The 70,661-nt window shown below is 46.1% G+C and overlaps 2 protein-coding genes across 6 annotated transcripts; both read right to left on the reverse strand.

Moving 5' to 3' along the window:
• Positions 1 to 2,480: 2,480 nt before the first annotated feature.
• Positions 2,481 to 15,503, reverse strand: LMBR1L (limb development membrane protein 1 like). 5 transcript variants are annotated; one of them, XM_021665951.2, is made up of 17 exons: positions 15,354 to 15,503; positions 12,113 to 12,197; positions 11,086 to 11,119; positions 9,604 to 9,743; positions 9,316 to 9,419; positions 8,561 to 8,687; positions 7,971 to 8,039; positions 7,766 to 7,830; positions 7,348 to 7,420; positions 7,173 to 7,256; positions 7,000 to 7,076; positions 6,362 to 6,439; positions 6,052 to 6,149; positions 5,441 to 5,531; positions 5,273 to 5,339; positions 3,287 to 3,448; positions 2,481 to 3,081 (listed from the first exon to the last, which is right to left on the reverse strand). In XM_021665951.2, exons 1-17 carry the CDS (start codon positions 15,423 to 15,425, stop codon positions 3,014 to 3,016), a joined length of 1,494 nt encoding a protein of 497 aa, XP_021521626.1. In that variant the 5' UTR covers positions 15,426 to 15,503; the 3' UTR covers positions 2,481 to 3,013. The 5 variants fall into 5 exon arrangements, with proteins under 5 accessions (XP_021521626.1, XP_012296711.1, XP_012296712.1 ...); XM_012441288.2 differs by having other exon boundaries at positions 6,136 to 6,209; XM_012441289.2 differs by lacking the exon at positions 15,354 to 15,503 and having other exon boundaries at positions 6,136 to 6,209; positions 9,604 to 9,714; positions 12,113 to 15,326.
• A 19,251-nt stretch (positions 15,504 to 34,754) lies between these two features.
• On the reverse strand, positions 34,755 to 38,603 carry TUBA1B (tubulin alpha 1b). The gene is made up of 4 exons (XM_064377033.1): positions 38,495 to 38,603; positions 36,431 to 36,653; positions 36,155 to 36,303; positions 34,755 to 35,906 (listed from the first exon to the last, which is right to left on the reverse strand). The coding sequence occupies exons 1-4, from the start codon at positions 38,495 to 38,497 to the stop codon at positions 34,926 to 34,928; spliced, it is 1,356 nt and encodes a 451-aa protein (XP_064233103.1). The 5' UTR covers positions 38,498 to 38,603; the 3' UTR covers positions 34,755 to 34,925.
• Positions 38,604 to 70,661: the final 32,058 nt, after the last annotated feature.

A 70,661-nucleotide genomic window follows, 5' to 3' on the forward strand; every position in this document is an offset into this window, starting at 1 on the left:
CAGACACCTGCCTAGGAAATCCTTGTAGCTTTATAGTCCTTGGCTACCTAGATAAACATCCTTCTACCTCCAAGCCTAAACTTGGAACCAAACCACCCTCCTCTGATACTTGAATTGGAATTTTTGCTCTCTCAAAGCCTACCCTGGCAGGCCATGCCCTCCTCTGTCATCCAGGAAGTATGGGTTCCAATTTCTGCTCAAGACCAGTCAAGCCCTTTGGGCATACAACCAGAGCCTCCCTTCTCTGTGGTCCTTCCCAGACCTCCCCATTTCCATCTCTCCTCACACTTAGCAGTAACCAGGACTGGTAGGAGAGGATACCAAGGGCCCATTAACTTCACAGTTACAACTCTACAGTCTCTAGAACTCGACTAACTTTACAGTCTCCATTGGAACTCCCCCAGAACCAGGAACAGAGCTTGGTACTTAAGAGTCTGGTTTAGGACTTCCAACTTTTTTCCCCTTCTCTTCTTTGCCAGCCATCGAATAGCTGCTTCTTTTCAAATGAATAACTTGTCAGTTGGAAGCTGCTGAAGGGCAGTGGACACTCAAATTCTTCTCAAGCGGTGAGGCTCATTTCCCTTAACCTTCCATCTAGGCACCTCTCCAGCTTTCTCCCTCTCTGGACTCCCGGGGCTCTATTTTCAGCCACTCAGCTCTCAGAGGCACCACATCCAATTTCTATTGTTTAGAAATCATTTATTCTGGTCTGGTGCAGTGGCTCACATCTAATCCCAGCACTTTGGGAGGTTGAGGTGGGCAGATCAAGAGGTCAAGAGATTTAGACCGTCCTGGCCAACATGGTGAAACCCCTTCTCCACTAAAAATACAAAAATTAGCTGCACGTGGTGGCACACACCTGTAATCCCAGCTACTTGGGAGGCTGAGGCAGGAGAACTGCTTGAACCTGGGAGGCAGAGGTTGCAGTGAGCCAAGATCGCACCACTGCACTCCAGCCTGGCTACAGAGCAAGACTCCATCTCAAAAAAAAAAAAAAAAAAAAAGAAAGAAATCATTTCTTCTAAGAAGACTTCTGTCCCAACACTGCCCACCTGTGTTCCCTCGGGAACCAGTACTTAACTGCAGTAGTAGAACAGTATTAGACTTATTTGGCACCTTACTAGATGAAGCAGTCTTAAACATACACATATTATGTATCTCCAAGGCTAAGTGCCTACTCTACAGAAGGGTGCTCTGCAAGTATTTGTGGAATCTATACTTTTTCTTTCATACTCACCCTCCCCTCACCGAGCTCTATGGCTAGCACTTATAGCAACTTTGTGTACATTAGAAAAAACCAGGCCAGGAACAGTGGCTCACTCCTGTAATCCCAAAACTTTGGGAGGCTGAAGCAAAAATTGCTTGAGGCCATGAGTTCCAGACCAACCTGGTCAACGTAGTAGGACCCCGTTTCAAAAAATTTTTTTAATTAGTAGGGGGTTGTGGTACATGCCTGTAGTCTTAGGTACTCAGGAGGCTGAGGCATGAGGATCACTTGGGTACAAGAGTTCAAGGTTGCAGTGAGCTAAGATCATGCTACTGCACTCTTGCCTGGGTGATAGTGAGACCCCCCTCCAAAAAAAGATGGCTGGGTGCCATGGCTCACCCCTGTAATCGCATCACTTTGGGAGGCCAAGGCAGGCAGATCGCTTGAGCTCAGGAGTTCAGAAACAGCCTAGGCAATATGGCAAAACCCCATCTCTACTAAAAATACAAAAATTAGCCAGGCATGGTGGCATGCATCTGTAGTCCTAGCTATTCTGGAACCTGAGGTGGAAGAATGGCTTGAGCCCAGATTTCGGAGGTTGCAGTGAGCTGAGATCACACCACTGCACTCCAGCCAGTGATAGAGCCAGACCCTGTCTCGAAAGAAAATAAAAGCACCCCATTTTTCTTATCAGTCAAGATTTACAAGAAAACTATCATAGTAACTATCCATACAATGACTATGAGGCGAATGGTGTCCCTGGAAGTTGTGTAATGCACAATCTGTATAAATCTAAGTTTTGAGCCCCTACCCCCAACATAGCACATGGGCTCTTCAAGAAACTGATGGCCTCTAGTAAAAAGCTAGGTTCTTCTCTCAGGTAGGAATTGAAAATCCTTGTCAGCCAGCCCCTTATTTTACTCTATATCTACCAGTTAAGCCAGGGAGAATAGGGCTGAAGGTGTGAGTGTACAGGGGTAGGTTATCCTACTCCTATGCCCATGTTCTACCACCAATACTCAAAGTACAGAAACAAAGCCATGGATATGAGGAGGAGTCAGGGGACAAGCAAGCTTTAAGCAAGGCTGAGGAAGGAGAAGTTTCCACTGCCCAAATGCATGGCCTAACACCCGATCCAAGTCCCCAAAGGATGCTAATAATATAGATGAAGGGGTAGGAAAAGGATGGTGCGCAGGACCCCTCTGCTTTTCTTACTGGGCAGACTCAGGACTAGCAGGAGCAAGGCTGTTCAAATACACACAGAGACAGGTTCTTTAAAAAAAACAAAGCAAACCCTGCGATCAACTTTATTGCTGATGGGTGAAGCCTCCTCCTCCCTATGCCCTTGTTCTTTCTGGTGGTCCAAAGCCCCTCCAGGATAGCACAGTGCTTAGGCTCTGCTGGGCCAGAGGCAAGGGAGACAATCTACCCCCACAAGCCTGCCCTGGCCCAGTCCTTCCCCTGCCCCCCCCGACCCTATTGCACATCAGATCATGTAAACATGGCTATGGGCACAGCCCAGAACAGCAGTGAGGCAGATTGATGTGTAAACGGATTTGGGACCAGGGCCAGACCTAGTCACCCAGCCCTACCCCATGCTGAGGCCACAGTTAAGTATGGAAAAGCAGGGGGTCCTGGTCCTAAACTCTGGCTCAGATTATGCAACAGTGCAGATGGCTCAGCTCCCCTCTGCCACCCACCCTCTCAGATTCCAGATCCTGAGGTCCAACTACCCTTGGGCTTCCCTCCAGGCCTAGGCAGCAGATGGCAGTGTCCAGTTTTCTCCCTCCCACCCCCAGATGGAGGTCATTGGTGCTGGGTCTTCCTAGATGCCCGGGGGAAACCGGAGACAGGCAGCGGCAGTCTGTCCAGCCCTGGAGAAGAGAAGGAGATGGGCAGTCAAAAGCAGGTCAAAGCTCCAGTCCATTAGGGACCAGACAACCAAGCCACAGAATGTGTGGATGAGGTACGTTACCCACAAAGCCGGAAGCACACCCTTTCCCCTGCTGAGATGACCTGTGATCCAGAGTGTCCTAGATAACTACCACCCCACCACCCTGCACCCTCTCTCCTTCTCACCAAAGGCCCGGATCAGCTCTGCTCGCACAGCTGCAGTGAAGGTCTTCACCAGACAGAGTGTGGTGAGGCCTGCAAAGGCTGCGTTGTAGAGGAACACAATGTAGAAATTGCCCAGCCAGTTGAAGCGTCCAAAGTCACCCAGCAGGTCAAAGCGAGTGAGCCCTGAAGTACAAAGGCCAGGATGAGAGGTGGGCTCCCCAGGCCCTTTTCTGCTACTAGCCCAACTTTCTGCTGCCTCCTGGTGGACGTATCTCAACACTGCAACTGATGGGTTGGCCTCTCCCAATTCTACCACCCAAAGCTATCTCAAGGGCAGTTCTGGACAGTTCAAAGTGTCAGCAGCTAGGCTTGCTTCAACTTCACTTCCAGAGTCTGCCTTCTTCTCCAGTGAGGCCTCCTCTGGCTCCTGGTGTTCCCGGGATCTCCCAGGGCCTACTACTTGTTCCTGGGCCTGGAACAAGCAGGTCATCAACTTTTTTTTTAGTAGACAGAACAGTGTGGTTGCTAAGCACTCAGACTGATCAGGCTGCTTTGGTTTGTATCCCAACTCCACCCCTAATTAGCTGTGTGATCTGGGAAAATTCCTTAAATTTTCTGTGCCTCAGTTTCCTAAGAATTAAATGAGACAACATACATAAAGCACTGTCTGTGCCAGGCACTATTCTAACATTTACTGGGCCCTTCATAATAATAATATCATAAATCAAAAAACTCTGCTCCCCACCTTTAAATATTTTTATCTGCATCCAACCTAAAGGAACTAACTGGATGACCCATAAGCCAACTTTCTTACAAATTCCCCTGGCATAACTACAAATGGTAAAGTGTAAAGAATATAATGTTAAGAACGAAATAGAGCTATTTTTTGTTTAATTTGGTTTTGTTTTGAGACAGGGTCTTGCTCTGTTGCCCAGGCTGGAGTGCAGTGGCACAATCTTAGCTCCCTGCAGCCTCAAAGTCCTGGGCCCAAGTAGTCCTTGCTATGAGAATACATAGCTAGGACTACAGATGTATGCTACCACACCTGGCTAATTAAAAAAACTTTTTTTTTGTAGAGATAAGGTCTCACTATGTTGCTCAGGCTGGTCTAGGATTGCTCAAGCAATCCTTCCACCTTGGCCTTCCAAACTGCTGAGATTACAGGTTTAAGCCAACACGCCCAGCCACTCTTGAACTTTTTAACCAGGTAATTCTAGATACAGCTCTAAAGGCAGAAGGAATGAGTGTATTATCTGGCACCACAGTATATAGAGAAAGCACTAGCCTGAGGTTCAGGAGACATTCTAGACTGACTTGACCTTGCCTCAAACTAGCTGTATAACTCTGGATCAATCAGGTAGCTTCTCTGTTTATCATCTTTCAAATAAGAACATTTATTGGATTATTCACCCAGGAGAAAGACTTAGAAAAAAGTGTGCTCCCTGACCAAAAAGTAAAGTAAATGAGAGAGGCAGTGGGATGTAGCAAATGTAGAAAGTATGTACTTTGCAGCAACACTACCCTGAAGCTCAGTGTAGGCACTTCAAAGAGCCTCACTTTCCCCAACTGTATAATGGGAATAATACCGACTCTTGGGTTTGTGTGGGAATTAGAGAACGCATGTATATCAAGTGCCTGCTGGCTGGGAGCGGTGGCTCACGCCTGTAATCCCAACACTTTGTGGGGCTGAGGCAGATGGATCACCTGAGGTCGGGAGTTTGAGACCAGCCTGACCAACGTGGAGAAACCCTATCTCTACTAAAAAAATACAAAATTAGCAGGGGATGGTGGCGCACACCTGTAATCCCAGCTACTTGGGAGGCTGAAGCAGTAGAATTGCTTGAACCCGGGAGGTGGAGGTTGCAGTGAGCTGAGATAGTGCCATTGCACTCCAGCCTGGGCAACAAGAGCAAAACACTGTTTCAGAAAATAAAATAAAATGCCTGCTTTGCATCAGAAAGTACTCAAAACAATCCAGTTCCCTTGTCTCCTCCTTTCGATACTTACCCAGGGTTCGAGAGAAGACAGGAAGTGCTGAGCTTAGGACCAGGAGACAGACACAGTTCCCAATTATCTGGGTGGAAGTAGGGAAAGGAAAGGTGAGGGTAGAAGAGCTGTGGGCACTGAGTGCCCATCCACACCCCCGGGTGGCTTCCCCTCCTCCCTCCCAGCTACCTGCGTCATGGTGGTGTCATGCCATCTGGGCCGCAGGCTCCGGAAGAGCGGAGAGCTATAGAAGCCCACAACTGAGGACACCATTAGGTAACTGCCACTGCATTAAGGAAGAACTGGCTGGCTTCTAAAGATTAACACCCCATCTCAAGGGGAACAGAGCTCTCTCCCAGCCCACCCTTTTTTTTTTTGAGACAGGGTCTCACTTTGTCACCCACGCTGGAGTGCAGTGGCACAATTTCAGCTCACTGCAGCCTTGACCTTCTAGGCTCAAGTCATCTTCCCATGTCAGCCTCCTGAGTAGCTGGGGATGTAAGCACGCATCACCACACCTGGCTAATTTTTTGTATGTTTTGTAGAGACCGGGTTTCACCATGTTGCTCAGGCTGGTCTTGAAATCCTAAACTCAAGCAATCCACCTGCCTTAGCCTCCCAAAGTGCTAGGATTACAGGTGTGAGCCACTGCACCCAGCCTCTTTTATTTTCTTCTGATGAGATTCTACTGAACCACCAGCCCTTCTTTCAAAATTAAGTCTTTTCCTTCTTTCTGAACTGGAGGCTGATGAAGACTTGCCCCACTTCCCATCACTGTTGCTCAGAGTCCCAAAGGAGACAAAGTCCAAGAAGTGCTCTGTCTAGAGTCGCAGGAGACAGGTTTGGTGAACAGAGGTAATAATGATGGGTTTCCAGAAGGATACAAGATGAGTACAACCTGAATGACGGCACCAAAGGAGCCCAGCTTGGAGAAAGAGACCTGGCCTAGGGAGGCACCCTGAGGAGTGGAGCAGTGCCATTGTGAGCATTCCCCACCATCAGCAAGCACTACCCAGCACCCAGCCTTCCTGCTGTCCTCAGCTTCTGCCTCCTCTCCCCAGCTATTCTTAGGCCCTCCCCAAAGGATATGGTGGGAGGGCAGCCTGGTACCTGCATGCCTCGGGGCATAGCAGCCTCATCGATGAGCAGCTCCAGGATGTGGATGGCCACAATGAGCACAGACAGGCCCTGTGTGAGGCAAGGTTAGACTCCCATCCCACCCCAGACCACGGCTGGACCCAGAGCTAAAGAAATGGGCAGAGACTCTGGTCCAACATTTTCAGTTTCCAAGACTAGCTCTGCTTCCAATGAGCTGTGTGGGACCTTGTCGAGGTTGTTATTAGCAACAGAGTGCCTTTGAGGACATTATAAGATACATCCCTTCTAGGTGGAAGGATTGCAAAAAGGCAGAATAGGAAAAGGTACCTCTCTTCAATAAGATCTATTCCTGAATCCATGGGGGAATGGACTAAATTTCAGTGCTTATTCTCATCCCAGGGCCAACCTGCACAACTACTCCTTGGCCCTGTGTGACCTTGGGCAAGTCACTCAACTCTGTCTCTTCATCTACAAAATGGGGATTGATATGCTCAGCATTTGTGCTCTGCATAGGCAGGACCTAAAAGTAGGCACTCAGTGAGAGGCAACTATTATTGATGATAACCAGGTCCCCACATCACCTCCCCTCTCCCTGAGAAGGCCTCAAGTACTGAGGGTCCACTCCCCACCTCTAGGGCTGGTATACCCACCGTCAGCACCAGCAAGCACAGCATGGCCAGGGGGTAGCCCAGGTTCCGCTGCCAGGCTGAAGCCTTCCGCCGCTTCTCTGTGTAGGGATGCGAAGCTGTCAGCAAGCACTGACAACCAGGGGCTACTCTCCTTGGGGAAACCCATGTGTCCCAAGCCCTACTAACCCACATACCCAGCAGGACCCTCTGTGTCTGCAGAGCCAAGACCTGTCTGTGTAGCAGCTCCATGTCTAAAGGCAGCCAGCAGGAAGTAGGATCTGAGGGCAGAGAAGATGGTGTTGCTCCCAAGTCCTGTAGTCTCTCCCCAGGCCAAGCCCACCACCCCAGCAGGGAAGAACTGCAACTCACTACAGATCCTGCGGGTCAGGGCTGCCTCTTCAAAGGCTGAGCAGTACAGCTGCTCCTCCAAGTCTTCCAGCAGCTAGGGGCAGGGGAAGGGAAGAGACTAACTGTCAGAGGCTCCCTGACCCAAAGGCCCCAGGAGAACCCTGTTCATCCCAGGGCTCCATAGTCCCAGTCCTTCCCCAAAGCCTCATTCACCACCCTGTGGCCAGCAGCTTTGCTCAATCCCTCCCAAATGCCTTGAGTTCTGCCCTGCGTGTCTGGTGACCAGCTCTGGATGATAGGGGTATAGGATACAGGAACCAACAAAGGCTGTAGCCCTCTCCAAGTTGTGCACTATACAACCATAGAGTTGTTTCATTCTTTGCTCCAGCTCTGCAGGAAGCTCACCCTGCAAGATCAAAGACCAAGGAATACTACATACCCGGGGCTTGACCAGCAGCTTCCCAGTGACCGAGAACATCTGGGCAAGACCCAGTGGAGTACACACTGTGGGGACAAGAGCCAGTCACCTGCCAGACCCTGCTCTCCACCCCTTCCCTAACATGCCCCTCCATTCCCTCTCCTTCTAGCCTGGTTAGTCTGGCCCAAGGACCCTACTCATTCCCTCTCAGACCCTGTACACTCACCCAGGAGCAGCAGAACCCCGAGGAAAGAGATGCATGAGTAGAGGTATGGGAGATAGTACTCCCAGAAGTCTAAGGATAAAAAAAGAGGCATGTCAGCTCATTTCTCCTTGCTCACTGGGGGCTGACAGGCCTCAGAGTCTAGACAAGGGCACGGTCCCCACAGGGGTTAGGCAAGTAATATAAATGAAGAAAGCTGGCCAGCATTAGCAGAAGAGGGAGAGGCAGGACCTATAGTAAACTGGAGATCCTAATCCCGAACAAAAGGGCACAACTGCTATTTGGCCCCCATCACCAGGGACTAACGTAGCCAGATCTTCTCCTTGTCAAGCATAGTTAGGTATCTGGATATTAAAGTGAAATCTCCCAATTTAAAATGTAAGTAACTGAATAGTATGTATTTCAAAAACCATTGCATGGGCCCAATGAAACATTTCTGCAGGTTGGATTTGGCCAGAAGTCTATCAGCTTGAAACTTCAGTCTAAGTGAAAAGGTGCCACCTTCTCCACTTTAAAGGGTTACAGTCATTCCAGGCAGGGGGACATGGGCCAACTGAAGAGCCACACAGCCTGGAGGAAGCTGGGCTGCTCACCATACAGTGACTCTCTGCTGGCCTTGTTGTTGTCCACAATGGCTAATGCCACCCACACCATACCCAGCACCAGCAGCGTGAGGAGCATCAACATCACCACCGTCTCATAGACCCGGCCCAGGACACCCTATGGGAGAAGGCAATAGGTGAAGGGGAAGAGGAGGTTAACATCAGGGCAGCATAGGGAAGGAAAGACATCGGGGATGGCGGCTGGCCTGCGGGAACCAGAGATCTGGATTCAGGAGATGAGAGATGGTTTTCCTCTTATTCTGCTGTTGCTCTGTCTTCCCACTCCCCAGTTAAGGTCACTCCACATACTGGGTGTTCTTCATTTGCATCTCCTTTCCCCAGACCCATTCCTTGTCGTTGTCTGCTCTGGGAGGCTGACCTCTGAGGTCTGCATCCCACAAGCTCTTTGCCCTCTGGTAGATGAATGGAAGGTAGAAAAGAGGTAAGGGTATGTTTCCTGTGCTTCCTTCCACCTTTGCCACCATGGTTTTGGTAGTGACTATCACTAAGATAACAGCTCCTCTCTGGGTAGCTTCACATCCCTGGCTTCAGCTATTGGGAGGTTCTAGAAACCATTTCCTCCCTTTGTCCCTAGAGGCCTAAAGGTGGAAATAACTTCCTGCTGTCACTAGAGCCTCAAACTTCCTTTAACTAAACCTCTGCAAATAGCCTCTTTATTAAAATCTCTTCAGTTGAACTATGTGAGGGGAATTCCATTTCCTGCCTGGATACATATCCCTACTTACCTTTCTGGAGCCAGCAAAGCCCTCGGACTCAGTGAAGAAATATGCAAAGGGCATGAGGAAGATGAGGGACAGGTTGGAGAAGAGAAAAACGAGGTTCCAGAGGCCTAGAGCAAAAAAGGAAAAGCAGAGGTGGTCAGTAAGGGGAGGGGCAACCCATAGGAGACTGACCATTTGCAGGAGAAGCAGAGAGGGAAGGTGCAACATATGACTGATTGGCCCAGGACTGCCTGAGTCTATCTGCTCTCTGCTGCCTATCCCCACCCCAGGCCACCTCCAGGAGCCACACACCATGGATGAGGGAGCCGTTGAGCCACTGGATGTAGTAGTTCCGAGGCAGGGAGAGCAGCACCTCATTGCTGATGATGGAGAAGGGCAGGAGCAGGACAGCACCCAGGGCAACTGCCAGGGTAAAGGTGCACAGCTCAAGCCTGGGCAGAGAAGGGGAGAGTGTCCTTGCTTAGCTCAGGACTCACTACCCTGTGCTGGAGAAGCCCCATTTGTCCTGAGGGCACCTGTGGCTTTGAGAACCAGCTGTAGCAATGACAGACAAGAGGGAAGGAGCTGTCCGGCTGGCGTTCTACCCACTGCCGCCCCGGCCTAGTCCTTTACCTCCAGGCACGCCGGAGCACATGGGATGGGCACAGCCTCAGGCATTCATGGGAACCTGGTCACCTGCCATGACACATGCCCAGGCTGTCCCAGGAACGTGGTCCTCCTATACATGCCTGTAGGTTATGCCAGGTATGATTCCAAAGCTAGGGGGCCTGGCTTCTCTTCTTTGCTCAGGGATATGGATTTTTTTTTTTTGAGACAGAGTCCTGCTCTGTCACCAGGCTGGAATGCAGTGGTGCAATCTTGGCTCACTGCAACCTCTGTCTCCTGGGTTCAAGCAATTCTCCTGCCTCAGCCTCCCGAGTAGCTGGGACTACAGGTGCATACCACCACGCCCAGCTAATTTTTGTAATTTTAGTAGAGACAGGGTTTCACCATGTTGGCCAGGATGGTCTTGATCTCTTGACCTCATGATCTGCTCGCCTCAGCCTCCCAAAGTGCTGGGATTACAGGCGTGAGCCACCGTGCCCAGTCTAGGTATATGAATTTCTGAGCTTGCCTCTTTTAGACCAAATAAGCACAGGTTCATCCCATATGGCTATGCCCTGCACAAAGACACGAGGGCAAAGGAGGAAAAGGAGAAACTGAAACCTAGCTTCATAGCCAAGACTATGCCCTGGGCTGCATCCACTGAAGAAGGGCACTTCTACCTTATTGGTCCATCAAGGGTGGAGGACCACCTTCTGATCTATTGACTTGGAGGAGTCATCGCTCTCTCGTTCTCTGTATGTGCTAGTGAACATTAGCAGCCTGGAATATGAGCCTTCCTCTCAGACCAAGCATGCCCCTCCCTCAGGGGTTCCCACCTTCCCCACGCCCTGCTCTTTTTCCATCAATCTGCATCCCCACTCCATTCCCTCCCTACTGGCTGCTGGGAGGTGAAGCCAAGCTGGAGCCATTTCCAGTGACTCAGGCCCCAGCTGATGTTCCTGGCCATGAGGCTCCCAGAAGCTCCTGGCCTAACTAGGGAGACAGGAATGGCAGCTTTTCTGAGCGTCCCCAGGATGAGGTAAAGCCGGAAGAAGCAAGAAATGGGGTGGAAGCAGAAACTCTCTCTTCACTGTGTGTGACTTCCTCTTCTCCCTCCAGCTCCAGGGTCTCCCTGGATCCCAGTTCCTAAAGACCACCGGTGTCAGTTGCTGAGGCAGGGACACTTACGCAATCTTGTTGACTGTGGCATCTTCATCATCCACTATAAGAGACAGAGGCATGGGGAAGAGGCAGGACATCAGTGGACGGCTCTGAGGCCATCTCTATTACAATGTGCTCCCCGCCCCATCCCTGCCCCCTGAAAGAAGGCAGAGCTGAAGAGGAGGCTCTGAGAGACCACACATTATGAACCCCATAGCCTGTTCTCCAGCCAAGGTGGCAGCTTAAAAATCAGTGGTCCCAGGTGAAGAGAATATAGGCCAGACATTCCTATACTTCTTTCCTCCTCCCTAGATCTCACTCATCACAGGTTCCTCTTTATAGCTCAAAGTATTAATATAATAAACAATTATTGGCTTGTTACATCAGTGGCTGGGTCCAGGAAAGGGAAAAGAGAGGAGGGAGAAGGACAGATTCACAGAGAAAGTCCCAGGGGAATTACTTTAGGGTAGCTGCCTTGTTGAGTGGGGACTCATCCTGAGCCATCATGAGAGAAGGAAAAGCTGGGGCTAGGAAATGGGGCAAGTGTGCCCCCACTCCCAATTACACAATGTCTAGGGAAGGAAAGCTGCAATCTGAGCATACTCAGCCTCCCCATAAAGAGAAAGGCCACCATCACCAGGTGCCCCAGTCATCAGGGAGGTCTCTGGTCCCCGCTGTGGGAATACCAGGAGAGGAGAAGACACAGAACCTGTGCCCATAATGACATTCGCCTGGCAGTTGCACACTTCAGATTCACAAAGGGCTTTCACAGTAACCATCTCCTTTGGTCCACACAATGGAGTAGGTAGACATTGTTATGCCCATTTTGTAGTATAACACTGAGTATCAGAAATATTACATGACTTGCCCAGCAGACACTTCCATCTAGCTGCCCTCGCCCGTGACTGTGCAGGAAGGGACGCTGAAGAGGCAAAGGCTCCAGAACAGCCCCGCACAGCCGCTGTTCCCTTCCCAGTGGACACCATAGGCCCATTCCCCTGAGGCTGGCCCATGGCAACAGGGACTCTGGCAGAAAGGAGGGAAGTCACAGTACCTGTGGTGAACTCAGCAGGCTTCTTGAAGCGGGTCAGGAAGATGTGGCAGAGGAGGTACAGTGTTGCAAACAGAAGTGTTGAGATCTGTGGCAGAATGTGAGCTGGGATGAGAAGCTCTAACCTTCAGCATACTCCACAGCCCCAAGAGCCTCTCTGTTAATTCCATGGCATCACTTCCTCAAGATAAGGCTCCATACTTCCAGGGGTTCCATCCGGATCCTTATCTTGAGGCTGCGATCCCAGTGATTTCCCAGGTACTTCCTTCTAGTCAGGGCCCCAGAGGCCTCTAAGACAGGCCAGACAGGGGCTGCCCCATGCACCTGGGGAAACAGCACCATGCCCAGCCCTACAAGGACTTTCCTGGGAGAAAACAGCTTCAGCCCAACTCTGGTTGGTAGATGGGTAAAAGAAAACTCCTAGAAATGCACAATGCACACTTATCTAAAACCGGCTACAGAACCAGAGGGAATTTACTCTGAGCACATTATTGGAAAGGGAAGCAGGTTTGAGGGGAGGAAGATGTCCGCATTGTCCTGGCACCCCATCGCTACCACACCCTCCTACCTCCACCCACACCGCTGCCTTGACCCAAAGTAGGTCTCATGTTTCTAGACCAAGTAACAACTTCTATTCCGTGTTTATTCAGGGACTCTGAAACATCAGGTCTGCTCTGCGCCAAACCAGAGCCTCATTTAATTCTCTACCCCTAACAGTGGGCCCTTAATTGGGGCCCAACATCTAAAATGTTTCTAGAGCTGGCTGGACTGTCAAGTGACAGTGATGGCAGCACTCGGCCAGGTTAATCTGCATATTCATTCCTACCCTACCCCAGGTAAGCTGCTACTGCCCAGAGGAGGACCCATTGGCCAGCTTGGCTCTAATCAAGACCAGAGAGTGTTGGTCGGGCATGGTGGCTCATGCTTGTAATCCCAGCACTTTGAGAGGCCAAGGCAGGTGGATCACTTGAGGTCAAGAGTTCGAGACAAGCCTGACCAACATGGTGAAACCCTGTCTCTACCAAAAATATAAAAATTAGCTGGACATGGTGGCGGAGGCCTGTAATCTCGGCTACTCGGGAGGCTGAGGCACGAGAATCACTAGAACCTGGGAGGCGGAGGTTGCAGTGAGCAGAGATCACACCACTGCACTCCAGCCTGGGCGACAGAGTGAGACTAGGTCTCAAAAAAAATCCACAGAGTCTCAAGAAGAGAAGTTACTGTGTTTGAGATAGGCCAAGAGGACAGGATCAGTTTCATGGGTCTTCCAGTCTCCAAAAAGGGCTGACCCCATAGGGAATCCACATACAGCTATCTACACAAGGAGGGAAGAATCCACAGAGACACAGGAGAACCATCGATGTGGAACAAAGTCATAGCTTTTGACATTAAGGAAGCAGAATAGAAGGAGCCACTCAGGGCAGGGTGCGACGGCTCACGTCTGTAATCCCAGAACTTTGGGAAGTCAAGGTGGGTGGATCACGAGGTCAGGAGTTTGAGACCAGCCTGGCCAATGTGGTGAAACCCCACACCTACTAAAAATACAAAAATTAGCCAGGCATGGTGGTGCACGCCTATAGTCCCAGCTACTTGGGAGGCTGAGGAAGAAGAATCATTTGAACCTGGGAAGAAGAGGTTGCAGTGAGCCGAGATTGCGCTACTGCACTCCAGCCTGGGCAACAAAGTGATAGACTGAGACTCCGTCTCAAAAAATAAATAAATAAATAAATAAATAAATAAATAAATAAATAAATAAAGGAGCCACTCAGATTGTAGCTGCAGGATTTTTATAGCCCGTGTTCTGCCCTGGGCTTGCGTAATAGCCAGGAAGGTGGGAGGGCTCAAAAGGTCATGCTGAAGTTCCACGCAGTTACAGAGGAGGCTGGGTTGTTCTCTAGCCTCCTGATGAGAGCCAGGTAGAGGAGGCACCAGAAGTCTCCAGGCTGCCCTTAGCCAGCTCATGGGACTAAAGGAATGGGGGAGACATCCAGGAGGCTGCTTCTGTTCAAGGTATCATCCCTCCCTGTTCTCTAGGAATGTAAGCCTCTGGCTGAACACTGTCTCAAGGCCAGGGTGTGCCTCCGCAATATGCCCAACCCACCATGTGGACTGTCCACCAAGGAACACACGAGGAAGGCTTGCCAAAAGCATACTTCTACTGGAGTTGCACACACAGACTAATATACTTTCCAGTCCTCACAGATAAGAGCAGACCTAATTATGTCCTGGCTCAATTTACCACTCCTCCAATCAGGCTGCCCAGGGCTGGCTAGAGCCCAGCCTGAGAAAAATGAAGGGAATGACCCCAACACTGGGTTCCCCCACTTATTAACATTTCTTTCTGTTTTTCCAAACCATTCCCTTTCCATTTAGTGTTTGGGGATGAGGGTTGCCCCGGGGAGCTCTGGGAAAGGAAACAGAAGAAACCAGAGAAGTGAGAATTCAAAGCAAGGCTGAGGAAAACAGGACTCCCTAAGCTCCACTGGGTACTCCCACCCCAGAAGTGGAGTCCACTTCTGTGCGGCAGGTTCAGCTGTCGCTCTAAGTGGCAGGGAGGGCGTAAGGAAGAGCAGCCAGGTACCCTCTGAAGCACAGGGAGGACCACTCACCGGGGAAACCCCGGAATGGCTGGGAGGCTGGGAACCCAGTCTTGCAGGGTTTCAAACAAACACTAATGAGAAAGAAAAAGGACGGGGGGAAAACTTGGTTGTTCCTCATCTCTACATATTAGAATCTACCCCAGTAAGAGTCCTTTCTTCCAGAGCAGGAGACGACCCAAGTCCCCAGATTTCTCACAGCTGCCATCCCTACACCTCCCGTCTTTTCTGGAATCAAGCTCAGTGTGACGACGTCTCCCCTTCGTCCAACGTCAGCTGGGTTTGCCCTCAATCCAGTTGGAGTGCAAGCAAAACCATCCTTCCCCAAGTATCAGACTAAGACGGACTCCGCAGGCCCTCAGACCCCGGAGACCCCCGACAGGAAGACGCGCGGGGTGAGTGGTGGGAGGGAAGGCCGGGGGAGGGGCGTGTGGGGAGGAACGGAAACGGCGGCCTTTGTTTATCGCGCAGGGACCCAGTTGATCCCATCTGGGGGTTCGTCAGCCGGACACCCGCCCTTCTGCCAGGGCTGAGGCCTCTGTCGCCCGCCGCTGGTCCAGGCAGAGTTTGACGGCGCTCTGAAGCTCGGACCCCAACCTCCCCTCTCCCGCAACCGCCGCTTCTCCCCGCCGGGGCCCCGCACTCACAATGCACTCGCGGACCCTCTCGTGGAAGAGCTGTTCTCGCACCGATAGCACTTCGTAGTCAGCTGCTTCCATACTCTGTTCAGCATGACTGGAGCAGGGGTGCCTCCGGGCCCGGGGAGGACGAGCGGGGAGGAAGCCGCCGCCGCCGCCGCCGCCGAGCACCCGGACCCAGCGCTCCGACACAGTCGTCTCCAAGCTCCGCCCTTAAAGGGGCAGGCACCACCCGCCTCGTTTTAAGTGCTCTGGCGTCCTTTTGCTCCCTTCTCTTTAAGGTAGGGCCGCCATCAAGTTTCAACGCAAACACCCGCCACTAGGCTCGCTACAGGGAAGCGCAGCTGCGGTTCCATCTTTTTAAGAGATTGAGTGACGACACAAGGGATGGGCGGGTTCCTTCCAAGGGGAGGAACTCATTGGCTCCTGGAGAGCTGCCGCTCATCGCTGGAAGAGCGTTGATAGGCTCGCCCCGTGAAGGAAGGTGGGATCTTGTGGGCCTACCGCTGCCCATTCTAAAATTGAGCAACTGTCTTTCTCATCTCGAAAAGTGACGATTCCTGGGTTTCAGTAGCAGCCGGGATTTTAGTTTGACCTTGGTTAAATGAACCATTTGGATCAGTCCAGCCAGGCAGGATGTGAGGGCACCCTAGGGGTTCTGAAAAGTACCGCTGCCCAGTAACCCACGGTAGCAGTATTTTCTGTGTGTTTGTGTTGGGGTGCTCCTTCCCACACCCTCACCCTGCCTTCCTGCCGCAAGGAGTTTTCACTCAATCATTTTTGTGGAAGGCCTAGTGTGTGCTAGATCAAATACTGAAAAATACTGGATAGAGATCTGTAGAAATATTCTGAAACTTTGTGAAGAAGTGCCCACAAGGATCGTTGAAGAGTGGGGCTGAGTCAAACATTAGCTAACCACTTACTATGTGCCATTCACCTTATAGTCTGTATCTCAGCCATGTTACCCAGGCTGATCTGGAACTCCTAGCCTCAAAGTGCTGGCCCTCCCAAAGTACTGAGATCACAGGTGTGACCCACCCAGCCCATTATCTCATTTTTAACATGACAACAACCCTTCAGAGGAAGGTATTGTGATTGGGCTTTTTTTTTTTTTTTTTGAGACCGAGTTTTGCTGTTGTTGCCCAGATTGGAGTGCAATGTTGCAATTTCGGCTCACTGCAACCTCTGCCTCCTGGGTTCAAGTGATTCTCCTGCCTCAGCCTCCAGAAGAGCTGGGATTACAGGCATGCACCACCATGCTCATCTAATTTTGTATTTTTAGTAGAGGCAGGGTTTCACCATGTTGGTCAGGCTAGTTTCCAACTCCCGACCTCAGGTGATCCGCCCGTCTCGGCCTCCCAAAGTGCTGGGATTATAGGCGTGAGCCACCGCGCCCGGTCGTGATTTGACTTTTACTTATTCGTGTTCTAGAGACAGTTTTGCTACATTGCCCAGGCTGTAGCACAGTGGCTATTCACGGGGGCAACCATGGCACACTATAGACTCCATCACCTGAACTCAAGCGATCCTCCTGCCAGGGCCTCCAGAGTAGCTGGGACTACATGTGTGTGCTACTAATCCTGGCTTTGCGTATCCCCAAATTCACACATTTAAGGAATGCAAATTACCTTCCTGTGGCCTTGGTACCTGTACTGTTTAGGAAGTCTCACTGTCATGGAATTGAACCTTCTCTATAAATTGAAGGGGACTCTTGGAAGGAAGAAAAAAAAATTCCCACTGATGCTTGAAAATAAAATTAAGTGGCCGGGCGTGGTGGCTCATGCCTGTAATCCAAGCACTTTGGAGGCCAAGGTGGGCGGATCATCTGAGGTTAGGAGTTCAAGACCAGTCTGACCAACATGGTGAAACCCCGACTTTAAAAAAAATAAATAAAATAAAATTAAGTTAATAAATACATAAGAGGGGAGCAGTGTATAAACACATACATACATTATATACTCGTCTTTGATGATAGCAAGATAATGAGAGGACCTGAAGAGTTTTTTTCTCTTAGTAACCAGAACTAAGAGTGAACAGAAATACCATGGGGAGAATGAGTAGAGAGACTCCCAAAGTGCTGGAATTACAGGCGTGAGCCACCGCGCCAGGTGAACATAGCTAGCTGGGTCTTTGGCTGCACTGCAAGGAAGGAAAGGAGAACACAGGGAAGTGGCTTGGGCCAACTGAGTATGTTTTAGGAACAAACATGAATGGATCGAAGCTGTGACCTGGAGGAGCTTGCAGCTTGTTAGGGAAGGCTGCCCTGATGCTAAACCCTTCTAAGATATTTATTTCAACTATGAGAAGCCATGTGCTTCAGTGATTATTACTGAAACACATATCAAATCTTGTAACTCCTCAAAACCCCTCAAAACCCATTGCACTTAAAAATTCACCTGCCTAAAATAAGCCTACAAGGCCCTCAGAGATTGCAAAATGGTGGCCTTTGGGCTGCATCGGACAGGCTGTTTGGTTTGGCTTACAGTGTTTTTAACCATTTGAACCAAGATTTAAAAATCAGAAGATGACACATTAAAAGTTCACATTCCCACCTCTCTTAATTTTTTATTTTTATTTTTTGAGACAAAGTTGCCCAGGCTGGTCGTAACCTCCTGGGCTTAAGCAATCCTCTCGCCTCAGCCTCTCAAAGTGCTGGGATTATAAGCATGAGCCACTGTGCCCAGCCCATATTCCCATCTCCTAAATAGAAGACATGGCAGAGTTGGGCAATAAAGACCTACAACTCTGTAGATGGGCCAGGATGTGCCCTAGGCTTCCACAACCCTCATCACTCAGCTTTACGGTGTACAAGTTTTTCCATTTACATTGTCAGCCTAGCTGTGTGCTTGAGTTTGTGGTCTAGAACCAAGTCCCTCTCTACTGCAACTTGGTATCACCTTCACCCTGGCCTTTTGTCAGTGCCTGGTGGACCCTGCCAAGTTCTTTCCCATCTCTGGATCCTGTCTCAAAAATAAATAACTTTTTTTTTTAAATAAAAATAAGACAGGGTTTCACCATGTTGGCCCGGCTGGTTTTGAACTCCTAACCTCAGATGATCCACCAGCTTAGGCCTCCCAAAGTGCTGGGATTACAGGCATAAGCCACCACGCCCAGCCATAAATAACTTTTTCTTTTTTGAGACAGAGTTTCGCTCTTGTTGCCCTGGCTGGAATGCAGTGGCACAATCTTTGTTCACCGCAACCTCCACTTCCCAGGTTCAAGTGATTCTCCTGCCTCAGCCTCCTGAGTAGCTGGGATTACAGGCATGCGCCACCACACCTGGCTAATTTTGTATTTTTAGTAGAGACAGGGTTTCTCCATGTTGGTCAGACTGGTCTTATCTCAAACTCCTGACCTCAGGCGATCTGCCCGCCTCAGCCTCCAAAAGTGCTGGAATTACAGGCGTGAGCCACCTTGCCCAGCCAATAAATAACTTAAAAAAAGAGGAGAGAGATTCAAGATGGCTGATCACTAGCAGCTCAGGATTGTAGCTCCCAGAGAAAGCGCACAGAACGAGAGGACGCCACACTTTTAGACGAGTTTTTCTTACCCACAGACCGGAGGACTCCCAGTGGAGGAGCCCCACGGGTCACCAGGGTGACTCTTGTGGCTGGTGTGGCGATTTTGCCAGCACCCTGGCATGGCGGTTCTTGGTGCAGAGTAAACAGGACTGGGTCCCCTTTTGGTCGACGTTTGGAGCTCCGGGAAGGCAGAGTTGCCCACTTACCTGATTGAAGAAGGGACTCAAGAGGGAGGCCAGACCAGAGATTCCCAGGCAGAAAAGCACCACGAAGCTTAATGTCGCTGTTTTGGCCCACGGAGTGGGTTGCTCAGATTTTGGCACTGGGAATCAACAAGTTGGACGTCCACTCATAGACCTAATTTGAAAGTAGGCAATTACAAAGACGACAGGTGGATGAACTCAACAATGATGGGAAGAAACCAGCGTAAAAAGGCTGAGAACGCCCAAGATCAGAATGCCTCTCCTTCTACAGGGGATCGCAGTTCCTCATGAATAAGAGAACAAGGCCTGATGAGAACGAGTGTGTTCCATTAACAGATCTAGGCTTCAGAAAATGGATAATAAGGAACTTTAGTGAGCTAAAAGAACACGTTCTAGCCCAATGTAAAGAAACTAAGAACCTTGAGAAAAGATTTGACGAAATCCTAACGAGAATAGACAACTTAGAGAAGAATATAAGTGAATTAATGGAACTGAAGAACACAATATGAGAACGTCGTGAAGTATGCACAGGTTTTAACAGTAGAATTGATCAAGCAGAAGAAAGGATATCAGAGGTCGAAGACCAACTTAATGAAATGAAACGAGAAGACAAGATTAGAGAAGAAAGAGTAAAAAGAAATGAGCAAAGTCTTCAAGAAATATGGGACTATGTGAAAAGACCTAATTTATGATTGATAGGTGTACCTGAATGTCATGAAGATAATGAATCCAAGTTGGAAAATATTCTTCAGGATATTATTCAGGAAAACTTTCCTAATCTAGTAAGGCAGGACAATACTCAACTCCAGCTAATCCGGAGAACTCCACAAAGATATTCCTCAAGTACAGCAACTCCAAGACACATAATCACTAGATTCACTAGGGTTGAAATAAAGGAGAAAATTCTAAGGGCAGCTAGAGAGAAAGGTCATGTTACCCATAAAGGGAAACCTATCAGACTCACAGCAGACCTCTCACCAGAAACCCTACAAACTAGAAGAGAGTGGAGGTCAATATTCAATATCCTAAAAGAAAAGAATTTTCAACCCAGAATCTCATATCCTGCCAAACTAAGCTTCATAAGTGAAGGAAAAATAAAATTTTTCACGAACAAGCTAGCACTCAGAGATTTCATCACCACCAGGCCTGCTTTACAAGAGCTTCTGAAAGAAGCACTACAAACAGAAAGGAACAGCCAGTATCAGTCATCCCAAAAACTTACCAAAACATAAAGAGTATCTCTATAATGAAGAATCTACATCAACTAATGGGCAAAATAGCCAGCTAGCATTAAATGACAATATTGAACTCACAAATATTAATATTAATTCTAAATTCAAATGGATTAAATGCCTCAATCAAAGACACAGACAGGTAAATTGAATAAAAAGTCAAAACCCATCAGTACGCTATATCCAGATCTATTTCACAAGCAACGACATACAAAGATTCAAAACAGAGGAATGGAGGAAGATTCACCAATTAAATGGAGAGCAAAAAAAAAAAAAAAAAAGGAGCTGTAACTTTCGTAACTGTCGTCTCTCACAAAATAGACTTTAATAGTAACAAAGACTAAAAGAAACAAAGAAGGACATTACATAATGGTAAAAGGATCAATACGACAACAGGAGTTAATGATTATAAATATATATACACCCAATACAGGAGCACCCAGATACATAAGACAAGTTTTTAATGACTTATAAAGAGACCTGGACTCCTGCACAATAATAGCGGGAGATTTTGATACCACATTGTTAATATTCGACGGATCAACGACATAGAAAATTAATAGGGACATCTATGATTTGAACTTAGACCTGGAATAAGTAAACTTAGTGAATATTTATAGAATTCTCCACCCCAGGTCCACAGAACATACATTTTTCTCAGTATCATATTACACCCATTTTGAAAGTGACTATATAATTGGAAGTAAATCACTCTTCAGCATTTGCATAGCATTTCACAGACTTAAATGAAATATTGCTTGGCTGTTTGTTTGTTATTTTCTTCCCTTATTCCTTCCTGTCTCCGTTGTTAAGCACAATTATTGGCATAAAAGAGGTTTTTAATACCTATTTTTAGATTGCATTCCGGCCCGGGCAATAGAGCAAGAATCCTGTTCTCTCTCCCCCTTTTTCTTTCTCTTTCTTTCTTTCTCTCAAAAAAAAAAAAAAAAGTTGCCTCGTTAAAACAAAAGAGGCCCTATCACCCAGGAAATTCCAAGGGATTTAGGAGCTCTGTGTCAGGAATGATAGTCAAGGACCAACTATTAGAAAAAAAGATGCTCCTAGCATCACTATCATTTAGGAAATTACAAGGGTTTTAGGAGCTCTTTGTCAGGAACTGAGACAATAATCAAATATATAGTTATTTTTATGTCACACTGTCATTAACACTTTTCTTCAAGGCTGAACATTGACAGTGGTCTCAGAAAGGAAGAAATGAATTAATCTAGAATGGTGAGGAGTTCCTGTGGTTTGAACCAGTTTTCCAGGTGATTCTGATGTTCTTCTTCTTTCATTCCCAATAAAGAATATTATTTTAAAGCCTTCTCTTAAAAAAAAAAAAAAAAGAATTTAGAGGAGGGGGAGATCCCTTCAGGAAAGGATTGGAGAAAATATTTTTCTTTATTTTTTGTGTGGTTGAGTCTTGGAAGTAGACGTGATTTAGAAGAAGGGAGATTTGTTTTTGTTTTTTTGTTTTAAGTTATCAATTAATTTATTTTTCTTTCTCTCTCTCTCTATTTTTTTTTTTTTTTTTTTTTTTTTTTTTTTTTTTTTTTTGAGTCAGGGTCTCACCCTTTGCCCAGGCTGGAGTGCAGTGGCACGATATTGGCTCACTGCAAACTCCGCCTCCCCGGGTTCAAGCAATTCTCCTGCCTCAGCCTCCCAATTAGCTGGGATTATAGGCATTTGCCAACACACCTGGCTAATTTTTATATTTTTAGTAGAGACAGGGTTTCACCAGGTTGGTCAGACTGGTCTTGAACTCCTAACCTTGTGACCCGCCCACCTCGGCCTCCCAAAGTGCTGTGATCACGGGCATGAGTGACCATGCCCTGCCAAGTTTATTTATTTTTGAGACAAGGTCTCACTCTGTCACCCAGGCTGGCTTGCAGTGGTGTGATCATGGCTCACTGCAGCCTCCAACTCCCAGGCTCAAGGGATTCTCCCATCTCACCCTCTTGAGCAGCTGGGATCACAGGCGGGCACCAGAATGCTCAGTGGTTCTGCTATGTTGCCCAGGCTGGTCTTGAACTCCTGGGCTCAAGCAGTCTGCCCACTTTGGTCTCCCAAAGTTCTGGGATTACACTCATGAGCCAATAGGCCAGACCTCCTCTAAATTCTTTTTTTTTTTTTTGAGACGAAGTTTTGCTCTTGTGCAATGGCACGATCTCGGCTCACTGCAACCTCTGTCTCCCAGATTCAAGCAATTCTCCTGCCTCAGCTTCCCAAGTAGCTGGGATTACAGGGCCTGCCACCACACCTGGCTAATTTTTCGTATTTTTAGTAGAGATGGGGTTTCACTGTGCTAGCCAGGATGGCCTCATTTTCCTGACCTCATGATCCACCCACCTCGACCTCCCAAAGTGCTGGGATTACAGGCGTGAGCCACCATGCCCGGCCTAATTTTTTTTTTTTTTTTTTTTTTTTTTTTGCTCTGTCGCCCAGGCTGGAGTATAATGGCACGATCTCGGCTCACTGCAACCTCTGCCTCCCAGGTTAAAGGGATTCTCCTACCTCAGCCTCCCGAGTAGCTCAGATTATAAGCGTGTGCCACCATGCCCAACTAATTTTTGTACTTTTAGTAGAGACTGGGTTTCACCATGTTAGTCGGGCGTGGTGGCGCGCGCCTGTAATCCCAGCTACTTAGGAGGCTGAGGCAGGAGAATCGCTTGAACCCGGGAGGGAGGTTACAGTGAGCCTAGATCGAGCCATTGCACTCCACCCTGGACGACAAGAGCAAAATTCCGTCTCAAAAAAAAAAAAATTGGCCATATATGCATTGTTTCATGATACTTGTTCTCTTGAGCTGTTATTTAAATATTTTGTATTGTTTAACTTTACCTTCATTTATGTCTTTTCTCTTTTCCTCCTTTCCTTTCCTCTTCAAGGGTTAGAAACACATACTTGGCTTCTAATTTACGCCCTTTTTTTCTTCCCCAATACTTAACCCAGTGCAGTTCTCATAATAAACTCTTTTTTTTTTTTTTTTTTTTGAGACATAGTTTCGCTCTTTTTTACCCAGGCTGGAGTGCAATGGCGCGATCTCGGCTCACCGCAACCTCCGCCTCCTGGGTTCAGGCAATTCTCCTGCCTCAGTCTCCCGAGTAGCTGGGATTACAGGCAAGCGCCACCATGCCCAGCTAATTTTTTGTATTTTTAGTAGAGACGGGGTTTCACCATGTTGACCAGGATGGTCTCGATCTCTTGACCTCGTGATCCACCCGCCTCGGCCTCCCAACATAATAAACTCTTAAACAGGGCCGTGTGCGGTGGCTCTGTAATCGCAGCACTTTGGGAGGCCGAGGTGGGTGGATCACCTGAGGTCAGAAGTTGGAGACCAGCCTGACCAACCTGGTGAAACCCTGTATCTACTAAAAAATATAAAAAATTAGCTGGGTGTGGTGACGGGCACCTGTAATCCCAGCTACTCAGGAGGCTGAGGCAGGAGAATTGCTTGAACCCAGGAGGTGGAGGTTGCTGCGAGCCAAGATCACACCATTGCACTCCAGCCTGGGCAACAGAGCAAGACTCCATCTCAAATAAACAAACAAACACTTAAACAATGCTTGTGAGGCCAAGGGCAGTGACTCCTGCCCGTAATTCCAACATTTTGGGTGGCAGCAAGCTAGGTTTGAGGCCAGGAGTTAAAGACCAGCCTGGGTAACACATGACCCTATCTCTAAAATAAATTTATAAAATTAGCCAGGCCTGGTAACGTGCCTCTGTAGTCCTAGCTACTCAGGAGGCTGAAGCAGGAGGATCACTTGAGCCCGGGAGATCGAGGCTGCAGTGAGCTATCATGGCATCACAGCATTCTAGCCTGGGCAACACAGTTTTTATAGAAAGAAAGAAGAAAGAGGCTGGGCGTGGTGGCTCACGCCTGTAATCCTAGCACTTTGGGAGGCCGAGGTGGGTGGATCATCTGAGGTCAGGAGTTCAAAACCAGCCTGGCCATCATGGTGAAACCCCATCTTAAAAAAAAAAAAGAAAGAAAGAAAGAGAAAGGAAGGAAGGAAGGAAGGAAGGAAGGAAAGAAAGAAAAGAAATAAAGAAAGAGAGAGAGAGAGGCCAGGCATGGTGGCTCACACTTGTAACTATAGCACTTTGGGAAGTCAAGGTGGGCGGATCACGAGGTCAGGAGTTTGAGACCAGTCTGGCCAACACAGTGAAACCCTGTCTCTACTAAAAATACAAAAATTAGCTGGGTGTGGTGGCAGGCGCCTATAATCCCAGCTACTTTGGAGGCTGAGACAAGAGAATCGCTTGAACCTGGGAGGCGGAGGTTGCAGTGAGCCGAGATCGCACCATTACACTCTAGTGTGGACAACAGAGCTAGATTCTATCTCAAAAAAAAAAAAAAAAAAAAAAAAAAAAAAGAAGTAAATAAAAAAGAAAACTTCCTGCCTACTCTAAGACTACTTTTAGGGTGATTTTGTTTCCAGGACTTTCTGGGTCTTTGGAAAGAGCTTTTTTTAGCCAACTTTTTTTCCCCCCACTCTGTCACCTAGGCTGGAGTGTAGTGGCATGATCTCAGCTCACTGCAACCTCCACCTCCCTGGTCCTGGTTCAAGCAATTCTGCTGTCTCAGCCTCCCAAGTAGCTGGGACTATAAGCATGCACCACCATGCCCAGCTAATTTTTGTATTTTTAGTAGAGATGAGGTTTCACTGTTAAGGACAAGAAAACCCCTTCTGCGCAGACTGACCCCTTCCCCCTTCCAATTGCTCTGCAGCTGCATTCCTGAGCCCCTACCTAGGTGCCACATAAAGGCTGCCAGATGTGCTACCATTAAGCAAAGTCTGATTATAACCATCTGGGCAGCATGGGCAGCTTGAAGGAGGACAGGGAAAACATATGTTGGTTGTCTATACTTGTAAATTCCTGTTTGACACATATCTGTAAAAAAAAAAAAACTGGTTTCTCTCTTTTTGTTAAAAGACTGCTGCCACAAAAATCACAGGATAATGTATTGTAGGTCAGTTACCAGTTAACAAACTATCTCTGTGCCTGTTACCAGCAGATAAATTACCTCAGTCCTAAAACCCCCTTATGCCCCTCTCACCCTATATAAACCCCTGGTTTTGTAAGCTCAGAGCTGCCTCTTCTAATTGTTATGGGGCAGCCCGGCAGGTTAATAAAACTTGCTTGCCTGACTTTGGGTCTATTCTCCTTTTTCTCCGCTACCCTTACATTCACCATGTTGGCCAGGCTGGTGTCAAACTCCTGACCTCATGATCCGCCTGCGTTGGCCTCCCAAAGTGCTGGGATTACAGGCGTGAGCCACCATGCTTGGCCTCTTTTCTAAGCTGAACATCATCAGTTCTCTGAGATACTCTGCCTAGTACTCCTTACCACTTCCTTCACCCCTTAGAGAAAACTCCATTGTCTGTGTTCCTCTTGAATCGAGGTGCCCAAACTGGATAAGAGATTACACAGGACCAGCGTTGTAGCTCACACCTGTAATCCTATCACTTTGGGAGGCCGAGGCAGGTGGATCATGAGGTGGGGAGTTCGAGACCACCCTGACCATATGGTGAAACCCCATCTCTATTAAAAATACAGAAATTAGCCAGGCATGGTGGTGGGCACCTGTAATCCCAGCTACTCAGGAGGCTGAGGCAGGAGAATTGCTTGAACCCAGGAGGCAGAGGTTGCAGTGAGCCGATATCTCACCATTGCACTCTAATCTGGGTGACACAGTGAGACTCCATCTCAAAAAAAAAAAAAAAAGCAAAGAAAGAAAGGAAAGGGGAAGGGGGAAGAGCAGAGGATGGAAGGGGGAAGGGGGGAGGGAGAAGGAGGGAGGGGAGAGGAGGGGATGGGGGAGATTACACCAGCTAGCGGGGGGCGGTGGCTCATGCCTGTAATCCCAGCACTTTGGGAGGCTGAGGCGGGCCGATCACAAGGTCAGGAGATTGAGACCCTCCTAGCTAACACAGTGAAACCTCGTCTCTACTAAAAATACAAAAAAATAACTGGGCATGGTGGCATGTGCCTGCAGTCCCAGCTGTTCGGGAGGCTGAGGCAGGAAAATCGCATGAACCCAGGAGGCAGAGGTTGCAGTGAGCTGAGATTGTGCCGCTGCATTCCAGCCTGGGAGACAGAGTCCGTCTTAAAAAAAAAAAAAGAGATTACACAGGCCAGGTGTGGTAGCCTACACCCATAATCTCAGGATTTTGGGAGGCCAAGGTGGGTGGATAGCCTGAGCTCAGGAGCTGGAGATCAGCCTGGGCAACATGGCAAAGCCCTGTCTCTACAAAAAATATAAGAATTAGCTAGATATTGTGGCATGCCTGTAGTCCCAGCTACTTGGGAGGCTGAGGTGGGAGGATCAATCAAACCCAGGAGGTGGAGGCTGCAGTGAGCTGAGATTGTGCCACTGCACTCCAGCCTGGGCAACAGTGCAAGACTCTGTCTCAAAAAAAAAAAAAAAAAAAAAAAAAGAGACAATAAAAAAATCAGCAACAACAACAAAGAGATTACACGGGGTGACCAGTGAAGAGGTTGGTGAGATTACTCACCTGCCTAGCTTTGAGCACTATTATATAGAAGGAATATCTAGGATGATATCAGCCTATTCTGGCAGCTGGGTCACACCCCAGCTTGTGGCACACAATGATTTGGTCATAGTGAGGCAGCAGAAGTTTCTACATGCCAGTATCATGAGATGCTAGGGCCAGAGAGAGGCTGAGGGATCTTCTCTCTCTCTCTTTTTTTGTTTTTTGTTTTGAGAGATCTTCTTGATGAAGAAACTTTAGTATTTTATTTTATTATTTTGTTATTAATTTTGAAATGGAGTCTCACTTCACACACAGGCTGGAGGGCAGTGGCACTATCTCAGCTCACTGCAGCCTTCATCTCCCAGGTTCAAGTGATTCTTCTGTATCAGCCTCTCAAGTAGTTGGGACTACAGGCATACCCCACTACACCAGGCTAATTTTTGTATTTTTAGTAGAAGCAGGGTTTCACCATGTTGGCCAGGCTGGTCTTGAACTCCTGACTTCAAGTGATCCTCCCATATCAGCTCCCCAAAGCGCTGGGATTATAGATGTGAATCACTTAGATGAAGAATCTTTAGAACAGAGAAGTAACACCCAAATGCCCATCGATGACAGACCAGACAGGGAAAATGTGGCACATATACACCATGGAATACTATGCAGCCATAAAAAATAATGAGTTCATGTCCTTTGTAGGGACATGGATGAACCTGGAAACCATCATTCTCAGCAAACTGACACAAGAACAGAAAATCAAACACCGCATGTTCTCACTCATAGGTGAGTGTTGAACGATGAGAACACATGGACACAGGGAGGGGAGCATCACACACTGGGGTCTGTCAAGGGGAAATAGAGGAGGGACAGCGGGGGGTGGGGAATTGGGGAGAGAGAACATAGGGAGAAATGCCAGATATAGGTGATGGGGAGGAAGGCAGCAAATCATACTGCCATGTGTGTACCTATACAACAATCTTGCATGTTCTTCATATGTACCCCAGAACCTAAAATGCAATAATAAAAAAAAAAGAACAGAGAAGAAACCTTCCTATCCACCTTGATTTGATGTCTCTATCCACCTTTCACTCTCTGCCTGAGGCCTCTTAAGCTTTGGGCCTGGGCTTAGTCTAAAAGTGGGGAGGGGCCGGGCGCGATGGCTCACGCCTGTAATCCCAGCACTTTGGGAGGCCGAGGCGGGTGGATCACGAGGTCAAGAGATAGAGACCATCTTGGTCAACATGGTGAAACCCCGTCTCTACTAAAAATACAAAAAATTAGCTGGGCATGGTGACGCATGCCTGTAATCCCAGCTACTCAGGAGGCTGAGGCAGGAGAATTGCCTGAACCCAGGAGGCGGAGGTTGCGGTGAGCCGAGATCGCGCCATTGCACTCCAGCCTGGGTAACAAGAGCGAAACTCCGTCTCCAAAAAAATAAATAAATAAATAAAAGTGGGGAGGAAGTAGACAGATACTCATCTCTAGTTTTCAGAGTTAAGCATGTTTTTTGTTTTCTCTCTCTCTTTTTTTTTTTTTTTTTTTTTAAGACAAGGTCTTGGTCTGGCACCTAGGCTGTAGTGCAGTGAAGCAATCTCAGCTCACTGTAGCCTTGACCTCTCAGGCTCAAGTGATCCTCCCACCTCATCTCCCAGACAGCTGGGACCAAAGGCATGTACCACCACACCAGGCTAATTATAAAATTATTTTTAGAGACAGGATCTCACTATGTTGCTCAGGCTGGTCTCAAATTCCTGTCCTCAAGTGATCGTCCTTCCTTGGCCTCTCAAAGTGCTGGAACTATAGGTCTGAGCCATTGTGCCTGGCCCATTTGACTAGTCTTAAAAAACAAACAGACAAACAAAAACTGTGGAGCGTTTATCTAATGGATTTTTTTTAAAAATCATAGAGGCTGGGCACAGTGTCTCATGCCTGTAATCTCAGCACTTTGAAAGACCGAAGCAGGAGGATTGCTTAAGCTCATAATATTGACACCAGCCTGGACAACATAGTGAGACCCCATCTCTACAAAAAATTTAAAAATTAGTTGGGGGTGATGGTGAGTGCCTGTAGTCCCAGCTACCCGAGAGGCTGAGCTGGGAGGATCACTTGAGCCCAGGAGGTCAAGGCTGCAGTGAGCCGAGATCAAACCACTACACTTTAGTCTGGACACAAGAGCTAGACTCTGTCTCCAAAAAAAAAAGAAAGAAAGAAAGAAATCTGGTAGAGAAGAAATATATGAATTAAATAATCACACAAATTTATATTTACAAAATATGATAAATGTGAGAAAAGTAGAGGTTCTATGAAAATATATAGTAGAAAATATGGCCTATTCTGACCTAGTCTCCAAGTCCTTGAAGAAATATCATTTGGGCTTTTTTCTTTTTTTGAGACGGAGTTTCGCTCTTGGTACCCAGGCCGGAGTGCAATGGCGCCATCTCGACTCACTGCTACCTCCGCCCCCTGGTTTCAGGCAATTCTTCTGCCTCAGCCTCCTGAGTAGCTGGGATTACAGGCACGTGCCACCATGCCCAGCTAATTTTTTGTATTTTTAGTAGAGATGGGGTTTCACCATGTTGACCAGGATTGTCCCGATCTCTTGACCTCGTGATCCACCCGCCTCGCCTCGCAAAGTACTGGGATTACAGGCATGAGCCACCGCGCCCGGTTTTGGGCTTTTTTCATTGAAGGGAGAGTATGAGTTAACTGGACAAAGGTGTTGGGGGCTCTTACAGCTATAGAAGGTACCACAGACAGAGGAAAGAGTATGGTTTGGAGGCTCAGTTATGAATGAGGTGATGAGCTTGATTCTGTCTATTTGGCAGGATAACATACAGCAGGCTGTCAGCTGGGCGTGGGTGGGGTAGAGCATATGGGTAGTTGTTTTGGCCTGTCAACCAGATAGCAGAGAGGTGGAAGCTAGCTTAGCAACACAATGACATCAGTGTCTACATGATGATGCACACGTTGTCAGGTGGTTATTGACTTTGTGTCAATAATTAATTAAATTTTTTTGAGATGGAGCCTTGCTCTGTTGCCCAGGCTGGAGTTCAGTATTTTTAGAAGAGACAGGGTTTCACCATGTTGGCCAGGCTGGTCTTGAACTCCTAACCTTGTGATCTGCCTACCTCAGCCTCCCAAAGTGCTGAGATTACAGGCATGAGCCACCACTCCCGGCCTCAATATTGAGTTTAAATTAATGCAACATATGCTCCTCCTTTACTACTGTTGATCCCAAGGTGTTTTTTTTTTTTTTTTTTTTTTTTGAGATGGAGTCTCCCTCTGTTGCCAGGCTGGAGTGTAGTGATGCGATCTTGGCTCACTGCAACCTCCACCTCCCGGGTTCAAGCCATTCTCCTGCCTCAGCCTCCTGAGTAGATGGGATTACAGGTGCCTCCCACCACGCCCAGCTAATTTTTGTATTTTTAGTAGAGACGAAGTTTCACCATGTTAGCCAGGCTGGTCTCGAACTTCTGACCTCAAGTGATCCATCCTCCTTGGCCTCCCAAAGTGCTAGGATTACAGCTGTGAGCCACCACCCCTGGCCCAAGGCCATGTTTTTTTGTTTTGTTTTGTTTTATATTGTCTTGTTGTTGTTTTGTTTTGTTTTTGAGACAGTCTTGCTCTGTCACCTAGGCTGGAGTGCAATGGCGTGATCTTGGCTCACTGCAACCTCTGCCTCCCAGGTTCAAGCGATTGTCCCTGCCTCAGCCTCTTGAACAGCTGAGATTATAGGCACCTGCCACTATGCCTGGCTAATTTTTTTGTGTTTTTAGTAGATACGGAGTTTCGCCATGTTGGCCAGGCTGGTCTTGAACTCCTGACCTCAGGTGATCCACCCACTTTGGCCTCCCAAAGTGCAGGGATTACAGGCGTGAGTCACCTTTTTTTATACGCATGTTTTTATACAAATCCTACCTCGGGGAAGCACCCTAGAGGAAGGGGCTGAGGTCAAGAAACTCCTCGGGTGTGGTGTTTTGTGTAGCCTCCTGATTCACACTGGCCTAGCATGAGGCCCAGCTGCCTCCACATGGACAGAAGAAAAAGTGACAAGTGTGTAAATGCTAGGGATGGCAGGTCAGTCACTTCCAGTTTGTTAGTCATCTCTCAGTGCAGGTCCAAGGTGACAACAAGGGCAGAGTTCACAAATCTGAGCTTGGCTCTCCTGCATGGAGAACTCCTTGTCAGTGGTGCCATCTGCAGGCCATTAAGGAATTTGCCAGAAGTTTGATGGGATTGGGAGGAGAAAATGGCATCTCCAGACAAAATGCTCTTCCCTCTTCCCTAGCTCAAGCCTCTTAGTCTAAGCACATCCCTAAATCCCAGCCTGGGTCCTCGGTAGGGCTGAAAGACCCATGTCCTTCTGATCTTGCAGCAGGCAATATTTAAGTCTTCTAGTCCTACAAGGCAGGACACAAGACTGTGGTATTGCTCCCCTCCTTTTCTACCAATTAAATCTGTCATCTTAAAATTAGGCACTGGGTTCTTCCCATTTTAACAGTGAACTCAAGGAGGGGATGAACACTAGGTTGTGAAGGCATTTAAGCATTCTGGTGTTTAAAAAAAAAGATATTTGTGTAGTTAAGATTAGTTATCATTATTATTATCATCATCCTTTTCATCTCTAGGTAAATCCTCCTTGGGCTTTTAAAAATTCATATTTATTGGCTGGGTTTGGTGGCTCATGCCTGTAATGCCAGCACTCTGGAAGGCCGAGGCAGGCAGATCACCTGAGGTCAGGAGTTCAAGACCAGCCTGGCCTACGTGATGAAACCCTATCTCTACTAAAAATACAAACAAACAAACAAACAAACAAAGAATTAGCTGGGCATGGTGCTGGGTGCCTGTAACCCCAGCTACTCTGGAGGCTGAGGCAGGAGAATCACTTGAACCCGGGAGTTGGAGGTTGCAGTGAGCTGAGATTGTGTCACTGCACTCCAGCCCGGGCGACAGTGAGACTCTGTCTCCAAAAAAAGAAATAAAGAAATAAACTTGGCTGGGCGCGGTGGCTCATGCCTGTAATCCCAGCACTTTGGAAGGCCAAGGTGGGCGGATCACCTGAGGTCGGGAGTTCGAGACCAGCCTGACCAATATGGAGAAACACTGCCTCTACTAAAAATACAAAATTAGCTGGGCATGGTGGTGCCTGCCTGTAATCCCAGCTACTAGGGATGCTGAGGCAGAAGAATCATTTGAATCTGTCCAGCCTGGGCAGCAAAAGCCAAACTCCACCTAAAAAAATAAAAAACAAAAAAAATGTATATTTATTTTCTGAATTAATGGCTTATTCTTCTGTAGTGGCTCTGGAGTGTGGCTGAGCCGATATGTCAAGACCTGGGATGCACTGCCTCTCATCTCCCAAGCTTGAATGCACATCTCCAAGTTTACAGATCGTTCCAGACTCCTAAGCCCTAATTGCTACCCCCTCTGAGACAGGCAGAATGGAAATCTATAGTATAAAAGGAAAAATAGTCCCACAAAGTTAAGAGGTCCTGATTAGTGACAGAACTAAGAGGCTAACCAAGTATCTCTGTTCCCTAGGCCTCTCCCCTGAGACCTGATAAAGAAACCTGGGCCTTGAAAGAAAGTGAGTATTACAAAACCTTAGGGCTTAAAGTTTACATTGCGTAGAAAAATGAGGAATCTGGCTTTAGAGAGAAGTTACCATTGTTTATTTCTAGTTCCCTAGAAGGCTTCTATGGGCATTACCAGGCGCTGTGCTTGCTGCTGGGCAAATGTATAGATAAGATGACTCCAGGGCCTCCTTAAAGGAAGTCTTGATGGCATGTCCTGTCTGCCTGAGCATTTCATTCTAGTCACCCCCTTCATCATGGCCCACACACATTATTTCTTTCAAAGCCTTAATTATTAGTATTCATCTTGGCCTGGTGTGGTGGTTCACACTTGTAATCCCAGCAGTTTGGGAGGCAAAGGAGGGAGGATTTTTGTATTTTTAGTAGAGATGTGGTTTCACCTAGTTGGCCTGACTCATAGTTGCTAATGAGTTATGTATAGGAAGTATAAGTAATTTTGAATATCATGTAAATTGCTGTTTAAAGTGGCTGGCTAACCTTGTTAATGTAATTACGAAATTTAAGAGCGATTAAAAAAAAAAAAAAAAAAAAAGAGTGATCTGCCCACCTCGGGCTCCCAAAGTGATAGGACTGCAGGCGTGAGGTGCTGTGCCCGGCACTCTCAGTTCTTTAAAGGTGTCTGCTTTCCCTTGGAGCCTGCGATGGCTACATGTGTTGCTATGCTAGACCTGCAGGCCCCCTACCAAAGCTTTCTCTAAAATGCTCATGCCAAATCAGATTCTCTTAGGAGCTGAGAGCTACAGACATCCCTTAGTATCCCTGGGGGGATACTAAAATCCATGAATGCTCAAATTCCTTATATAGAGAGCTCTAATGTTTGCATGTAACCTATACACATCTTGCTGTATACTTTAAGTCATTTCTAGATTACTTATAATACCTAATACAATGTGAATGCTATGTAAATAATTGTTATACTGTATTGTTTAGAGAATAAAGGGGAAAAGTACATGTGCAGTTCAGACACAACTATCCATTTTTCCAAATATATATTTTGAGATAGGGTCTCTCTCTGGCACCCAGGCAGGAATGAGGAATGCAGCAGCATGATCACACTATATATATATTTTTTTTTTTGTAGTGACAGAGTCTCCTTACGTTGCCTAGGCTGGTCTCAAACTCCTGGGCTCAAGTGATCCTCCTGCCTTGGCCAAAGTGCTGATGTTACAGGCATGAACCACCATGGCCAGTTGCTTCCAAATATTTTCAGTCCACAGTTAGTCAAATCTAGATATGGAACCCACAGATAGGGAGGGCCGACTACATTTTGTGAATTTATAGGATTTATGAGCAAAACAAACAACTGGGAAAATTGTAGTATTCCTTTTTTTTTAAATCATATATTCTTTCAGTCTTAAACCAAGAAGATAACAAGGTCTTCAGCAGCCATAATTGTTCCTGTGCTTTCCGGATTTGAAATCTACATTTTCTCCTAGGTTAAATCCTCTATTTACATTCTCTGTGCCTACAAGTCTGTTACATGTATCTGAAACACTTGAAGAATATAAACCATGTGAAATGCTATAAACTTTTATCCTTTTTACAAATGTTGCTTTATCCTCATGTACTGCAGACTTCTGCCACCAATACATAACGGCTTCTTGTTCAGTCTGCTCTCATAGCATGACTTTTATTGACCACCGTGAATTCTGGTCCTACAACTTTTTCCTATCACAATAGGGCTGCAAACACTCTACCTCACCACCCTCAAACACTCCTACAGCCCTGTTTTCCCAGGACACAGTTTTAAGACAGGGTCTATTAACAAGAGTGCAGTGTTGCAATCACAGCTCACTGCAGCCTCAACCTCCTCAGCGTCTCAAGTAGCTGGGATTATAGGTGCTCACCACCATGCCCAAATTTGTGCATTTTGTAGACAGGGTTTCATGTTGCCCAGGCTGCTCTGGAAGGCCTGGGCTCAACTACCGGCCTCATCCTCATGCTGGGATTACAGGCGTGAGCCATCATGTCCGGCCAAGGATCACTATTAAATTTCATAATTACATTAACAAGGTTAGCCAGCCACTTTAAACAGCAATTTACATGATATTCAAAATTACTTATACTTCCTATACATAACCCATTAGCAACTACCCAGTCATACTTTGAAAAGCTAAATGAGCTCTAGATTAGTAGAATGACTTTCATGTTTCCCCACCCCCTAAGCAAGGTTTGAGGTGGTAAACTCATCTGAGAATCTAGGGCTCCTGCCTTTCCAGTTCCCTGAGCTCCCTTTTCCCTATAGTGGTGCCTGCACAGAAGTAGGGCCCTTGACATCACCAGCATATTGCAGACTCTTTACTCCAAGTGTAGATGAATCCCAAAAACCAAGGCACTTTTTGAAAAAACACAGGAGACAAAGCTTTTGATGTTAATGACTTTACTTTGAGACATGATGAAAAAATTACAGGTACACATGGAAAAGACATAACTGAGTGAAAACAATCTAACCAGAAAGCTTTAATGCCTGTCAGCTAAGTTGAAGCTGAAATTCTGGGAGCATGACATGCTGCAGGGCCAAAAGGAATAGATAATTAGTATTCCTCGCCTTCTTCTTCACCCTCTCCTTCAACAGAATCCACACCAACCTCCTCATAATCCTTCTCAAGGGCAGCCATGTCCTCACGGGCCTCAGAAAACTCTCCTTCCTCCATCCCCTCACCCACGTACCAGTGAACAAAGGCACGCTTGGCATACATCAGGTCAAACTTGTGGTCCAAGCGAGCCCAGGCCTCAGCAATGGCTGTGGTATTGCTCAGCATGCACACAGCTCTCTGTACCTTGGCCAGGTCTCCACCAGGCACCACAGTGGGAGGCTGGTAGTTGATGCCAACCTTGAAGCCAGTGGGACACCAATCCACAAACTGGATGCTGCGCTTGGTCTTGATGGTGGCGATGGCAGCATTGACATCTTTGGGAACCACGTCACCACGGTACAACAGGCAGCAAGCCATGTATTTACCATGGCGAGGGTCACATTTCACCATCTGGTTGGCTGGCTCAAAGCAAGCATTGGTGATCTCTGCTACAGAAAGCTGTTCATGGTAGGCTTTCTCAGCAGAGATGACAGGGGCATATGTGGCCAGAGGGAAGTGGATGCGGGGATAGGGCACCAGGTTGGTCTGGAATTCTGTCAGGTCAACATTCAGGGCTCCATCAAATCTCAGGGAAGCAGTGATGGAGGACACGATCTGGCTAATAAGGCGGTTAAGGTTAGTGTAGGTTGGGCGCTCGATATCGAGGTTTCTACGACAGATGTCATAGATGGCCTCATTGTCTACCATGAAGGCACAATCAGAGTGCTCCAGGGTGGTGTGGGTGGTGAGGATGGAGTTGTATGGCTCAACTACAGCTGTGGAAACCTGGGGCGCCGGGTAGATGGAGAACTCCAGCTTGGACTTCTTGCCATAATCAACTGAGAGCCGTTCCATGAGCAGGGAGGTGAACCCAGAACCAGTTCCCCCACCAAAGCTGTGGAAAACCAAGAAGCCCTGGAGACCGGTGCACTGGTCGGCCTGTAGGGAAAAAAAAACAAGAAAAATATTTTAATGCCAGGAGATTTTCTCTTAGAATATCTATTTAAACTTCTTTAGATTATGAACCTAACAGATTGATGTAAGCATGAGGAATTGGTAAAACAGACATATATACAAACTGTCCATTTTGGTAAGTGTCAAAGAATGAATGATGTCAGTCACTCCACCCAACTTGCACTGGAATTATCTCACTGCATTCTAAATGCCTATTTATATATGGTGTTTACCAATTTACGAATTCGGTCCAACACGAGGTCAATGATCTCCTTGCCGATGGTGTAGTGCCCTCGGGCATAGTTATTGGCAGCATCTTCCTTGCCTGTGATGAGCTGCTCAGGGTGGAAGAGCTGGCGGTAGGTGCCAGTGCGAACTTCATCTGGAGAAGGAGGGAGAGAAGGGCAGAGGGACTGGGTGAGAGTGAGCGAGTGACCAGCAGAGCTCCCAGGACAGACCTCCCATCCCAGCACCCTGGGATCTCACTTGGGTTACTGAGGCCAACTCACCAATGACCGTGGGTTCCAGGTCTACAAACACTGCCCGGGGCACGTGCTTGCCAGCGCCCGTCTCACTGAAGAAGGTGTTGAAGGAGTCATCTCCTCCCCCAATGGTCTTGTCACTTGGCATCTGGCCATCGGGCTGGATGCCATGTTCCAGGCAGTACAGCTCCCAGCAGGCATTGCCAATCTGGACACCAGCCTGGCCAACGTGGATGGAGATGCACTCACGCTGTGGGAAGGAAAAAAAGATATCACAACTTAATCTATTGGTGACTGTCAAGTGAAACAAAATACCCATGCAATCTTTATGTTTGGTGATAAGGTCTATCGCTCAGGTTTGAGTGCAGTGGTGCCGTCCAGGTTCACTGCAGCCTCAACCTCCTGAGCTCAAGTCATCCCCCCACTCCAGCCTCCAGGGCAGCTGGGACTATAGGCACAGGCCACCACGCCCGGCTAATTTTTTTCTTTTTTGGTGGAGATGAGGTCTGGTTGTGTTACCCAGACTATCACGTAATCTTAAAAAAAAAAAAATTCCTTTTTTAAAGCGACATAAGATGTATTACTCTTTTGAGAACGGCTACATTATAGGGTCTACATCGCTTTTAATACATGTTACCTTCCCATTCTAAACGGGGAAGGCCTTCTTCCAGATCACGACAGCTTAGTCACAGCTTCCTCCTTTGGAGGACCAAGACAGGAAGGTGGGCATCCATCCAGCGCTCCGTCCCCAGAATCCCACTTTAGACTGGGTGGCCATATTTCTGGGCAGCTCCTAGCACAGGAAGCACGTGGCCAGAGCAGCGCAGAAGAAATGTCTGTCCGCAGGGACTAGGGGTGGGGCTATGCGGCACAGGATGAATGAGCAATTCAGGGCGCGCTCCCGCGCCCCCCGGCGGCGCTGCAGAGGCACGAAATGGCCACGTCTGCAAAGGCGCTGCCCAGGCTGCCCATCCTCCCTTACCCGCCAGCATCGAGCTCAGCCTAACACCTCCACAGCAGTCTGAGCGCAGTAGGGGATTATCGGCGGCCCAGATCTGGGCCAAGATCCGATTTCCGTTTCCTCAAAATCCCTCACTGGCACCACCTGCTCCCCTGAATTCCTAACGCAGCAGGGAGAGACAGGTGGCCTCTAAAGGCTGTTGTGAACTAACTGTCCTAATACACTGGTATAGAGCGGTACACTTCCTCACATTCCTCTTACTGCCTTTCTTTTTTTTTTTTTTTTTTTTTTTTTTTGAGATGGAGTCTGGCCTGCAATCCCAGGCTGGATTGCAGTGGCACGATCTCTGCTCACCGCAACTTCCACCTCCCAGGTTCAAGCGATTCGCCTGCCTCAGCCTCCCGAGTAGCTGGGACTACAGGTGTGCACCACCAAGCCCGGCCAATTTCTGCATTTTTAGTGGAGACAGGGCTTCTCCATGTTGGCCAGGCTGATCTCAAACTCCTGACCTCAGTTGATCCACGGCGCCCGGCCCCTCTTACTGCTTCCATTAAAAAAAAAAAACAAAAAAAAACCCCTCAGGTCAGCAGGAGACACGCCCTGAAGCCCTAGTCATGCCGCGACCAGCGCGCATGCGCAGACCGCAGTGGCGGTTTCCCGCCCTGAAGCGGCGGGAAGGTAACGGTCGCGCGTGCGCGCTTTTGTCTCCAGCGCCTTTCCCACCCCCGCTTTTCGCGATCAAGAGGAAGTGAGAGCTAGAAGAGTCCGCGCGCGCGTCCACCTAAGGCGGGGGAAGGGCATGCGCTGGAAAGGACTGCTGGGACTCGAGGTGCCGCGCCCAGGACAGAGTTACGCGCTAAAAGAGAGCTCCGGATAAGGCGGAGGACTGAGCCCTCCCATCCCTTCCTGAGTCCAAGAAATCCTGGCGCCCCTCAACCTTTCCGGGCCCCCGCCATTTACAAAGACCGAGGTCTCACGACTCTGGATCTGGCCTCTCGTCTCGCTTTCCGCCCTCCAAACGGACGGCTCTGGGGCCAGCCCTCCCCGTCTGTAAACAGGCCCCCTGCACCCCGCCGACTCGCTTATCCCTGCTACCCTGAAAGCTGCCGGTAGCCGCGCGGCCCACTCACCATAGTGGCTAGGGATTAGGAGGCGAAGGCGACAGGAGCAGACACCGGGTCCCGGTTACCGTCCCCGACAAGCTAAGAGTCGAGGTAAGTAACGCACTAGGGCGGGGCGGGCGCTGGAGCCTCTTAAGTAGTGGCTGCGGAGGGGTGGGCGGGCACAGGCGGTGCCGCGGCCGGTAGCCCCTCCTCCGGCCCGGCGCGCCCACTTGGCGCCCGGCTTGGCCGCCGCAGAGGCGGGCTCCAGCCCCGAGCCCCCTCCCCTCGCTTGGCCGCGGGGCGGGGTCCGCCGCGCCTGCGGGCCGCGCGCGCCAGTGCTGCAGTGTCTGGCGCATGGCTGCGAGGGCTTGGCGAGGGGCGGGCGCGAGTCGGAAAGACACTGACCGGGGAATGGGCGACGAGGCTTGCCTTAATTCGCAGGAAGCCTAGGACTTGGGAGAGCCATACAATTTGAAAGATGAGGCACTGTGAAATGCAGAAACTTGTGGTTCGGATAGCTCAGCTGATTAATTTCATGTTGCCACAGTTTGTGAGTTTTGCCTTTTTATTTTCTCAGTTCGTTCTGTACTTACCTGATAATGTGAAAAACACGATCTTTAGAAAACCGAATAGGTGTACTTGGTTTACTGTAATGACTTGTTCTCGAAAGTAAGGGTACCAAACGCTGGAAGCAAATAATATTTCAGTCATTCGAAGAATAGTGCCCAAACATTTAACATTGAAGTTGTTAAAAGGGCAGAGTAGGCCTGCATTTTGGATCGAAGCCATCAACTTTATGGAACAGTCCTAGGGGCTTTTTGAAAAGGAGATTTAAAAACACATTTCAGAGGTGATAGCTGAGTTAAGGAAGTGAGAAAAAACTTGGATAGGGAGGAAATAAATGGACACTGAAGGATGTTAGGAAGTAGGGATTCCTTGTGCAACTTAGAGTTTTGTAAATAAGACTGCTTGGCCTTGTGTCAAGATACATCAATTGGTTATAGCTTAGTGCTTGGAGGCCCACATTATAGGAGTAGACTAGTTCTCCCTCCGCCTCGCCCCTGGAAAATCTGTTTCAAGACCATAAACCACATTGCTAATCCTTGGAAATGCAGAAGGTGGTTAGGTTTAAAATGTGGCTTTAAAATGGTCCTAGCAGAAACCTATTGATGTTACTATTCAAAATATCTGCCCAGTAAATGGGAAACAAAAAGGTAAAACCTAAAACACTAAAAATTCATAGTTCATCTTCAGTTATTAGCCTATTAAGATTTGGTAAAGCCTTCATCCTTCATTTCAGACAAATAAATTTATGTGGTTAATAAGTGTGCATTTTATAATGAGGGGTGTGTGTGTGTGTATGTGTGTGTGTCTCCACCCATCTGAACCTGACCTGCAAACCAGGAGGTTCTTGTTTATTTCTGGTAAATATTTTTGGTAGTCTTATTAAAGGCATTTGATTCAAAATCCAAGTTTGCACACATTTTTCCAACTGGGTAGAGAAGGCAGGAATGTTTGAATATTGAATATTGTTCTCACTTATTTTTTCCTCTTATTCTTTAAAAAAAAAAAATTAAGCCAGCCAAATTTAGAAGTGGGGGGTTGTATACCAATTTTAGTGACACCAATGTTAATAAGTTCTGATAACCCACTACCATTGGACCACCCCCAGTGTTACTTATTCTTAAAAGGAGTCTGAAAATAATTAGCTTGCTTTAACTGGAAGAATGAATGTTAGGGAACCACCCTGCTGAACTCCATTTTGCTGTCGGCTCTGGATAAAAGCTATTTTATCCAGAAAAGCTATCTCTGTGCAGAAATTTTGAATCGTTTAGGAACCGAAATAGCTTTCTAGACATTCTGAAGCCACCCTTCTACCCTAACCACCTTATGTATTTCCAAGGATTAGTGATGTAGTTTATGCTCTTGGAATAGATTTTTCTGGGGGAGGGGAGAACCTCCCTTGTAGTTCTCTGCAGATTATCAGAGTCACCACTGCAGGGATTTGCTCCTGTGGGCCTATATGTCTCCCCAGATACCTTTCTAAAATTATTAGCTTTGTTATCTGTGTATTCCCCTGTAGTGAATGAGGAAGTATTTGAGGGTTTTTTGTTTTTGTTTTGTCCTTAATAATACGTCAGATTTCACAGAATAATCAAAATAAAAGAGAACTTTATTTTTTGACCGAAACTCTGTATCCAAAAAAAAAAAAAAACCCATATATTGTTATTCAATATTTGAACATCTGAACATTTTGTTGTCTTAGGAGTTTGTCCCTGCTGGCATTATTAAACTGCTTCCTTAGCTGTGAACACCATATGACTGTGAGTTGTGTCTGGAAAGGAATATGCTTTGCTAGTTTTAATATGGAATTGATTTTGAAATTGTGTTACCCAAGCTCTTTTTTTTGATACGGAGTCTCACTCTGTCGCCAGGCTGGAGTGCAGTGGTGCGATCTTGGCTCACTGCAACCTCCGCCTCTTGGGTTCAAGCGATTCTCCTGCCTCAGCCTCCCTAGTAGCTGGGACTACAGGCATGTGCCACCATGCCCAGCTAATTTTTGTATTTTTAGTAGAGACAGGGTTTCACCATGTTGGCCAGGATGGTCTCAAGTTCTTGACTTTGTGATCTGCCCGCCTTGGCCTCCCAAAGTGCTGGAATTACAGGCATGAGCCATGGTGCCTGGCTTTTTTTTTTCTTTGAGACAGAGTTTCACTCTTGTTGCCCAGGTTGGAGTGCAGTGGAGTGATCTCAGCTCACTGTAACCTCCACCTCCTGGGTTCAAGTGATTCTTCTGCTTCAGCCTCCCAAGTAACAGGGATTACAGGCACCTGCTACCATGCCCAGCAAATTTTTGTATTTTTAGCAGAGAGGGGGTTTCACCATGTTGGCCAGGCTAGTCTTGAACTCAGGTGATCCTCCCGCCTCAGCCTCCCAAAGTGCTGGGGTTACAGGCATGAGCCACCATGCCTGGCCAAGTTACCCTAGCTCTTATGTTCCTGTTTCCCTAACATAATACCTCCTCTACTTATGAGAGAACTCCTAATCTTAAGGGGAGATGAAGGTCATATTTTGTAACTTCTTCCTGCTGAGAGTGGACATTGATCTTTGGGATAGGATTCTCTCATAAGGATTTGCAGTCAGCTTCATGATGTTCTGATGGTTCTTTTCTTTGTTCTTTTTTTTTTTTTTTTTTGACAGTTTTGCTCTGTTGCCAGGCTAGAGTGCAGTGGCATGGTCTCAGCTCACTGCAACCTCCACCTCCCAGGTTCAAGGGATTTTCCTGCCTCACCCTCCTGAGCAGCTGAGACTACAGGTATACACTGCCATGCCCAGCTAATTTTTTTTTTTTTTTTTTTTTCTGAGGCGGAGTCTTGCTCTGTCACCAGGCTGGAGTACAGTGGTGCAATCTTGGTTCACTGCAACCTCTGCCTCCTGGGTTCAAGTGATTCTTCTGTCTCAGCCTCCCAAGTAGCTGGGACCACAGGCACGTGCCACCACGCCCGGCTAATTTTTGTATTTTTAGTAGAGATGGGGTTTCACCATGTTGGCCGGGATGGTCTTGATCTCTTGACCTTGTGATCCTCCCACCTCGGCCTCCCAAAGTGCTGGGATTACAGGCGTGAGCCACCTCACCCAGCCTAATTTTTGTATTTTCAGTAGAGACAGGGTTTCACCATGTTGGCTGGGATGGTCTTGATCTCTTGACCTCGTGATCCACCCACCTCAGCCTCCCAAAGTGCTAGGATTACAGGTGTGAGCCACCACGCCTGGTGATGTTCTGATGATTCTGTGGGCATAGCCCTGCCCAGTATTGAAGGAGTAAAAATCTCTGGATGCCTGATCTGTGCTACCTAAAGGCAGGATGTCTTTATTTCTCGGGTCAGAAGATGGTATGGGTTGGAAGCATTGTGCCAGCATAATCTTTATGTGGGATTGTTGTAATCTAGTAGACACAAACTTCACCAAGGTGTTAAACAAGCAAGGGCCAAAGATTAGTAATAACAAGATAGCGATCAAAGGTCCTAGGAAGAGGAAAAACCAATTGAGACTTAGGAGGGTGCTTTTTTTTCCCTTTTTCTGTTTTTCTTTTCCCCCAGGTGGGGTCTTGCTATGTTGCCCAGGCTTGACTGAACTCCTGGCCTCAAGCGATTCTCCTGCCTTGGCTTCCCAAAGTGCCAAGATTACAGGCCTGAGCTACTGAGTCTTGTCTAACCTCTAAATCTCTACTTTTATAGGAGTTTTTTTTTTTTGGAGGGGAGACAGTGTCTCGCTCTGTGGCCTATACTGGAGATGGAGAGCAGTGGTATGATCACGGCTCACTGCAGCCTTGACCTCCTGGCTGAAGGTATCCTCCTACCTCAGCCTCCCAAGTAGCTTGGACTACAGGTACCCAGCTAATTTTTGTATTTTTGTAGAGGACAGCCATGTTTCCCAGGCTGGTCTTGAACTCTCCTTGCAGGCGTTATTAAGCTGCTTCCTGCCGGGCACAGTGGCTCACACTTGTAATCCCAGCACTTTTGGAGGCCAAGGCGGATGCATCACCTGAGGTCAGGAGTTCAAGACCAGCCTGGCCAACATAGTGAAACCCCATCTATACTGAAAATACAGAAATTAGTCAGGTGTGGTGGCAGGCACCTATAATCCCAGCTCCTCAGGAGGCTGAGGCAGGAGAATCACTTGAGCCTGGGAGGCAGAGGTTGCAGTGAGCTAAGATCGCACCACTGTATTCCAGGCTGGGTGACAAGAGTGAAACTCTGTCTCAAAAAAAAAAAAAAGCTACTTCCTTAGCTGTAAACATCTTTTGACCATGGATGATGGTTGGCAAGCAAAGTACCTTGCTAGTTTTAAGATGGAATTGATTTTAAAATTGTGTCATCCTGGCTCCCCTATACTTCTGTTTCTCTTTGTTTTTTTTTTTTTCTGAAACAGGGTCTCACTCTGTTGCCCAGGCTGGAGTGAGTGTGGCGGTTGGGATCTCAACTCACTACACCTCTACCTCCCGAACTTAAGGGATCTTGCCATCTCAGCCTCCCATTAGCTGGGACCATAGGCATTGCCACCACACCCGGCTAGTTTATTTTTATTTTTTTTGTAGTGATGGGGTTTCTCCATGTTGCCCGTGGACTCAAACTCCTGGACTCAAGCAATCCACCTGCCTTGGCCTCTCAAAGTGCTGGAATTATAGGTGTGAGCCACCACACCCAACTGTTACACATTTTTATGCCAGAAATATTGAATAATGATAACTTTATTTTGCCTCTTCTTTTCTTTTTCTTTTTTTTTTTTTTTTTCCCAGAAACAGTCTTGCTGTGTTGCCCAGGCTGGAGTACAGTTGCACAATTTCAGTTCACTGAAACCTCTGCCTCCTAAGTTCAAACAATTCTTGTGCCTCAGCTTCCCAAGTAGCTGGGATTACAGGCATGCGCCACAATACCTGGCTAATTTTTTTTTTTTTTTGAGACGGAGTTTCGCTCTTGTTACCCAGCCTGGAGTGCAATGGCGTGATCTCGGCTCACCGCAACCTCCGCCTCCTGGGTTCAGGCAATTCTCCTGCCTCAGCCTCCTGAGTAGCTGGGATTACAGGCACGTGCCACCATGCCCACCTAATTTATTGTATTTTTAGTAGAGATGGGGTTTCACCATGTTAACCAGGATGGTCTCGATCTCTTGACCTCGTTATCCACCCACCTCGGCCTCCCAAAGTGCTGGGATTACAGGCGTGAGCCACCGCTCCCGGCCCCACCTGGCTAATTTTTATATCTTTAGTAGAAATGGGGTTTTGCCATGTTGCCCAGGCTGGTCTTGAACTCCTGGCCTCAAGTGATTTGCCCGCCTTGGCCTCCCAAAGTGCTGAGATTACAGGCGTAAGCCACCATGCCCGGCCTGCCTCCTCCTTAGTACCTGAAAGGAAAGTCTGACTTTAAAAAAAATCTGTGGTTAACCTACATAGGTCTTTTTTTTTTTTTTGAGGCAGAGTCTTGTTCTGTCACCTAGGCTGGAGTGCAGTGGAGCAATCTAGACTCACTGCAACCTCCGCCTCCTGGGTTGAAGTGATTCTCCTGCCTCAGCCTCCCGAGTAACTGGGATGACAGGTGCACTCTACTGCACCCAGTTAATTTTTTATGTTTTTAGTACAGATGGCTGTCACCATATTGGCCAGGCTGGTCTCAAACTATTCACCTCATGATCCACCTGCCTCAGCCTCCCAAAGTGCTGGGATTACAGGTGTGAGTCACCACACCTGGCCTTTGTTTATCTTTAGAGATGGAGTCTCACTCTGTTGCCCAGGCTGGAGTGCAATTGTGTGATCTTGGCTTACCGTAGCCTCCACCTCCCAGGTTCAAGTGATTCTTCCACCTTAGCCTCCTGAGCAGCCGGAATTACAGACATGCACCATTAAGCCGGGCTAATTTTTATAAGTTAGTAGAGACCAGGTTTCACAATGTTGGCTAGGCTGGTCTTGAACTTCTGACCTCCAGTGATCTGCCCACCTTAGCCTCCAAAGTGCTGGGATTACAGGTGTGAGCCACCACGCTGGGCCTCTATTTGTTTTGATATTTGTGTGTGTGTGTATGTGTGTGTAGGTATGTACACACATGCACACACACACAATTGAGTAAATAGTAGTTATCTATGTCTGGAACATAAACACAGTAGTATTTACTGTTTTGACATTTTTTTTCCTCCCCCAAGACAGGGTTTCACTCTGTTACCTAAGCTGGACTACAGTGGCATGATCATGGCTCACTGCAGCCTCCATTTCCCAGGCTCAAAGGATGCTCTCACCTCAGCCTCTTCAGTAGCTGGAACTACAGGCAAGCACCACTGTGCCTGGTTAATATTTTTGTAGAGGTGGGGTCTCATTATGTTACCCATGCTAATCTTGAACTCCTGGGTTTAGTCGATCCCACCTTGGCCTCCTAAAGTGCTGAGATTACAGTATAGGCCACTGTGCCTAGTCTGTCTGCACATTTTAATTGATTATATAGGCCTTTCTTTTGTTGTACTCTTTCAGGCAATTAGAGTTACTCTTATCTTTGCTACATAATATCATCCATATTTGCTACTGTATTTTTTGACAGTTTCCATATTGTGGTTTAGACACAGAAGTTCACAAAATATTTTGTTCATTTCACTAGCTTTACAAGTAAAAACAAACTACCAAATGGCAACAATTTACCAAGTGTTAACTATTTATAAATATTTGACCTTCATTCTTATTTATCCCAATGTTACAAATTTACATAAGACATTTTGGGTTCTGCTTTTCCACAGATAGATGGTATTAGGGAAAGAAAATTAACATTTTTTTTATAGGCTCAAGCCTATAATTCCAGCACTTTGGGAGGCCAAGGCCCGCAGATCACTTGAGGCCAGTAGTTAGAGATCAGCCTGACCAACGTGGTGAAATCCTGTCTACTAAAAATACAAAAATTAGTTGGGCCTGGTGGCACGCATCTGTAATCCCAGCTACTTGGGAAGCTAAGGCACGAAAATCACTTAAACCCAGGAGGTGGAGGTTGCAGTGAGCAGACACCATGCCACTGCACTCCAGCCTGGGTGAGAGTAAGACTCTGTCTCAAAAAAAAAAAAAAAAAAAAAAAAGGAGCGGGGAATAGAAAATCGACTTTGGTGGTGTCAGATAGGACTAGATTCAATTCTAGCTTTGTCAGTTAATAGTGGTATGACCTTAGACCCTTTATTTTTTCTGAGCTTCATTTATGAATGGGAATCATTATTAACTTGGAATCACCTTTTTCTCATACATTCAGTACCATTAGTTAAATGTTGTCAATTTACCTTCAAAATATGCCCACTACTTTTTATCACACCACTCTATTATTTCACAGCTCTTACAGAATCTGAAATTACCTTGTTTGCACATTTATTTACTTGTTTAAAACAAGTTTCTTCCTTTATGTAAACTCCATATCTCTTTTTGTGGAAGTCAGTCTTGGTTGCCCTTGGAGAAACTACCTTCTTCCATTTTTCCTTGCTAAAAGAACCTCCTTTACGTGCCACTGTTTAAAGGGTATTCCTGTGCTGCTCAGTCCCAGGGGACAAATCAATGCAACCTTGTTTCCCTTTTGCCAGATACTTGCTTTCTCAGTTTCCTTCACGATTGGACCTGATTCTGACCAATGGAACATAAAGAAGCAAGTCAGCTGAGGAGTTTCTGGGAATAGTTTTCCTCTCTGATAGAAAGAGATTACCACCTTGAGGAAATCCCTTTTGTTTCACCCCTATCCCTTTGCTTTCTGCCTTTGGAAATGTCCTTTGAAGATATGATGCCTAGAGCCAACTTAAAACCTTGAGGGTCTAATACAAAGAGAATCATAAAGATACCAGTTCAGTGCAGTGGTCTGATAGTGTGAAACTATCGGCCCAACCTTAAAACCAACCTATCTCCACATTTATTAATTAAATAATGAATCAAGGAAACTAAATAAATATTAATCAATAAAGGAAACAGTAAATGTCCTTATAATGTAAGTTAATGCAAGCAGGCTTTATCTCTAGTGCCAAGAACAATACCTGGCACATAGTAGGTGCTTAATATATAATTTTTGTTGAAGATTGGACTTTGTGATTGATTAGATGTGGGGTGTGAGGTAAAGTGAGGAATGGAGGTTATTTTGTAGGTTTCTCTTTTTTAATTAATTAATTATTTATTTATTTTTGAGACAAAGTCTCACTCTGTCACCCAGGCTGGAGTGCAATGGTGCAATCTCTGCTCACTGCAACCTGTGCTGCCCGGGTTCAAGCGATTCTCCTGCCTTAGCTTCCCGAGTAACTGGGATTACAGGCCCCTGCCATTGTGCCCAGCTAATTCCTGTATTTTTAGTAGAGACGGGGTTTCACCATGTTGGCCAGGCTGGTCTTGAACTCCTGAACTTGTGATCCACCCGTTTCGGCCTCCCAAAGTGCTGGGATTATAGGCGTTAGCCACAGCGCCTGGGTGAAAGCGGTGCTTTTTTTTTTTTGAGATTGAGTCTTGCTGTGTCATCAGGCTGGCATGCAGTGGCATTATCTCAGGTCACTGCAACCTCTGCCTCCCGGGTTCAAGCGATTCTCCTGCTTCAGCCTCCCAAGTAGCTGGGACTACAGGCATGCGCCACCACACCCATAACCCCGGGTTGTCCAGGATGGTCTCGATTACTTGACCTCGTGATCCGCCCACCTTGGTCTCCTAAAGTGCTGGGATTACAGGCATGAGCTGAAAGTGGTGCTCTTTATAGAGAACCCTGAAGTAGATAGAGAACCTGGCCTTAGTAAGGAATTGAAAGAATGGGCCGGGCACGGTGGCTTATGCTTGTAATCCCGGCACTTTGGGAGGCCGAGGCGGGCGGATCACCTGAGGTCGGGGGTTTGAGATCAGCCTGACCAACACAGAGAAACCCCATCTCTACTAAAAATACAAAATTAGGACGTGTTAGCACATGCCTGTAATCTCAGCTACTCAGGAGGCTGAGGCGGGAGAATCGCTGGAACCCAGGAGGCAGAGGTTTCAGTGAGCCAAGTTGGCACCATTGCACTCCAGCATGGGCAACAAGAGCGAAACAAAGGAAGGAAGGAAGGAGGGAAGGAAGGAAGGATCATATTTAAAGTAGAGAAAATGAGCTTATAAAAGGAGTCTGGGAGAAAAGAAGAAAGGAAGGAAGAGAGAGAGAGAGAAAGATCATATTTAAAGTAGAGAAAATGAGCTTATAAAAGGAGTCTGGGCCAGTCACAGTGGCTCATGCCTGTAGTCCTAGCACTTTGGGAGGACGAGATGGGCAGGTCATCTGAAATCAGGAGTTCAAGACCAGCGTGGCCAAGATAGTGAAACCCTGTCTCTACTAAAATACAAAAATTAGCCAGGCATGGCCAGGCGCGGTGTCTCAGGCCTGTAATCCTAGCACTTTGGGAGGCCAAGGTGGGTGGATCAGCTGAGGTCAGGAGTTTGAGACTAGCCTGACCAACATGGTAAAACTCCATCTCTACTAAAAATAAAAAATTAGCTGGGTATGGTGGCGGGCGCCTGTAGTCCCAGCTACTCCGGAAGCTGAGGCAGAAGAATCACTTGAACTCGGGAGGTGGAGGTTGCAGTGAGCTGAGACTCCAGCCTGGACGACAGAGTGAGACTCTGTCTCTAAAAAAAAAAAATTAGGTAGGCATGATAGCAGGTGCCTGTAATCCCAGTTACTTGTGGGGCTGAGACAGGAGAATCACTTGAACCCAGGAGAAGGTGGTTGCAGAGTCAAGATCACACCACTGCACTCCAGCCTGGGCGGCCGAGTGAGACTCCGTCTCACAAATAAATAAATAAATAAATATAAAAATAAAAGGAGTCTGATAAAGAATAATCAAAGAGGAAGACCTGGGAGTTTTACAATCCAAGTAAAGAGTTTTCAGAGAGTACAGTGTCAGATGCTGCAGAGAGGTTAAATAGGGTAAATATTAGAAAGGGTCCATTGTATTAAATATGTAGAAAACAATATGGTGTCTATTTTTATTCACTTATTGGACAATATTGAGAGGGTAGCATGCCAGGTACTCTTTATAAGTGTTGGGTAGATATAACAGTGAATAAAATAAGTCTCACTGGAGTGATGAGAAGGGACATGCTTGCCTCTTCCCAATCTTAGTGGGAAAGCTTCTAATTTCTCACTTTTAAGTATAATGTTAGCTGTAGGGATTTTGTAGATATTCTCTATCAAGTCGAGAAAGTTCCCCTCTATCCTAGTTTACCAAGAGAGTTTATTATGAATGAGTGTTGGATTTTGTCAGATGCTTCTTCTGCATCTGTTGATATGATTATGTGATTTTTCTTTCTTTTTTTCTTTGAAGGAGTCTTGCTCTATCTCCCAGACTGGAGTGCAGTGGCACCATCTTGGCTCACTGCAACCTCCACTTCCTGGGTTCAAGTGATGCTCGTGCCTCCGCCACTGGAGTAGCTGGGCTTACAGGTGCATGTCACCGCACCTGGCTTATTTCTATATTAGTAGAAACAGGGTTTTACCATGTTGGCCACGTTGGTCTTGACCTCTAACCTTAAGCCATCCACCTGCCTCTGCCTCCCAAAGTCCTGGGATTACAGGCATGAGGCACCACGCCCAGCCTTTTTCTTCTTTAGACTGCTGATCTGATGGATTATATTAATTGATTCTTTTCCTTTTTTTTTTGAGATGGATCTCGCCCTGTCACCTAGGCTGGAGTGCAGTGGCATGAACATAGCTCACTGCAGTCTCGATCTCCTCGGCTCCAGCAATCCTCTCACCTCAGCCTCCTGAGTAGCTAGGACTATAAGTATATGCCACCATACCCTGCTAATTTCTAAAATTTTTGTAGACATGAAGTCTTGCCATGTTGCCCAGGCTTGTCTTGAACTCCTGAGCTGAAGTGATTGTCCCACTTCCGCCTCCCAAAGCGCTTGGGCTACAGGTGTGTGCCACTGCTCCTGGCCTTATTCATTTTCAAATACTGAACCAGCCTTATATACCTGGAATAAATTCCAATTGGTCTTGGAATATAATTCTTTTTATACAGTATTAGATTTCATTTCTGATATTCAATTGAGGATTTTTGCATCTATGTCTATGCAAATATTGGTCTGTAGTTTTTTTTTTTTGTAATATCTGTCTGGTTTTGGTATTAGGGTGATATTGATCTCATACAATGAGTTAGAGAATAATCCTTCTGCTTCTGTCTTCTGAAAGAGATGGTATAGAATTGGTATAATTTTTCCCCTAAAAGTTTGGTAGAATTCAAATTAGCTAGGCATGGTGGCATACACCTATAATCCCAGCTACTTGGGAGGTTGAAGCAGGAGAATCACCTAAACCCAGTAGGTAGAGGTTGCAGTGAGCCAAGATCACACCACTGTACTCCGGACTCGGCAACAGAGAGAGACTCCATCTCTAAATAAATAAATAAATAGATAAATAAGTAAACGTTTGGTAGAATTCATCAGTTAACTGGTCCAGGTCTGGTGCTTTCTGTTTGGGAAGGTTGTTAATTATTGATTCAATTTTTTTTTTTTTTTTGAGACAAAGTCTCACTCTGTCACCCAGGCTGGAGTGCAATGGCGTGATCTTGGCTCACTGCAACCTTTGCCTCCCAAGTTCAAGCAATTCTACTGCCTCAGCCTCCCAAGTAGGTGGGACTATAGGTGTATGCCACCATGCCTGGCCAATTTTTTATTTTTAGTAGAGACGGGGTTTCACCATGTTAGCCAGGATGGTCTCCATCTCCTGACCTCATGATCTGCCTGCCTTGGCCTCCCAAAATGCTGGGATTAAGGCAGGAGCCACTGTGCCTGGCTGATTCAGTCCTTTAATAGATATAGAGCAGTTCAAATTGTCTTTCTTCTTAGGTGAATTTGGCAGATTGTGTCTTTTAAGGAATTGATCCATTTCATCTAGGTTATCAAATCTGTGTGTATACAGTTTTCCTTTATTTTCCTTTTCATGTTCATGGAATTTGTAATGATATCCCCTCTTTTGTTTCTTTTTTCTGTTTTTTTTTTTTCATTTTTCACTTTAATTTTTATTTTTTTAACACTTTATTTATTTATTTATTTATTAAAGAGAAAGAGAGAGAGAGAATGGGGAGGAGGAAAAAGGAAGAGAAAGAGAGAGAGAGAATGGGGAGGAGTAAAAAGGAAAAGAAAGAGGGAGAGAGAATGGGAGTATTGCTTTCTTGTCCAGGCTAGAATGCAATTTAGTAATGGGTATTGAAAACCTCTTGTATACTGATAATTATACTTAATGATGTAGTCAGGAAGGAATAAGGGAAGAAGATAACAAACAAACAGCCAACCAATATTTCATTTAAACCTATGAAATGCTATGCGATTACTGAGGAGTGATTTACTTCCAATTATATAGTCACTTTTGGAATAGGTGTGAGGTGGTAATGTATGTTTTGTGTATTTGAAGTGGAGAGTTCTATAAATGTTTATTAAGTTTACTTGTTCCGGGTCTGAGTTCAAGTCCTGAATATCCTTGTTAATTTTCTATCTCGTTGATCTATAGAATCGTTAGCTATTCTCGTTACATTGATCCTTTTACCATTATGTAATGTCCTTCTTTGCCTCTTTTGATCTTTGTTGCTTTAAAGTCTACTTTATCAGAGGCGAGAATTGCATCTCCTGCTTTTTGTTTATTTATTTATTTTTACTCTCTGGTTGGTAAATCTTCCTCCTTCTCTTTGAGTCTTTGTGTATTGTTGCATGTAAGATGGGTCTGGATGCAGCATACCAATGGGTTTTGGCTTTTTATCCAATTGAAATATATATAAGTTTAATACTGGCGTTTGATGCTAGCTGGCTGTTTTACCCATTAGTTGATGTAAATTTTTCATTGTATTAATGTTCTTTGCTTTTTAATACATTTTTGGAAAGGCTGATATTGGTTGTTCCTTTATATGTATAGTGCTTCTTTCAGAAGCTCTTGTAAAGCAGGCCTGGTGGTGGTGAACTCTCTGAGTACTTGTTTGTTCGCAAAAGATTTAATTTTTCCTTCACTCATAAAGCTTAGTTTGGCTGGATAGGAAATTCTGGGTTGAAAGTTCTTTTCTTTAAGGATGTTAAATATTGGTCCCCACTCTTTTCTGGCTTGTAGGGTTTCTGCTGAGAGATCTGCTGTAAGTCTGATAGGTTTCCCTTTATGGGTAATCTGACCTTTCTCTCTGGCTGCCCTTAGTATTTTCTCCTTCATTTCAACCCTAATAAATCTGGCGATTATGTGCCTTGGGGTTGGTCTTCTTGAAGAATATCTTTGTGGTGTTCTCTGTATTACCTGGAGTTGAATATTACCTTGCCTTGCTAAGTTGGGAAAGTTTTCCTGAATGATATCCTGAAGAGTATTTTCCAACTTGGATTCATTCTCTTCATCACATTCAGGTACACCTATCAAACGTAGATTAGGTCTTTTCACATAGTCCCATATTTCCTGGAGACTTTGCTCATTCCTTTTTATCCTTTTTTCTCCAATCTTGTCTTCTCGTTTCATTTCACTGAGCTGGTCCTCGACTTCTGATATCCTTTCTTCTGCTTGATCAATTCGACTGTTTAAGCTTGTGCATGCTTCGCGAAGTTCTCGTGTTGTGCTTTTCAGCTCCATCAATTCACTTATATTCCTCTCTAAATTGTCCATTCTCGTTAGCATTTCGTCAAACCTTTTTTTAAGGTTCTTAGTTTCTTTGCATTGGGTTAGAACAAGTTCTTTTAATTCACAGAAGTTTCTCATCACCCACATTTTGAAACCTGCTTCTGTTATTGGAACACACTTGTTCTCCATTAAGCCTTGTTCCGTTACTGATGAGGAATTGCAATCCCCTGTAGAGGGAGAGGCATTCTGATTTTGAGTATTCTCTGCCTTTTTAGGCTGGTTTCTTCCCTTCATTATATATGTATCCGTCTGTTGTCTTTGTAATTACCGACTTTCTAACTAGGTCTCTGAGCGGACGTCCAACTTTTTGATTCCCAGCGCCGAAATCTGAGCAATCCACTGCGCCGGCCAAGACAGCGGTGTTAAGATTGATGGTGCCTTTCTGCCCAGGAATCTCTGGACTCTGCACCAAGAACTGCCGCTTTAAGGCGCCAGCAAAACCGCCACGCCGGCCACAAGAGTCGCTCTGGCGACCCGTGGAGCTCCTCCGCTGGGAATCTCCTGGTCCGTGAGCTACAAATATTCGTGTGAAAGTGTGGCGTCCTCTCGTTCTCTGCGCTTTCACTGGGAGCTACGTGCCCGAGCTGCTAGTGGTCAGCCATCTTGGATCTCTCTCCTTTTTTCTGTTTTTTTGATATAGAGTCTTGCTCTGTTGCCTAGGCTGAAGTGCAGTGGTGCCATCTTGGCTCACTGCAACCTCTTCCTCCCAGGTTCAAGTAATGCTCCTGCCTCAGCCTCCCGAGTAGCTGGCACTACAGGCATGCACCACCATGCCAAGCTAATTTTTCTTTTTTTTTTTGGCAGATATGGGGTTTTACCATGTTGGACAGGCTGGTCCCAAACTCCTGACTTAAAGTGATCCATCTGCCTCAGCCTCCCAAAGTGCTGGGATTACAGGCGTGAGTCACCGCACCCAGTCTTTTTTTTTTTTGAGACAGAGTTTCGCTCTTGTTACCCAGGCTGGAGTGCAATGGCGTGATCTCGGCTGACCGCAACCTCCGCCTCCTGGGTTCAGTTAATTCTCCTGGCTCAGCCTCCTGAGTAGCTGGGATTACAGGCATGCACCACCATGCCCAGCTAATTTTTTGTATTTTTAGTAGAGATGAGGTTTCACCATGTTGACCAGGATGGTCTCAATCTCTTGACCTCATGATCCACCCACCTTGGCCTCCCAAAGTGTTGGGATTACAGGCGTGAGCCACTGCACCCGACCCCGCACCCAGTCTTTTATTTTTATTTTTGTAGAGATGGAGTCTCACTATGTTGCCCAGTTTGGAGTGCAATGACTGTTCACAGATGTGATAATCATATACTACAGCCTTGAACTCCTGGGCTCAAGTGATCCTCCTGCCTCAGCCTCTAAAGTAGCTGGAACTATAGGTGTGCCACCTTGCCCAGCTCCTTCACTTTAAAAAAAAGTTTAATTTTGTAGAGATGAGGTCTTGCCATATTGCCAGGCTGAACTCCTTACCTTGAAATCCTTGCCTCTAGTGATCCTCCCATTACAGACATGAGCTACTGTGCTCAGCCTCCTTTACTTTTTTGACCTAACTTCTCCTACAGATCTATAAAGAGTTGTTGGCAGCTCTGGATGCACTGCCTATGACTTAGCCCTGCTCTGCATGGAGCAGTTAAAAAAAAAAAAAAAAAGGAGCTGTTGATTTTTTCAGTTTGTTCATCTTTTACTTGTTGTTGTCATGGATTGGTGACTTCCAGGCTTCTTTTATGCTTTACTGGAAACTGGATGTGTATATCTTTTTAAAGCAGTAACAAGAAGGTCAGTTAGGCCGCGTGCGATGGCTCATGCCTGTAATCTCAGCAGTTTGGGAGGCCAAGGTGGGTGGATCACCTGAGGTTGGGAGTTTGAGACCAGCCTGACCAACATGGAGAAACTCTGTCTCTACTAAAAATACAAAATTAGCTGGGTATGGTGGTACATACCTGTGATCCTAGCTACTCGGGAGGCTGAGGCAGGAAAATCACTTTAACTCAGGAGGCAGAGGTTGCGGTGAGCTGAGATGGCATCATTGCACTCCAGCCTGGGCAACAAGAGCAAAACTCTGTTTCGAAAAAAAAGTCAGTGAGGCCAGAGCAGAGTAAGTGAGGGGGAGAGTGTTATAAAATGAGATTGGAGAGGTAGCCAGGGTCTAGTTCGTGTAATAGTGTTATTAGGCATGGAAAGATTTTGTGTTTTATTCTAAAAATGACAAGAAGCTATTAGATGGTTTTGAGCAAAGGTGTGATGTTCTATTTTAGATTGTAAGAGTATTTCTCTGGATTTTGTGAGAGTAAACCACAGGAGTTTCATAGTGGAAGAAGGAAGATGAATTAGAAGGGAATGGGCAGTAATGCAAGCAAGAGATGATAGTGGCTTGAATCAGGGTGGTATTATGGAGGTGGTAAGAAGTGGTAGATTTCTGAGTATAGTTTGAAGACAGAACTGACAGGATTTATTAATGAGCTGGCTGTGAGAAAGAGAGGAGTCAATCATGACCCCTAGATTTTTGGCATGAGCAACACTGCGGAATACTAAAAGGAGGAACAGGTATAGAGAAATTGAAAGAATCAAAAGTTCAGTTTTGGACACATTAAGTTGGAGATGCAGTGGGTTAGATCTAAGTCGAGATGTTGATTAGGCAGTAATAGTTGGTTGAAAAGTGCAGAGAGGGTCGGGTGCAGTGGCTCATGCCTGTAATCCCAGCACTTTGGGAAGCTGAGGTGGGCAGATCACGAGGTCAGGAGTTCGAGACCGGCCTGGCCAACATAGTGAAACCCCATCTCTACTAAAAATACAAAAATTAGCCAGGCATGGTAGCATGTGCCTATAATCCCAGCGACTTGGGAGGCTGAGGCAGGAAATCACTTGAACCTGGGACGTGGAGGTTGTGGTGAACTGCGATCATGCCACTGCACTCTAGCCTGGGCAATAGAGCGAGACTCCATCTAAAAAAAAAAAAAGAAGAAAAAGTCTAAGGACTGAACCCCAGAGCATTCCAGCTTATAAAAATTAGGAAGAGATGGCTGGGTATGGTGGCTCACGCCTGTACGTCTATAATCCCAGCACTTTGGGAGGCTGAGGTGGGTGGATCACGAGGTCAGGAGTTTGAGACTAGCCTGACCAACACGGCGAAACCCTGTCTCTACTAAAAATACAAAAATTAGCCAGGCGTTGTGGCGCATGCCTGTAATGCCAGCTACTCAGTAGGTTGAGGCAGGAAAATCGCTTGAGCCCAAGAGGTGGAGGTTGTGGTGAGCCAAGATCTCGCCACTGCATTCCAGCCTGGGCGACAGAGTGAGACTCCATCTCAAAAAAAAAAAAAATTAGGAAGAGGAAAAAATTAGTGTAAGGTGAAAAGGAGCAGACAGTGGTGTTGGAAGAAAATAATGGCCTGGATGCAGTGGTGCACACCTATAATACCAGCACTTGGGGAGGCCAAGGTGGGAGGATTGCTTGAGCCCAAGAGTTGGAGACCATCTCTGGCAACATAGGGAGATCCCTTCTCTACAACAAATACAAAAATTAGCCAGGTGTGGTGGTGTGCACCTGTAGTACCAGTTACTTCAGAGGCTGACATAGGAGCCCATGAGGTGAAAGCTGCAGTAAGCCATGATTTCACCACTGCACCACTGCATTCCAGCCTGGGTGACAGAGCAAGACTGTGTTTCAAAAAAAAAAACAAAAAAAACAAAAAACAGAAAAAAGAAAATAATGAAGAGTTTGGTATTCTGGAAACTAAATGAAGAAGGTATTTCAAGCAGGAGCAGGTATAACAATGCTTTCTGAACTGTGCTTTCTGGGAGGCTGGGTAAGATGGGATCTGAGAATCAGCTGTTAGATTTCAGTGGCGACCTGGGCAAGAGTGGCTTCAGTGGAGCAACAGGGATGAATTAAGGCCTGATGAGGGTAAGTTCAAGAGAGAATTCATGACAAGGATGTGGAGGAAGGAGAATTTAAAACCTTTCTGAGGATTTTTGCTTTAAAGGATTAGAGAGAAGAGTAATAATTGGGAGTGCTGGATAGGGATGTTCAATAAAAGGAGGGGTTTTGTTTTTATTTCTATGATGGGAGATATTTTAGCATGTTTATTTGCTAATGAGAAAAAAACAAAAGGTAAAATCCATGTTGTAAGAAAAGGAGCAAAGCTTTAGAGTAGTGAAATGAGAAGGCACCCAGTGCACCATGGAGGGGTTCACCTTGGAAAGGAGCACAATATTACAATATGCATCCACTGACACACAGGAGGAAGCCACAATTACAGGAGGGATTATCAGTTGGCAGTTAGATCTAGTGGTGGAACCTGTGGAATTTCTCTTCTGATTACTTCTTTTCTTCTCTTCCACTCCAGCGAAACAAAAATAGGTAATTTCAACCGGGAAGGGTGGCATACAGTGGCACCTTTCAGCTGCTTGGGAGGCTGAGGCAGGAGGATCCTTTGGGCCCAGGAGTTTGAGTCCAGCCTGGGCAACATAGCAAAACCTCATCTTTAAAAAGGAAGAAGAGGCCGGGTGCAGTGGCTCACGCCTATAATCTCAGCACTTTGGGAGGCCGAGGCGGGCGGATTATGAGGTCAAGAGATCGAGACCATCCTGGTCAACATGGTGAAACCCCATCTCTACTAAAAATACAAAAATTAGCTGGGCATGGTGGCGCAGGCCTGTAGTCCCAGCTACTCAGGAGACTGAGGCAGGAGAATTGCTTGAACTCAGGAGGCGGAGGTTGCGGTGAGCCAAGATCGCGCCATTGCACTCCATTGCACTCTTGTTACACTCCTGGGTAACAAAAGCAAAACTCTGTCTCAAAATAAAAAAAATAATAAAAAAGAAGAAGAACAAAATAGGTAATCTCTTCTAATTCTCCCATGTTTTCTTAGTAACAGAACCCTGATTTCATTGGGAACAGAATGCCCAGCTTCTGTTCCAACTTCATTAGTGGTGTCCATGTGACTAAGTTCTGGTGAAATGTTGGTGGAAGTTGTTTGGTGGGGTTTCTGTGAAAGTTTCTAAAACATGATTGATAGGATTGATTGAGCTAATATATGTCTTTGGCCCTTTCTTTTCTTTTTTGCTGAGAACATGGACAAGATGGCAGGAGTCCTATGGAGTCCTTAAGCCATATAATATGCAAAGGATGAAGGAAGATCAAGTCTAGGTGCCTGATGACAACATGGAGCTGTCACACAAGCCCTGGATTGCCTATCCTTGGACTTCTTATTATGGGAGAAAATGAAACAATTCGTTTAAGCCACATTGATCTTTTTTCCTATTTTTCTTTTTCTTTTGTTGAGTGTGTGTTTGTGTCTGTTATTTACAGCTGATTGTAATTCATAACTGATGTGGTAATGGGACTGTGTAAGTTTTGTCTTCTGATGCTTTTTCTTTTTCTTTTTTCTTCAGTGAAACAGGGAGAGGGTGATCATTAGCTAAATGTAAGGATTGGGGAAGGAGTGTGGGAGGTTTGTGGAGAGAAAATATGTGAAATAGTTATCTCTGAATGGTAGAGTAAATTAAGTAGGGAGATATAGTAGGTCATTCAGATATCTGTGGTTGTAAATATAAAATGAGATAAGTCATCTGGATTCTATTTTTCTCTAGTCAGGTTTACCTGCTCAGGAGAAGGTATAAACTTGATAGTGATTGGATTTAACCAGGATTTATAATTTGCTAAAGCTATTGTGTCACCATTTATGAAATAGAAAAAGATACTGTACAGTCACTGAGAAGACAGTTGACTGAATGGACTTATAAAAACATGTGACTGCTGGCCGGGCACGGTGGCTCACACCTGTAATCCTAGCACTTTGGGAGACCGAGATGGAGGATTGCCTGAGCTCAGGAGTTCAAGACCAGCCTGGGCAACACGGTGAAACCCCGTCGCTACTGAAGTACAAAAAATTAGCCAGGGGTGGTGGCATGTGTCTTTAAGCTACTTGGGGGGCTGAGGACGAAGAATTGCTTGAACCTAGGAAGTGGAGGTTGCAGTGAGCTGAGATTGTGCCCCTGCACTCCATCCTGGGTGACAGAACGAGACTCGTCTCAAAAAACAAAAACAAAAAACAAAACATGTAATTAATAAAAGCAGTAGACTTGAAAGCAAAACTTACACGTATTTTTTGAATAGGTAAAATTCCCACGGTTCAAACATTAAAGAGGTAAAAAGATACACAGGCACACCTTAGTTTATTGCACTTCACTTTATTGAACTTTTCTTTTTCTTTTTTGAGACAGTTTTGCTCTTGTTGCCCATGCTGGCGTACATGGGCAACCCCACCATAACCTCTGCCTCCTGGGTTCAAGCGATTCTCCTGCCTCAGCTCCTGAGTAGCTGGGATTACAGGCATGCACCACCATGCCCAGCTAATCTTTGTATTTTTGGTAGAGATGGGGCTTTACTACGTCAGCAAGGCTGGTCTTGACCTCCTGACCCCAAGTGATTCACCTGCCTCGGCCTCCCAAAGTGCTGGGATTGCAGGCTTGAGCCACCACGCCCAGCCTTTTTTTTTTTTTGAGATGGAGTTTTGCTTTTGTTGCCCAGGCTGGAGTGTAATGGCACATCCTGGCTCCACCTGGCTAATATATATATTTTTTGAGATGGAGTCTTGCTCTGTAGCCCAGGCTGGAATGCAGTGGCGCGATATGAGCTCACTGCAACCTCCACCTCCCAGGTTCTAGTGATTCTCCTCCTGCCTCAGCCTCCCAAAGAGGTGGGACTACAGGTGCGTGCCAGCACGGCCAGCTAATTTTTTGTATTTTTTTTTAGTAGAGACAGGGCTTCACTATGTTAGCCAGGATGGTCTTGAACACCTGACCTCATGATCCTCCCACCTTGGCCTCCCAAACTGCTGGGATTACAGGCATGGGCTACCATGCCCGGCCCACTTTACTGAACTTCACAGATGAGGGTTTTCTCTTTCATTTTTATATAGACATACTGAAGGTTTATGGCAACTCTACATCAAGCAAGTCTGTTGGCACCGTTTTTCCAACAGCGTTTGCTCACTTCATGTCTCTGTGTCACATTTTGGTAATTCTTATAATATAACTTTTTCATTACAGGCCACATGCATGGCTTACACCTATATTCCCAGCATTTAGGGAGGCCAAAGCAGGTGGATCTCCTGAGGTCAGGAGTTCAAGACAAGCCTGGCCAACATGGCAAGACCCCATCCCTACTAAAAATACAAAATTAGCCAGGTGTGGTGGCACACGCCTGTGATCTCAGCTACTTGGGAGGCTGAGGCAGGAGAATCCTTTGAACCCAGAAGGTGGAAGTTGCTGTGACCTGAGATTGCACCATTGCACTCCAACCTGGGAGACAAAGCAAGATTCTGTCTCAAAAAAAAAAAAAAAAAAAGGAAAAAATAGCTTTTTTATTATTATTGTATTTGTTATGGTGATCTGTGATTAATAATCTTTGATGTTATTTTTGTGATAGTTTTGGAGTGCCACAAACATAAGATCCCATATGCCATTGATCTTAATCTATAAATGTGTGTGTTGTGATTGTGCCACTGACCAGCCATTTCCCATCTCCTCTCCTTAGGCTTCTCTGTTCAATTAGACACAACATTGAAATCAGACCAATTAGCCCTACAGTGGTCTCTGAGAGAGGCTAAAAGTTAAGTCCCTGGTGCTAAACAGCCAAATTGTGAGTGCAAAGGAAAAGTTCTTAAAGGAAATTAAAAGTGCTACTCCAGTGAACACATGAATGATAAAGTGAAACAGGCCGGGCGTGGTGACTCATGCCTGTAATCCCAGCACTTTGGGAGGTTGAGGTGGGCGGATCACCTGAGGTCAGGAGTTCAGGACCAGCCTGGCCAACATGGTGAAACCCTGTCTCCACTAAAAATACAAAAATTATCTGGGCATGGTGGGGCACACCTGTAATCCCAGCCACTTGGGAGGCTGAGGCAAGAGAGTCACTTGAACCGGGAATGAGGAAGGGGAGGGCCCACTGGAAAAAAAGAAAAGAAAAGAAAAAAAGAACCGGGAGGTGGAGGTTGCAGTGAGCTGAGATTGTGCTGCTGAACTCCAGCCTGGTTAACAGAGGGAAACTCTGTCTCCAAAAACAACAACAGCAGCAACAACAAAAAAACCAGTCTTATTGCTGCTGATAGGGAGAAAGTTTTAGTAGTCTGGATAGAAGATCAAACCAGCCACAACATTCCCTTAAACTAAAGCCTAATCCAGAGAAAAGCCTCAGTTCTCTTTAATTCTATGAAGGCTGAGAGGTGAAGAAGCTGCAGAAGAAAAGTTTGAAGCTAGCAGAGGTTGGCTTGTGAGGTTTAAGGAAAGAAGCCATCTCCATAACATAAAAGTGCAAAGCAAAGCAACAGGTGCTGATGTAGAAGCTGCAGCAAGTGATCCAGAAGATCTAGCTAAGATCATTGATGAAGATGGCTATATTAAATAACATTTTTGGCCAGGCACAGTGCCTCATCTAATCCCAGCACTTTGTGAGGCTGAGGTGAGAGCATTGCTTGAGGCCAGCCAGAACAACATAGCAAGACTTTTTTTTACTGAGTAGCTGGGATTACAGGTGCATACCACTGTGTTAGCCCAACTTGTGCTAGCCTAACTGACTCCATCTTAGCTGTGAGCCTGACAAGCTCCATCTTAGCTTTCCCTACCTGCCACGGCCCCCTCAGGTACATTACTGGATCATGCTGTACTCAGAACCTTGAACCATTGAGATTTGGGTCACGCTGTTCTCAGTACCTGCAACTGATGTAACCTCATCCTGCTTGGCAAGCCCACCTGCTATTGTGAAAAACCCCCTCCTTGGTGATTGATTATATAGAAAGACCCCCTGCTACCCTCCTTGATGATTGTATGGAAATATCCTTGGTAACCAGCAACTATGGGAACCTCCTACCTTCTGGTTACCAGCTTCCTCCTACTAACTTACTTGTTCTGCTTCTGTAAAATTCCGCTTTGCCACCCCCGCCTTCTCTAAGCAAGGTATTAAAAGGAATCAAACCCCTTCTTCAGGGCTGAGATAATTTTGAGCATTAGCCGTCTTGGTCGCTGGCAATAAAAGACTCTCAATTGAAACTCAGAGCGTGGCACTTTCCTTACAACTCGCTTGGTTACCACACCACCACGCTTGACTAATTTTTTGTATTGGTAGAAACGGGGTTTCACCATATTAGCCAGGCTGGTCTAGAACTCCTGACCTCAGGTGATCCACCCGCCTCAGCCTCCCAAAGTGCCAGGATTACAGGCATAAGCCACCATACCCAGCAGCTTTTTTTTTTTTAATCTCTACAAAAATAAAATTAGGTGTGGTGGTATGCTCCTGTAGTCCTAGCTACCTGGCAGACTGAGGTGGGTGGATTGCCTGATCCCACGGTTTTGAGGCTGCAGTGATCTATGATCATACCAATGCATTCCAGCCTGGACAAGCAGTGATCTATGATCATACTACTGCATTCCAGCCTGGACAACAGAGTAAGACCCTGTCTCCAAAAGAAGACAAAAAATTAGCAAAAAAAAAAAAGATTTTCGATGTAGACAGAACAACCTTAAATTGAAAGAAGATGTCATCTATGACTTTCATAGCTAGAAAGGAGAAGTCAGTCCCTAGCTTCAAAGAACAGTCTGAATCTGTCAGGGGCTAATGCAGCTGGTGATTTTAAGTTGAAGCCAATGCTCATTTACCATTCCAAAAATCCCATGACCCTAAAGAATCATGCTAATTCTACTCTGCCTGTGCTCTATAAATAGAAAAACAATACCTGGATAACAGCGTATCTATTTACAACATGGTTTACTGAATGTTTTCAGCCCATTGTTGAGACCTACTGTTCAGAAATAGATTCTTTCAAAATGTTACTGCTCATTGACAATGCACCTGGTCACCTAGGACCCCTGATGGACATGTACAGGGAGGGAGATTAATGTTATTTTCATGCCTGTTAACACTGCATACATTCTGTAGCTCATGGACCTAGGAGAAATTTCTACTTTTTTTTTTTTTTGAGACAGAGTCTCGCTCTGCCACCCAGGCTGGAGTGCAATGGCACAATCCTGACTCACTGCAAGCTATGTCTCCTGGGTTCAAGCAATTCTCCTGCCTCAGCCTCCCAAGTAGCTGGGATTACAGACTCCTCCCATCATACCCAGCTAATTGTTTGTATTTTTAGTAGAGATGGAGTTTCGATATGTTGGCCAGGCTGGTCTCAAACTCCTGACCTCAGGTGATCCACCCGCCTTGGCCTCTCAAAGTGCTGGGATTATAGGCGTGAGCCATGGCACCTGGTCATCTAGTTTGAAGTCTTTAAGAAATGCAATTGTAGATGTGGTGGCTCACGCCTGTAATCTCATCATTTTGGGAGGCTGATGCAGTGGGTCACTTGAGGCCAAGAGTTCAAGACCATTCTGGCCAACGTGAGGAAACCTGTCTCTACTAAAAATACAAAAACTAGCTGGGTGTGGTGGTGCAGTTGTAATCCCATCTACTCAGGAGGCTGAAGCATGAGAATCACTTGAACCTGGGAGGTGGAGATTGCAGTGAGCCAAGATCACACCACTGCACTCCAGCCAGGCTGACAGAGTAAGACTCTGTCTCAAAAAAATAGAAAATAGAAATGCATTTGTAACACCGTAGCTGCCTTAAGCAGTGTTTTCTCTGGCCAGGCACAGTAGCTCACACCTGTAATCCCAGCACTTTGGGAGTCCAAGGCAGGCAGATCACCTGAGGTCAGGAGTTCAAGACCAGCCTGGCCAACATGGTGAAACCCCATCTCTACTAAAAATACAAAAATTAGCTGGGCATGGTGGTGTGGGCCTGTAATCCCAGCTACTCAGGAGGTTGAGACAGGAGAATTGCTTGAACCCAGGAGGCGGACGTTGCAGTAAGCGAAGACCACACCACTGCACTCCAGCCTTGGTGACAGAGTGAGACTCTGTCTCAAAAAAAAAAAAAAAAAAAAAGATTTGTCTGATACATCTGGGCAAAGTAAATTGAAAGCCTTCTGGAGGCTGGGTGTGGTGGCTCACGCCTGTAATCCCAGCACTTTGGGAGGCTAAGGCAGGTGGATCAGCTGAGGTCAGGAGTTCATGACCAGCCTGGCCAACATGGTGAAACCCTGTTTCTACTGAAAATGTAAAAATTATCTGGGCGTGGTGGCAGGAGTCTGTAATCCCAGCTACTCAGGAGGCTGAGGCAGGAGAATCGCTTGAACCCAGGAGTCAGAGATTGCAGTGAGCCAAGATCATGCCTATTGAACTCCAGCCTCGGTGACAAGAGTGAAACTGTCCCCAAAAATAATAATAATAAGCCTTCTGGAAAGGATTTACCATTCTAGATGCCAGTAAAAACATTTGTGATTCATGAGAGGTCAAAATATCAACATCAATGGAAAAAGTTGATTCCTACCCGCATGGAATGACTTTGAGGGATTCAGTTCTGTGGAGGAAGTAACTGTAGATGTGGTGGAAATAGCAAGAGAACTAGAATTAGAAGCGGAGCCTGAAGATGTGACTGAATTGCTGCAATTTCATAATAAAACTGGAATGGATGAGGAGTTGCTTTGGATGACCAAAGAAATTGGTTTCTTGAGATGGAATCTACCCTGGTGAAGATGGTTGAAAATTATTGAATGACAAAGGATTTAAAATATTTCATAAACTTAGTTGATAAAGTAACAGCAGGGTTTGAGAGGATTGACTCCAATTCTGAAAGAAGTTCTGCTGTGGATAAAGACTATCAAATAATATTGCATGCTACAGAGAAATCTTCCATGAAAGGAAGTCAATCAATTCAGCAAACTTCACTGTTGTCCTACTTTAAGAAATTGTGGCCAGGCACAGTGGCTTTATGCCTGTAATCCCAGCACTTTCGGAGGCCGAGGCAGGTGGATCACCTGAGGTCAGGAGTTCGAGACCAGCCTGGCCAACGTGGTGAAACTCTGTCTCTACTAAAAACACAAAAAAATTAGTCAGACATGGTGACGGGCGCCTGTAGTTCCAGTTACTCAGGAAGCTGAGGCAAGAGAATCACTTGAACCTGGGAGGCAGAGGTTGCAGTAAGCTGAGATTGCACCATTGTACTCCAGCCTGGGTGACAAGAGTGAGACTCCGTCTCAAAAAACACCCAAAAAATAAAAGAAATTGCTGCAGCCACCTTAACCTTCAGCAATTACTACCCTGCTCAGTCAGCAGCCATTAACATCAAGGCAAGATCCTCCACCAGCAAAAAGATTATTAAATAGTTGAAGGCTGAGATGATTATTAGCATTTTTTAGCACGAAGTTTTTTGTTCTGTTTTGTTTGTTTTTGAGACAGGGTCTTGCTCTGTCGTCCAGGCTGGAGTGCAGTGGGTGACAGGGCAAGACTCCTTCTCAAAAATAAAAACAAAAAGAAAAGAAATGTGTCTAGTGTGAATAAGAAATTGGATATTTTACTTTATTAGATTTTAATTAAATTTAAATAATACAAATATATTAAAAAAGCTGAGTGTGGTGGCGTGTGCCTGTAGTCCCAGCTACTTGGGAGGCTGAGGCAGGGGAATCACTTGAACCGGGGAGGCAGAGGTTGCAGTGAGCTGAGATCGTGCCTCTGCACTCCAGCCTAGTGATAGAGCAAGACTCTGTTTAAAAAAATGTACATATATATGTAATAGTCTATGTATATAGTGGCTACCATATTGGACAGTACACATCTAGAGAGCTGAGTATCTATAATTTCTATACAAAGACAAAAGGAAAGATCAATTTTCCTTGGATAAAATGAGAACTGGTGAAAAGGCACTTTGAAAGAAATGAAAACAGCTGGGCACAGTGGCTCACGCCTGTAATTCCAGAACTTTGGGAAGCTGAGGCAGGAGGATCACTTGAGCCCAGGAGGTTGAGTCTGCAGTGAACCATGATTGGGCCACTCCACTCCAGCCTGGGTGTCTGAGTGAGACCTTGTCTCAAAAAAAAAAAAAAAGTAGTGAAAACAAAGTGTCAATAATAACTAAAATTGATCAAAGAGAAGTTTTTTTTTTTCTTTTTGAGACAGAGTCTGGCTCTGTCACCTAGGCTGGAGTGCAATGGCGAGATCTCAGCCCACTGCAACCTCTACCTCCCAGGTTCAAATGATTCTCCTGCCTCAGCCTCCAGAGTCTCTAGGACTACAGACATGTGCCACTATGCTTGGCTAATATTTGTATTTTTTTAGTGGAGATGGGGTTTCACCATATTGGCCAGGCTCGTCTTGAACTCCTGACATCGGGTGACCCACCCACCTCAGCCTCCCAGAATGCTGCAATTACAGGCTTGAGCCACCGCACCTGGCCCTCTCTACTTTTTTATATTTAATAAAAAAATTTCCTTTCCTTCCTCCCTCCATCCCTCCTTTTGTCTACTGCACTGCAGGCTGGGTGACAGAGCAAGACTTTGTCTCAGGAAAAAAAAAATTACGCTTTTAAAGTATACAGTTCAGTGGGGTTTAAAAAAAAAATCTGTAACCCAGGACAGGGCTAAAGTTCAGTGGTTTTTAATACATTTACAGAGTTGTGAAACCTTTATCCCACTCTAATTCCAGAACTTTATTTTTTAATTTTTATTATTTTTTTAAAGACGGGGTTTCACCATGTTGGTCAGGCTGGTCTTGAACTCCCGAACTCAGGTGATTCGCCCGCCTTGGCCTCCAAAGTGCTTGGATTACAAGCGTGAGCCACCACGCCTGGCCCCAGAACATTTTTTATCTTCTCAAAAGAAACTCAGTGTCCATTATTACTCCCATTGCTGCCCTCCGCCCAGCCCGGGCAACCACTAGTCTACTTTGTTTCCTTCGATTTGCCTATTCTGGATCTTTCATATAAACGGAATCATACAAAATATGTGGCTTATTATGGCTGACTTCTCTCACTTAGCTAATCTTTTCAAGGTTGATTCATGTTGTGGCATGTATCAGTACTTCATTTCTTTGTATTGCTAAACAATATTCCATTGGATGGATATACCACATTTTCCTTCCTTCCTTCCTTCTTTCCTTCCTTCCTTTCCTTCTTTCTTTCTTTTTTTCTTTGAGATGGAGGCTTGCTCTGTCACCCATGCTGGAGTGCAGTGGCGTGGTCTCAGCTCACTGCAACCTCCACTTCCTGGGCAATTCTCCTGCCTCAACTGCCTAAGTAGCTGGAATTACAGGTGTGGGCCACCATGCCTGACCAATTTTTGAATTTTGAGTAGAGACAGGGTTTCACCATGTTGGCCAGGCTGGTCTGGAACTTTTGGCCTCAGGTGATCTGCCCGCCTAGGCCTCCCAAAGTGCTGAGATTATAGGTGTGAGCCACTGCACCCACCTATCACATTTTCTTTTTATTTATGTATTTATTTTTTGAGAGAATTCCACTCTTGTTGCCCAGGCTGGAGTGCATTGGCAGTATCTCGGCTCACTGCAATCTCTGCCTCCTGGGTTCAAGCGATTCTCCTGCCTTAGTCTCCCTAGTAGCTGGGATTACAGGCGGATGCCACAACACCCAGCTAATTTTTGTGTTTTTAGTAAAGACGGGGTCTCACCATGTTGGTCAGTCTGGTTTTGAACTCCTGACCTCAGGCAATCTGCCCGCCTCAGCCTCCCAGATTGCTGGGATTACAGGCATGAGCCACCGTGCCCAACCCACATTTTCTTTTTCCTTCTTTCTAAATGAGACGGAGTTTTGTTCTTGTTGCTCAGGCTGGAGTGCAATGGCTCTCTGCTTACCACAACCTCCGCCTCCTGGGTTCAAGTAATTCTTCTGCCTCAGCCTCCCAAGTAGCTGGGATTACAGGCATGTGTCACTACGCCCGCTAATTTTGTATTTTTAGTAAAACAGGGTTTCTCCATGTTGGTCAGGCTGATCTTGAATTCCCGACCTCAGGTGATCTGCCCACTTTGGCCTCCCGAAGTGCTGAGATTACAGGCGTGAGCCACCATGCCCGGTCCCCACATTTTCTTTATCCATTCATTAGTTAATGGACATTTTGTTTTCACTTTTTGGCTATTACGAATAATGCTATTATGAATATTTTTGTATAAGTTTTATGTGGCCATATATCCAAGAGTACATTTCTTGACTATATATTCAGGAAGAGAGTTTCTGGGTCATATGGTAACTCTGTGTTTAACGTTTTGAGGAACTGTGTTACTATTCTGAATTGGATGTACTTTTACAATCCAACCAGCAATGTATAGGGTTCCAGTTTTTCTGTCCTCACTGACACTTGTCTTTTTTATGATGGTCCTCCTACTGGATATGAGGTGGTATCTCATTGAGGTTTTTTTTGTTTGTTTTTGAGACAGAGTTTTGCTCTGTTGCCGAGGCTGGAGTGCAGTGGTATAATCTCAGCTCACTGCAACCTCTGCCTCCTGGGTTCAAGTGATTCTCCTGCCTCAGCCCCCCAAGTAGCTGGGATTACAGGCACCTGCTATCATGGCAGGCTAATTTTTGTATCTTTAGTAGAGATGGGATTTCACCATGTTGACCAGGCTGGTCTTGAACTCCCGACCTCAGGTGATCCACCTGCCTTGGCCTCCCAAAGTGCTGGGATTCCAGGTGTGAGCCACCATGCCCTGTCCTCACCATGTTTTGATTAGCATTTCTCTGATGGCCAATGGTTTTGGGCATCTTTTCATGTGTTTATTGGTCATTTGCATTTCTTCTTTGGATAAATGTATATTCATATGATTTGCCTATTAAAAATTTTTAGTGTTGAGTTGTGAGAGTTCTTTATATATTCTGGACATAAGTCTCCTATCTGATATATGGTTTGCAAATATATTTCTTCCATCATGTGGGTTGTCTTACACTTTTCCCCCCCTTCTGATAAAGAGCTGATTTTTTTTTTTTTTGAGTGGGGTGTTGCTGTTTTTCCCAGGTTGATCTTGAAATCCTGGGTACAAGTGATCCTCCTGCCTCAGCCTCACAGAGTAGCTGGGATTACAGGAGCATGCCACCATGCCTGGTTTGACACCTAAAAAAAAAATTAAGGCCAGGTGCAGTGGCTCACACTTGTAATCCCAGCACTTTGGGAGGTTGAGGTGGTTGGGTCACCTGAAGTCGGGAGTTTGAGACCAGCCTGACCAACATGGAGAAACCCTGTCTCTACTAAAAATAAAAAATTAACTGGGCATGATAGCACAAATTTGTAATCCCAGCTACTCAGGAGGCTGAGACAGGAGAATCGCTTAAACCCAGGAGGTGGAGGTTACAGTGAGCCAAGATTGTGCCACTGCATTCCAGCCTGGGCAACAAGAGCAAAGCTCCGTCTAAAAACAAAGTCTGACTTTCCATTTTGTTTTTCTTTTGTTGCTTGTGCTTTTGGTGTCATATCTAAGAAAGCATTGCCTAATCAAAAGTAATTAAGAGTTATCTCTGTTTTCTTCTGAGTTTTATGTCTTTAGCTCTTGTATTTAGGGGTCTTTGATCCATTTTGAGTTAATTTTTGTGTATGGTCTGAGGTAGGAGTCTGTATTAGTTTCATTGAGCTGCTTTTAAGCCACAACCTAAGTGGCTTAAAAGAATAGAAATGTATTGCCTCATAGTTCTGTAGGCTGGAAGTTTGAAATCAACGTGTTGGCAAATTTGGCTCCTTTTGGAGGCTCTGAAGGAGAATCCATTCCATATCTCTCTCCTAGCTTCTGCTGGTTGCTGACAATCCTTGGCATTCCTTACCTTGTAGACATCACTACAATTTCTGTCTCTGTTGCTACCAGGTATTTTCCCCATGTGTCTGTGTCTTCACATGGCCTTCTTATAAGGACAGTCATCTTTAGGGCCAACTCTAATCCAGTAATTCCTCATCTTAACTAACTATATTTGCAAAGATCCTATTTTCTAAGGAGGGCCACATTCTGAGGTTGTAGGTGGACACTGAATGTTGGGTAGGGGGACACTTCACACAGCAGTCTAACTACATTCCTTTGCATGTGAATATCCAGTTGTCCCAGCACCATTTGTAGAAAAGACTATTCTTTGGAGCACCTTGTTACAGCCTAGCATGGGTGAAAGTCTAGGCTCACCACTAAGTATTGCTGGTATAGGTAGGGGTGGGGCCATGTTTTTTTTGTGTGGCATTTGGCTGTAGTAGAGGAGTTATTATTTAAAAGTTTGCTGTCTTGCTAGATTGTCCCTTTCTTGGTTCTTTGGCTAGGGAGAGCAGATTTTTTTTTTTTTTTTTTTTTTTTTTTTGTTCTCACCCTTTGGCATTTTTGGATTGTCAGCTTCTTCAGTTCCAAGGCTTTGAGATGTAAGGTAGAAAGAAAACCTAGGGAACTCATCACCATGTTGTTCTTGTTCCCAAGATCCCTAGCTCGTCTGCTGCCTTCTCTCCATCTTTCAGTCTTCTTCTTTTTTTTTTCTTTTGAGACTTAGTCTCACTCTGTTGCCCAAGCTGGAGTGCAGTGGTTCAATCTTGGCTCACTGCAACCTCCACCTCCTGTATTCAAGCAATTCTTCTGCCTTATCATCCTGAGTAGCTGGGATTACAGGCATGCACCACCACGTCCAGCTAATTTTTGTATTTTAGTAGAGATGGGGCTTCACCATATTGGCCAGGCTGGTCGTGAACTCCTGACCTCAAGAGATCCATCTGCCTCGGTCTTTTCAAAGTGCTGGGATTACAGTCATGAGCCATCATGCCTGGACTTTCTTTCAGTCTTCTTATGTTTGTTTTATATATAATGTCCAGGGTTTTTAGTTGTATTTAGTGGGAGGAATTTGGGAAGTAGGTCTGCTCCACCTTCCTAGTGCACTGAATTTATAAGGCAATTTAAGTAGAATTAACATCTTTGTAATCTGGTACTTCCAAATAATGAATGTGATATATCTCTCAGTATATTAATCACAATATCTTCATAATATCTCTCAATAAAGATACTTTCTTGTAGATGTCTTGTTCTTTTGTTGTTGTTGTGTGAAAGAAAATAGAATCTTGGGACCCCAAACTCACTCACTATGCCAAAAGGAAGTTAAGCTTGGGAGCTGAATGACTGCATTCCTTTTGTTCCCAAACAGATAGCTGTAATTTCACAATCCTGTGTCATATAGCCTCATTTTCTCTACTCCCTCTTTT

The sequence above is a fragment of the Aotus nancymaae genome, unplaced genomic scaffold (assembly GCF_030222135.1).
Source record: "Aotus nancymaae isolate 86718 unplaced genomic scaffold, 86718_ANA_hifiasm-v0.15.2.pri h1tg000016l, whole genome shotgun sequence".
NCBI lineage: Eukaryota > Metazoa > Chordata > Mammalia > Primates > Aotidae > Aotus > Aotus nancymaae.

Coding starts and splice junctions, on each gene's coding strand:
- TUBA1B (XM_064377033.1), bottom strand. Junction 36,304..36,430: donor CCTGGAACCCACGGTCATTG/GTGAGTTGGCCT, acceptor CTCCTTCTCCAG/ATGAAGTTCGCACTGGCACC. Junction 35,907..36,154: donor TGGACCGAATTCGTAAATTG/GTAAACACCATA, acceptor TTTTCCCTACAG/GCCGACCAGTGCACCGGTCT.
- LMBR1L (XM_021665951.2), bottom strand. CDS start 15,425: ATGGAAGCAGCTGACTACGAAGTGCTATCGGTGCGAGAACAGCTCTTC. Junction 11,120..12,112: donor GCCTGCTGAGTTCACCACAG/GTACTGTGACTT, acceptor TGTCTCTTATAG/TGGATGATGAAGATGCCACA. Junction 7,421..7,765: donor AGCTGCTGGTCAAGCCCCGG/GTATGTAGTATT, acceptor CCCTGCCCCTAG/CTGCTGGAAGACTTGGAGGA.